This window comes from Microtus oregoni, unplaced genomic scaffold (assembly GCF_018167655.1).
Source record: "Microtus oregoni isolate MIOR12 unplaced genomic scaffold, Mior012 000009F_ref0000495, whole genome shotgun sequence".
In the NCBI taxonomy this organism is placed as follows: domain Eukaryota; kingdom Metazoa; phylum Chordata; class Mammalia; order Rodentia; family Cricetidae; genus Microtus; species Microtus oregoni.
Window position 1 is genome coordinate 53,551,932 of NW_024543068.1, and position 72,089 is coordinate 53,624,020.

At 43.8% G+C, this 72,089-nt stretch overlaps 1 protein-coding gene across 1 annotated transcript; it reads left to right on the forward strand.

The window, feature by feature from the left end:
* Window positions 1-19,439: 19,439 nt before the first annotated feature.
* Ahr (aryl hydrocarbon receptor) lies at window positions 19,440-55,628 on the forward strand. The gene is made up of 11 exons (XM_041658652.1): window positions 19,440-19,952; window positions 30,802-30,989; window positions 39,674-39,777; window positions 41,378-41,467; window positions 43,893-44,016; window positions 44,949-45,082; window positions 46,360-46,562; window positions 47,232-47,341; window positions 48,393-48,534; window positions 49,704-51,015; window positions 53,262-55,628. The coding sequence occupies exons 1-11, from the start codon at window positions 19,891-19,893 to the stop codon at window positions 53,397-53,399; spliced, it is 2,607 nt and encodes an 868-aa protein (XP_041514586.1). The 5' UTR covers window positions 19,440-19,890; the 3' UTR covers window positions 53,400-55,628.
* Window positions 55,629-72,089: the final 16,461 nt, after the last annotated feature.

Consider the following 72,089-nt stretch of genomic DNA (forward strand, 5'->3'; position numbering starts at 1 on the left):
GTCTTCTCTGCGGCATCTTGGGTCACACTTGCCTTTTTTACCTGCACAGGTATTTACCACATAAAGGGAAACCAGAGACCATGGACTGAAGGTTAACTATGTCCTCTTGTCCTTAGAGATCATCGATTATAATATATATACATATATATTATATAATCTATGTTTATATATATAATCTAATAAAATTTATCAAACATAATCTAAAAATATTTGTTTTACAAATGAAACAACTAAACCATCCAGAGAATATAAAATAACCCAGTGATGATCAGCCTGGCAGTTTGTGTGTGAATTTGACAGTTACTTGCAAAGATGTACTTCTCAAGGAAAGCGGGTCCTCACTCTGTCTTTAATGGTGTCCTGATCTCTGAGGGAGTCTCTGGACTATGGCAGGAAATCCTCTGCCTTGTGCTGGGAGTGATAGCTCCTAGGCTTTGTCAGCCACAGGAGCTGCGGTGATTTAAACAATACCCCAGTGCCCTCTCGGGGTTAATGAGCTTCCCAAGGCACTAACCTGCCATGAGGGAGTAGTTCAGAATGTGGGGAGATTAGATTCTTCTTTATCATGGCATTGCTTTTTTATTTGTTAACCTAATGCCCTTGACATTTCCCACAATTATATTTCTTTCCTACTTTTTATGCCCCGCATCTTTTAAAAAGTAATGTGTGCTCACCTCCTCCCTTAACCTCACCTCCTCCCTTAACTTCACCTCCTCCCTTAACCTCACCTCCCACTGCTTAATCAGCTTCTGGCTGCTTTCCATAAGCCAAATGCTGTGCTTGAGGCCCTTTCTTCTAGATTAATTCAAAGCTTTTTCTTAATTATCTCCTCTTGATTCCTTTGTTTTATGAGAGTTTAATTATTGCCTTTGTGAAACTCTCATCTTTTGGTTGGGAATTTAGAATAAGAGAGGCTACTGCCCAAGATGTCTCTACCTCACCTCTCCTCCCTCTCCCCTCCCCCACATCCCCTCCCTGCAGATGTCCCTGACCTTGCTGACTTTGCTTGTCTCTCTTGGTAAATTTATTTCTAGTGATTGCTTCCATGATGATGTTCATGGCAATGAGTCCTTAACTCATGGTCTTTCTTCCTGAGCTCTTGTGAACCTTGTAGGATTTCTGCTGTTTTCTTCACGTTGTTGCCTATTCTTACATATAGAGCTAAAACTGGGGGGGGGGGGGGGGGTGGCTCAGTCAGTAAAGTGTTTGCCACTCAATCCTGGGGACTGGAATCTGGACCTCAAACCCCGTATAAAAACGGGGCATGTGTAATTCATTAGGTGTAGGGGGTAGAGACAAGAGGCTCCCTGGAGTGCACTGTCCAGTTAGTGTGCCATTAGCCATGATTTTAAAGTTCAAAAGGAAACCACATCTCAAAAATTAAGGCGGATCCAGCTGGAGAGATGGCTTGGCAGTTATAAAAGCATATTGCCATTGCAGCCAACCCAAGTTCAGCCCCCAGAACCCACATCAGGCAGGTGACAGCCACCTGTCACTCCAGCTCTAGGGGATCTGGCCTTTGTAGGCACCTGGATTCGTGTATACATACCCACATATAGACATACATACCAGCAATTAAAAATAAAATAATTTTTAAAAGGCAGAGGGTGATTGAAGAAGTTACCCAACATCAAATTTTGGAACTCCACGTGCATGCACACCCATACCTGTGCACCCCAACACACACAGATGAACACATACACAAATATAACACACACACGCACAGAAGCAGAAAAACGCCTATTGTGTTGAGTAAATTGAGCTTATTCCTACCCTACCATGAAAATATCCAATAAGTTTCTACATTTCATGCTTTAAAGATGTAGTAAACATTATTTCTAGCTAAGGATATAAAACTGTGGTATTGCATTAATTATTATGTATGCTCTTCATAAAAGTTCAATTATTTCCTCCTCCCCTTCTCCCTCTTCCCTTTTCTCCTGCTCCCCACTCTGAACACAGAGCCTTGCACACACTCGGGGCTCACCTTCTGAGCTACATCCTCAGCCACAAATCCTCTGTGCTTCTTATCAGCACCTAACTTTACCCATGGCTCCACCCACCTCACACTCCATAGCTTAATCTTCCAGACAGACCTTCACCTGGTGACAGGTCCGTTCCGAAAGGCCGGAGTTGGTTTTCACACGCTAACTGTATGACATGTCCCGAGCTTATTGAGCATCTCCACTGAGCAGACCACGCCTCTTCCCTGACTTTGCTCTAACAAATTAAGCATGGTGAACCCTAGGTGGGATGCTGTTACAGAAGGGTGGAAAGGTAGAGGGGAGGGTGAAGGGTGAGATCAGTAAATCCTAAATCAGCTGCTCTGTTTCCTTTATTTGTTCTTATTTGGGTTGGCAACAAAGCCCTGAGGAATAAAGGAGATGGAGAAAATCAGCCTGCCCCAAGGACAGTCTGTTCAAGAATGCCCTTGCTCATAAGAATTAATCCAGAATCTCGAATCTCGAGCCTTTACTAAAGAGTTACAGTGCTTCCTATAGTATGGAGCATGGCTTCTCTGTGCAGAGACTGGCTTTGTCTGGGTTCATCTTTCCACCTGTGCACATCCTAGCTGTGCCTCTTTCAAAAGCCAGGCTTGGGGGATGGTGTCGGGGAGCAGGGATCCCTGTGGACGCCTGGAAGAAGAACGTTCACAGCCTGTTCTTCTGCACCATCTCTAAGTCTCGCTGCTTCTTTAGAGATTAATCCATTCAACAGAGATTGGTGAGCTGCTCTTCCTATACGTCGTTGGGTTGTTGGATTGCTGCAGAGAAGGCAATGGTATCCACAGCAGATGCAGATGGTGCTCCCTACTGTGGGAAACAGCAATTACCAAGAAGCTGGAGAAGCCTGGTGATGAGGGAAGTGCCCAGTTCTGTGGAAGTGTGTGGTATTCACAGATCAGCAGAGTCCCACTGCTGCTGGCTGGGAGATCGCCAGCAAGTCACATAGGTACAGTTGCGGCTGCAGGGACCGCTGCTTCAAGGATCTCTTAGACCAGTAGAATTTTTATGAAGTATTTCATAGTTGACATGTAGTAAATACCCTGCAAGTGTCACTTACAATAATAGCATAAGTAATTTTGTGTTATGAATAGTTTTATTGTTTCAAGTTTCACTTCTTAAAATTCTCTTTGCCTTAGCTACGTGTTTCACTTCTGACTCAAAACTTCTGAGCCAGGCGGGTCACACAGACAAACATTGAACAGATTCTCCCAAAGGAAGCAGCGGACCAGCAGTGCCTCACAGACTGTCACAGCACGTGTGCAAATGCATTTAAAGAGAGAACGCCAATGATCCTTGACCACAGCCAAAAGCAACACGAAGCAGCTACGAAGCTGGAACCAACTCGTCCCCGTGTCTTGGAAATGTCACATTCCCTCTAGAGTCCCAGATCCTAAAATAAGCAGAGAAAAAAAAATTAACCTTAAAATTTAGAATATATGTTTCTGGTGAAAAAATGTCTTGCCTTGTTTTATTAAAGTAGATGCAGAGTACTCTTGGTGACTTTGCAGTGGGCCGCACTAGGAGTTCAAATGCACTGGAAATACTCTACCGTGCTTCAGCCTAACAGTGTAGGACTGTGTGGAGGCATGTCTTCTATCAAAGAAGGAAAGCAGGCACATGGATAGCTTACCTGATGTACTTGCTTCACGTTAGACAATACTGCAAAGTTCTCTGGACTCTGTCTCAGCTGGAGATCTGGGGCCAGGTATTAATACTCCCAGGTTCTTTGTCTCTGAAATGGGGCAGGTAAAAGTCTCTTAAGGGATGAGAGGAAATGCATCACATGAGAAGAATCTGGTGATGTCAGGGGTAGATGGTAGCAAGGGCTCTAAGTGTGAGTAAAGAAAGATGTGGGCCCGGGAGACGGCTGACGGAGTAGTAGCGCTTGCTGTGAAACCCCAAGGACTGGAGTTCAATCCCGAGCATGCCTGTAAAGAGCTTAGCATGGCCCCACAGGGGTACTAGGGTTCAGAGACAGGAGAGTTGCTGGAGCTTTCCAGCCAGCAGCATAGCTCCAGGTCCAGTGAGAAGCCTTGTTAAAGATGGACGAAGATGGAGAGGAAGTAAGCAGGACACGTGTTGTCCTCATCTGGTCTCTGTACAGAACTGCACACACTCACACACACACACACACACACACACACACACACACATGCACACACATGCACGCGCACACACACAAACAGCAGGACAGGGGAGGAAGTTGAGTTAAGAAATACTGGTAAGTTGTTTGATTCCTTTTGGGGTGTGAGTTATGTGGTGATTTAAATGTGCAAAGTTTCCTATGGGCTCATACGCTTGAAACCTCGGCTTCGGCTGATGGTGCTGCTTCAGAAGTTGTGGAATGTGTGGAGCCTTGCTGAATGAAACGGGTCACTGGAGGCAGGCATTGGAGTCACAACTGGGCCTCACTTCCTGCTCTCTTCGATTGTGGACACAGTGTGACCCCCTGTCTTCTGCTCGTAACGCAAACCTTCCCTTGCTAGGTGGACAGTGTCCTGCTCTAACTCTGAAGTCAAATAAACCCTCCCTGCTTTAGCTGCCTTGTCAGGTGCTTTGTTACGGCATCAAGACAGGGACACGACTGTGCAGCTGGATCTCAGACTGCTTCAAACCAAGGGTTTTCACTGGATGCGGGACTTGTAATAAGTCTCAGCAGGCCAATGAGGAAGGTCTGATGAATCAAGGGTTGTACTCAGGCATTCCTACCCTCCTGCCTGTTTCCATGGCGATCTACATGTAATCTGTGTGTCTCGATTAGCAAATATTAGATCCTTAACCAAAAGATTGACAAAATTGGATATCCAGTAAGACAGAAATGACTGTTTTTAAACCTTGTATTTTTTTCCCTTACAAACACCTATTGCACCAGGTGGGTGGTGGTGGCACACACATTTAATATCAACGCTTGGGAGGAAGAGGCAGGCAGATCTCCGAGTTCGAGGCCAGCCTGGTCTATAAGAGCTACTTCCAGGACAGCTAGGACTGTTACACAGAGTAACCCTGTCCCCCCAAAAACCTAAATAAACAATTAAATAAATAAAAGTAATAAATGAAACAGAATTGGAAATGTATAGTCAGTTGTGTGAGGGAAGAAGTTTCAGGTTGACATTTATTTGCTCCAGCATCGGTATGCATTCTTCAGATACCCAACTTGGGGCTCTGCCAGTCAGTTTCCTACTGGGGACACCATCATTGCCAGCTCCTATAATGCTGATATGAAAATGCTGCCCCTCTATTTAGCAGCTGGCCCAGGAAAACCCTCTCCAGCTGTCTGGGTCTCACCCTCCATCGTCTTAAACAGATGTGTCTGTCTGTTGGGCTACATTAGTTTCTGGCTGGTTTGGGGTGTGTGGGAAATTTCTTTCTTAAAATACATTTTTTAATGTATAATTTCCTATGCTACGTTTGTTCCATGAATTCAGAATCCACAATTTGCATTTTAATACATACTTTACCTGTAAGGGGAGTCAGTACAGGACACACCCAGATGCCAAATTCTCTGCGCAAAAGAGATTTATTGCCCTAGAGAGGCAAGGGTGGGGGCTGCAAAGGCAGACAGCAGCAGGAGCAGCAACAACAGCAAGCAGCACGCAGAAGGCAGCAAGCAGGTGTCTGTTTCTGCAGAAGTGGGTTTTTAAATAGGAAAAGAAGGGAGTCTGTGCCAGGGTGAACTGCTGAACCCTGACTGGACAAAGTAGCCAAGAAAGGAATTTTAATTTTGGATCTTGGTGTTTTGTCTTAGGAATAAGTCAGTGGCCAAATGAGTGAATAGACCTTGGGGACCAGCTTTAGGAATCTAACAGCAAGGGAGACGGCAAGCATTTCCCCATCAGGATATCCCAAAGATCCAAAGCCTGCACCTTCAGAGCAGACTGCCATGGAAATTAAGTCTCTCTGAGCCCACAGCACAGAAGTTAAAATAAAAGGTAGGGCTCTCTATTGACCCGGTGGAGAACACAGACTGACAGATGTCACACGCTGCCATGGAACTTGTTTTCCCTTTTCTTACGGGGGGGGGGGGGAGGCAGGAATGTGACTCCAATGATTGCTCTTCTTCACGGAAATATAAAAGGAGCAGAAAAGAAGTTCCTTTGTCCTTAGACATATAAAAATGTAGGATGTTTGCAGAACCCATATCTTAAAACACGTTCTCTCCTTTCTGATAAAAGAGATATGTAAGACATAATTGTAATCTGTCTGGCGATGGTATGACCCAACGGAAAAACTGAATCAGACAAGACGTGGTGAAATGAGGGACACACAGATCCAAATCTGCTGAGTAGAGAGAGGGGGAAGGAAGAGGAGGAGGAGGACACACAGGGGCAAGGACTGGACAGGATAAGTGTTAGCTGGGTCTGAAGTGGAAGAGCATATTCCAGAATAAACTGTTTCCTCCTTTCCCAGGACTCACTGTTTGCCGTGTGTTATTCTCTCTTCAATCAGAACTTCTTAGGATGGGCTTAGGATGCCCACAGACCGCAAGCATTCCTCGTAAACCAACCTGTATACACGGGTTGTGCTTGAAAAATGAGGTAGTTTCAGGAAATTTTAATAAGGTGGGAACACAAGAAGGGGAGCATCCATTGAAAGTCACCTCCTCTGTGTCATAGACCCTGGAACACGAGGAGATGGGTTTATGTAGGCACCAGCCTGGCCTCTCCATGTCGGAAGAGTTGTGTGGGTGTCGTCCTCTGCAGTGCGGCTGACAGTTGTGTGGGTGTTGTCGTCCTCTGCAGTGCAGCTGACAGCTGTGTGGGTGTTGTCCTCTGCAGTGCGGCTGACAGTTGTGTGGGTGTCGTCCTCTGCAGTGCGGCTGACAGTTGTGTGGGTGTTGTTGTCCTCTGCAGTGCGGCTGACAGTTGTGTGGGTGTCGTCCTCTGCAACGCGGCCTTGCTGGCACTTTGTGGAGAGCATCCTGTTGTCTTGCCAACAACCGAGTCCTAGTACTGGAAGTGTCATTAGGTGAGAAGGGATGGCACGTAGGGGCTCTGGCCCCTGATTTCTCAGAGACCTCCTTAGGAAGGCTCACCTTTGTATACAGGAAGTTTCCACTGCACTAGGCTTCCATACCACCTCTCAAATACTTGTCAAATCTAACAGACTCTCCCCTCATTCCCTCCCTCAAGTCCTAGCTCTCCTCTCCCATCCCAGCAGATTCTCCTGTTCTCATGCCCTTCTCCCAGCTCCAGTCCACCCATAAAATGTAGAGAAAAGTAAACACCAATGCAACCACAAAACCTCTAATCTGTAATCGGTCCCATCTGCAAAATCACTAGGGCAATGGCAACACCAACTTTGTGGGAGTAATCAAGCCTGATTTAACCTAAAGCCAACTCCAAGAGATGGACCCATACCCGACACTGCTTGGTGACCAAGAACCAGAGAATAGATAGCTCAGAGACCTAGGATAAAACCAAATACTACTCTCTAAAACAAAGAAGAGTAACAATAAAATGACTCCTCAGAATATTCTTCTGTACTCATAGGTTGGTTCCTTATCCAGCCATCATCAGAGAGGCTTTCTGCTGCTGCAGATGGGAACAAATACAGAGATCGACAGAAAGACAGGCCGGGAAGTCAGTTCCATCCCTGGACTCCACGCACGGGGTGCAAGGGGAGAACTGAGTCCCACAGGTTTCCCTCCGACATGCCCACAAACGCTGCTCTCTGATCATGCCACCCCACTCGCCAAAAGGTAATAAAATGTAAAACAAAGTACAATAACTAGAACCATGAAACTCTTAGAAGAAAACAGGACAAAATGTATGAATCTCAGATTTGACATAATTTAGATGTGACCCTATTAGCACAAGAAACAAACAAGGCAAATGGGGTTTTATTAAAGCTAAAATGTACATGAAAAGACATTACCAAGAAAGTAAAAAGATAATCAAAGGGTGGCAAAATATTTTAAGTCATTTATATAAATTAAATACATTAACATTTATTTACAAAAATGTTTAATACCAAAATATATACATGTATTATGCTATGATTGTATATAACATACATATTATACACACATATAATTCAGCAATAAAATAACCCAACTTAGCAATGGGCAAAGGATTTGAGTAAACATTTCTCCAGAGAAGATATAAAAACTACAAATATCAAGATGGTTAAATCCTTAGTTATTAGGGAAATGAAAGTCAAGATTGTAGTAAAATATCACTGCACACCTGTTAAATGGCTATAATGGGCAGTGGTGGCCTGCACCTTTACACCCAGCAATTTGGAAGCAGAGGCTGGTAGATCTCTGAGTTCTAGGATAGCCTGGACTATAGACTGAACTCCAGGCTTGCTAGGCCTACACAGAGAAACCCTGTCAAAAAACAAAACAAAACAAAACAAACAAAAAAACCAAAACATGTTTATAACAAGAACAACAATGAGGTTTGGCAAGAATTCAGAAAAATTGTAACCCCCTCTGATGCTGGTAGGCACGGTATCAGTGCTACAGCCTGGGCAGCCTCTCTAAAAGTTAACCGTGGTTACTAGAACCCAGAGTTCTGCTCCTGCAGTAGACTTCCAGGAAATGAGTGCTTCAGTATATGTGTCGTTTTTCTCTGTACTATGGGAAATCCCTGACAAGATGTACCGTGAAGCAGGAGCTATTTTAGCTCCTGGTGGCTTGGTGACTGGAGCACCACCTTTCAGAGGAAGCTTGCACCTGCTCACCTGTGGAGAGGAAGCGCAGAACCCAGTTGGGTGATACCTCATAAGCCTGCTGCCCTATAGATGCCAGGTAGACCTCATTTCTTAAGGTTCCATAACCTCTCAAAGCAGCACCTACCAGCTATTCCAAGATAAAAGCTTGAGGATTATTTCACATCCTGAATAGAAGCTCACGCAAGCAACTTGTACATCAATATTATTCATAATGTCCCAAACAGAAACGACCCACATGTCCACCAATTGATGAATGAATTGACAAGATGTAGGATATGAATGCAACTAGATATTATTATTTGCCTTTCTCACATTCTGTTATTTGTGTTAAAGAATGAAGTACTGCTACATGCTAAGACATGGATGGACTTTGAAACATTAAAGTAAGCAAAAAAAAGCTTCTCTCTCTCTCTCTCTCTCTCTCTCTCTCTCTCTCTCTCTCTCACACACACACACACACATTACTGAATCCCCATAAATGTGTTGGTCATCATATCACCTGAAAATCATATGTAACTGTAGTACCTATGCCAGAATTTCATATCATTATTTAATGTAGCTTTCACCTGCAGCAAAATAAAAAAGCTTTGAATGATGAGTACCGAATCACACCACCCTATAGCATCCTAAAGACATATTATGCCGCAACAATTTAATTCCAAACAGTACTACAGCACATTGCAAAGACACCCTATACTATGACACGTGTGTGCGACTGTTTATGGTTCTGCATTCCTGAAAATTGCACACGCCACACTAAACGTTTAAGTGTCCTTGCCCCAAAGCAAACATGGTACGGAGTTTGTTTTGTGACAAACTGACAAAGTACTCAGAGATGACTCAGTGAGTCATGGCTGCTTCAGGGAATTCTGCTCCTCAAGTTATGGGATTTCTGAGGCATAAATACATAAATAAGCTTCAAGGCTATCACTTCAAAGAACATCCACTACACTCATCACGAGAAAGCCAAAAACATTAAATTGTTTCCAACGTTTTAACTGACAATCTCCTGAGAGACACAATCTGTTTTTTTGTTTTTCTTTTCAGTTTTAATTTTAGTTCACAACAACAAGACAGAAAGACCTCTGGAGATCTGGGGTGAGAGCCCAAAGTCTCTTGATTCCGCAGCACAGCAACAAACAGAGCTACACATAAACTGATGGCGGGAGAAAAGGATGGTTTGGTTGCTTTAGAAGATGCAGAGATGGAGAATACAGAATAAAGTGGTGTTTCTGCTCCTTCTCAGCATCCTCACACACGGAGGCAGATGTCAGCTCCCTCCCACACACAGTGTTAGCCCCAGGTTTTTGATGCCGCTATTAGAGAAAAGTGGTCCAGAAACAGAGCAATGTAACTGAAGTAATCTCTCCATTACAGCCATAAGAAATATGTCGTGCAAACACATGGCAAACTGAAGCTTTGTGGTATCTGGACACGTAGAGATAGGCAATAATTTGTTTTGAATTAAGTGCCCAAGAGAAAGAATATTTCATGAGATATACATATGTTATGTTGCTAAAATTAATAATAAAAACAGAATACAATGAGGTCATTTGACAGCTGCTAGTTGGCAGGTATGGATATTTTTTCAAAAGTGTATTCCTGTTTGGTCCTTTTAAAGACCTTGTAAAAGAATACGATTTACCTCTCTAACAATTAGAACTCAATGGGAGACAGGATAATCTCTGGGCATTTTAAGTAGACAGAGATTATTTACAAGGAATTAAAAGATTACAAAATAATTGGAAAGGCTAGAGATAACCACTCGAAGCTGGGCATCGAGAAATGTTTCCAGAATATCCTACAAGTGATTTGCAGGGTGACTACTGTTTCTGCCTCTACGAGGAACGTGGCAAATGCAGAATTTCCTATAAAACCATCGTCAAATTTGCCACTGCAATTACAACAAAAGGACCAGGGACCACCACAGCTGTCACTCAACACGCTGTCAGACCAGGGCATCTATAACTCAGATGCGAAACCCTATCATAGATGAGCCTTTCTCCCACAAGGTCACTTCGCACAAAGCAAAGCCAGTGGCAGGAAGGCGACTTTGGCTTCTAACTGAATCTAATCTGCTTTCTGAAACTTCCATGGCGCGGGAATCTGGGGAATTCCATTTTCGGCCCTTTGGTCTCTGCGGTGCAAAAATGCACTTTATAAAGAAGCAAGAATGGTTACAACTGGCCATATTCGTCATCGGGATCAAAGTTTTGGGAAATGCTACAGCAACAAGCTTGAAGTCCAAGATTCTGGCCCTTTGCCCGGCGCTCTTTCCAGCCCATCAGCCTGCAGTCCTGATTGCTCTAGAGACTCTTGCCAGGAGAGACATATTTTCAAATCGTGTGCTAATTATATTTTTCACTGAAGCATTAATTCGGGCATCTGCGAAAACTGTTACCTTTTAGTCTCCTGTCAAAGCTAGTTTTCCTTCCAAACTTGGACTTAATCTCATTCTACAGTACTTGCAGTTAAACCAACACTGCCAGGGTTTAATACCTCCGAGCATTTTCTCAGCAGGCTTGCTGTTTAATCCTTTTAATGTCAGCACCACACAACCCTCCTTATTCATGGGGAAAAAAACATTATCGCGAGCTGCACTAGTGCCTTTCTTAGTGCCCTTGCAAGCTACCAAATGGCAATATTGGTCACTTTTTTTCTTTATTTTAATTCGTGCTGTCTGACGACCACACACAGAAAAAGGAAAAGAGTTGAGGTATTAAATTCTCTTAAATTTTAATCATGCATAGTAGAAATAGTATGTAAGATTTCAAAATCAAATTCTCTTAGATGTATAACTTAATGTTGAATGTTATGTAATCTGCAAATAAAACATATGGATAAAATGGAAAAACTGAGTGGACCTTAAATGTCTCATTCATTTTCAATTACATTATAATTTTTTTCAAATATGTCTTATAATGACTTTGGAGATATATGTGTGTGTGCATCTATGTGTGTGTGTGTGTGTGTGTGTGTGTGTATGTGCGTGTTTGTGCTCAATGATGTAAGTACAAAATGTCCTGATTTATACCTGAAAAGAAAATTTAAATTTATAGTATGCTTCTGTTTATATTTATGATCAAACTGTTTTTGTTAGTTTGTTATATCTAAGGTTGTTTCCTTTATTAATATTTCATGGAAGCCATGTTCATAGGTAATTGGGGAAATTCTGTTTAGACCTAAGTGAAATATTAGGTTAAAATTCAAGAGATGATGAAATTTATATAAGAATGCAGTCACTCGCGTTAGTTAAAATGGATCAGTTTCCTCTGTAAAAATAAACGACATAACTTGCCTAAAGTTGTTGCCCGGGGTGTATCTATTTGTTTTGTGCTATAGACACATAGACAAAGGAAATACTCAATGTTTAGAAATATGTGTCATTAAAGATGAAATGATCGTCATCAACGTGCCTTAGTCTTGAGTTGATTACGTGATTTGTAAATTGGAGTTTTCCCAAAACCTTTAAACCAACTGCCACTTGGCGACTTGACACGTTAGGCATAACAGCAGCGTCTAGTGGGAAGGTGTCTCATAGCTCCCTTTCTACAAGAGTGGATTTTCCTTTCTTTAGGAGACTGTGAAGACACAGGGAACAGCTATGGGGCGGCAGCAATTATGCACCTTTCCGTGCTGCTGTGACATTGGATTTCTTAGGAGTGACGGATAAGGAAGGCTTTGACAGGAAAGACGGTTCTGTGCCTGTAAATCACAGCCAACTTCGAAAGAGCTGGTCCATTGAATAAACGTCTCAAAGTGTGAGCTGTTTTATATTTCTTTTATTGATATATGGTGTGGGATATGTTTAAAAGTAATTGGAAGAAATTCTACCAGAATGTCACCTTCTATGCCACCCCCACAGGCAGATTCAGTGAGGGAATACCAAGGGCTAGGCACTGTGCTGCCTGATACTGGCTTCTACTTGTAGCGTGGTTCCGCTAACGCCATTTTCGCTGAAGTGAGCCTTCTGCTCTGAATTCAAGGGATGCCCAAGAGAGCCATTGTTTTCACCTTTACAGCTTCTAAAATCAAAGCCTGCCAGTTGGGCTTCAAAGTGGGGGATTTTATAGAGTGCATATTGACTTTTCCTCCCAATGGCGATGTGCTTTTAAAGAAATCTTTTGAATATTTGGCATAAATAAGACACTAGCAAAATGTTCTTATATCAGTAAACCCTATGGGAAAATGACATGTGAATGTTTTAAAGTAAGTTCTCAAAAACCTTGATTTCTAGGTTTAAAAAGTTCATATTACCAAAAAGTTGATTTAATTTTTTTAGTATGTTTTTTGATCACCAATGCGTTGTCACCTAACTGTTTGATTTGTATGCTGTTCCCTGTGGAAAGCTTGCTCAGTGTGAATCTGTTCATTTGCCCGTTTATTTATTCTCTGTACTAGTAGAGGATGAACCCAGGACTTCGTGCATACGAAATAAGCTGTCTCCACAGACAAGCCCAGCCCTGTGTGACTTCTTCAGCATCATCAAAAGGATTCAACTCAAAGCAGAGGAGGACAGGATGTCAGCGTTGTCTATGAAGTAGAATAAACCGAACCCCTAACTCATTTCTATTGGGCCTCCTCTATGCACCCGGGAATTCCATCTGTGTGTAGGGCGGGAAGTCACTCAGCTCAAAGGTAGACCTTCACAGGGGACATTCTCACAGCCTGATTAAGAGAAGGGTCGTGAACGTGCTGCTTTCCAGAACATTCTGCTCTGGCTGGCTTTCCGTGCCATTAAATATGCAACTAGATTAATCAGGTAACGACAGATTTTTTTTTTCTTATAGTGCCGTCTCTGGATAGCACTTTTCCTAAGATGGGTACCAAAACTCATTCTAATATGTAAGTGTAAGTCCTGACTACATATGTGTTATAAAGTCTTCTTAACAGGGAAACTTCGTAAAGGAGAAAAGGCCAGTAGTTATGGACTAAAGACAAAGTATTTGCATGAAATACCATCAGCGTTCGCTTTAGGGCATCTGGATACATATATGAATAATTTGGGTTTAACCTGTTCTGAATTACATGGCCAACTACACATATGTTCTTTGGCTCTTTCATATTAGAATAATATGCAAAACGGATTAGGGATCACTGTCTACAAGACTGATTGGATGCAAGGTAAATATTTCTCAAGAATACATTACCCTGTCACTTGTTAGGATAAGAAGGCGTTAGTCTTTCCAGGTTGGCAAACTTATTTTAAAAGGTTAAAGACCTTTAGATTCAGTTCCATTATCATTTATCTTTCTGTAACATTTCAAAAGTAATATCATTTTCTCTTTTTAGAATAAATTTATCTTCTTTTCACCTTGTTCTATATTTTTGGCTTAACATGCAGAAAGCACAGATTGTTATTCCACCCTCAAATATATTTATCTCTGAAGTTGAATATCTTTACAAAAATTTATCTTTACACATATATATTACAAAATGTTTACTAAATAGGATATGAACCTTATCGTGTGAAATATAAAGCTTCATCAACTTCCTCATGGTTGAATTTCACATATATTAAAATAAGAGGCCCTGAAAATAAAGTATTAGCATTTAAACATAAAAATGTTGGGCCAGCATGGTTGCTGGTAGGTAAAGTAACTCAAGACCAAGCCTGACTTCCCGAGTTCAATTCTCAGTACTCACGTAGAGGGAAAAAAAAGTATGGCTCCCACAGGTTGTCCTCTGCCCTACACATGTGTGCCATGACACAATGAGCTCATATACATGCAGTGCCCTCTCCCACACAGCTAGACAGACAGACAGACAGACAGACAGACAGACAGACAGACAGATAGATTAGATAGAGAGACAGATACATAAATGTGAATAAACCTCTTGATTACCCCTAGGTAAAAGAAAGTAACTTTGACTGCTAACAAATAATGCTTACGTTTTATTGTCGGTTCTTGGTCAAGGACAGCCCCAATTACCCTTGTCAGTCTCACCTGTTTACAGAATCCTTCCACCTCTGTTAAGTCTTTGTTCCTTCTGACTCTGGCATTGTGGGAGAACACCCACACCAGTAAAGGAGAAATCAAGCATCTAGAAATAACTGTGACACATGACTAGAGTCTTCAGTTCTGCACCCCAAAGATGCAGTGTATAAGCTGACTATGTTTAAGAAATGAATTAAAGCAGACTGGAAAGAGATAAGCTATATTTGAACGGCAGAGTTCACAAGCCCTAGAATCTAAACTTGTCTCCCTGGGCCTGAAGTTTCTGGCTTCTTAAGTGAAGAGCAGAACAATGTCAGGGTTTCCTAACTTTATTTTTTAACAATATTTTAAGTGTATCCATAAGTTTTACAGGGCTTGTAGGCAAAGAAAAAGCAGTTGAATTTATTAAGTGGTTAGTTTCAAATTTATATATGTCTAAGAACTTAGAAGTCTTCCAACATAGAAGCTATATAAAAAATAATAGACACCCATTAGATGCTTTATTTCATTCCTATTAGGCTATTCATCTGTGCAGTATGTTACTTATAATCGGAGAGCAAACAACTTTATTTTGTGTTCCACAATAATTCCTCATCATTTTATTTTATGATAGCAGTGTATAGAAACTTAGCCTCACGCCAATATGACAGAGGAACGGAGTAGTCAAATGTCCAAGTTTGGACTATTCCAAGTTAGTTGTGTGTGTGGTGTGATCTCACTAATGCTGGCCTTCAAAATTTGAATATCTCTCTGACACAGTTCCTCTCTGAATTGTCATTTCGGTCAGCTCAGTACACAGTATGGAAGTCATGGACTACAATCCATAAAGAGCAAAACAAACAAAGGAAAAACCTTTCTCCGGTGTGTCACCGGAGAAACAGACAAGTGTAGCAGGCGGCAAAGAGATACAGAATTGAAGAGGAGGAAAAAAGTGAGTGTTCCAAACACCCCTCTGCCTGAAACAGCCTCCCCTCTACACTTGCGAAGTGCCAGTTCCTATTGTGAGACTTGGTTCGGCTACTTCAGAGGACTGCCCCTAACAAATCAAGCCCACTTGTGACACATCCCATAGTATTCCTGAGAGCATGCATCATGAATGCAGCTACACACTTACATACACGACCACTTGATTAGCTCTTCTTTCTTCTATGACAAGGTAGTGTCTATTAGGGAATCCATTATCACTAGTGAATTACACAGTGTCTGATTTCTTGCAGAAATTAAATATATTAGCAACATGAATGGATACAAGCATTGCGACAGAATTGGTTTAGATTATTTTAGTTATTTTCCTTCCTTATAGAAGAACTATATTTATAATACTCCTAAAATGTGCTATTATCATACTTGATAAAGTAGTTGGGTGTAAATTATCACAAATTATTGCAAGAAAAAAGAAAAAACATGTTTCTAGATGACAGAAAACAAAGTATCTTTGTGAGGGGCCACACATGACAATTTGAGAGCCATGTTCTGCAGTGGTACTTGGAAGCATTGTTGGCTAGAAAGTATCAGCTGTGTTATGTTGTTGTTTTTACTACCTCACAGGAAAGACTGGCTTTATCAGCACACTGATTATTAAGGGAACTTTATACTGTCATTACTGAAATGAAATGAATTCCTGAAATTTGATTGTGAAAATTAGACCGTTAATCTTGGCTATACAAAAATTTATTACCTAAGACTGAATATGAGAACATAGCACGATATGACTCCTGTATAATGTTTTAGTCAAACACAGAAAGTAAGATAGGACTAACCACCATTTAAAAAATGACTTTAAAAACAAACGAAAAACCCACTAAGTGTCTAGTACAACCCCTTCCTGTAGAGGAGCAATGACTGATGCAGTCAGTGGACTGTTTTGTGTGTGTTTTACACTTTAGGTTGCTATGCAAAGTGGAAATTATTCTTTTCCAGTTAAAGCATGTTGGCATAGAATGATTGTGTGATCCATCTACGTGGATGAAGGAATGGAAGAAAAGATTTTGGTTTTTGCTCTTGATTTGTTGATCAATGTGAATAGTCTTCTCCAGAAGTAATCTGTCTGTCTGTCTGTCTGTCTTTCTTTCTTTCTTTCTTTCTTTCATTCTCTTTCTGGATTATTTGGGAGGGATATGTATGAGGGACACAGCGTTGATGCCTACCTTCCTGTTGCCATTTCCCAGATCACTTTTAAAGCATGCTTTTCTAAAATTAAATTAAAATAAAAACTACCAACCACGGGGCATACCCATTTCTCTACAGCTCAGGCTAAACTTCCCTGCCTATTGTATTTTCACTGTGACCTTTATCAGTGGACTCTGTCTCATTGGTATGTCCCCTCTCCCTCCACCTACTATACAGCACTCAATCTCAAAGAGCTGGATCGCCCGCAAGACCTTATTAAGTCAGAGTCTGGCTCAGTATGGATACCGGAGCACTCAGAAATTCTGCATTTCTTTTTTTGCCCCCCTCCCCTTTAAGATAAAAAGCATACTCTGTTGCTGCTTAGACTGGCCTTGAACTTGTAGCCACTGTCCTGCCTCAGCACACCAAGTGCTGGGAGTACAGGTGTGAGCCACAAAGGCCCTGGTCCCCATGGGAAGCTATGGAGACTTTGAAAAACAAAGTCCCTGAAGCATTGCTTTGGCTCTTAGCATGTCCATTGCAGCCCTGACCTTGTTTCTGCTTTGGCACGTTCCGGGCTCTCCTACTAATATCTACCGCTCCTTATTGCTCTTTGTCTTTCTTATAGAGTCAACTTCTGTTCCTCTTTTCTGAAGACGTAGCACCCATTATCCCCCATAAAACCAACCCCATATTATTTTTAATTAATAATTAATAACGGGCCTCCCAATTTAGTTCAGACTAGCCTCTGAATCTTGGTTCTCTTGTCTCAGGCTTCCGAGTAGTTGACATTAGAGGGCTATTTTCACCTTTGCCTCCACCAGTGGACCCAGCTCTCCCATGTGGGGCTCTGGAGTATTCAGTGGTCAGTCCTGAAGTTCTTTTGCAGGACCACATGGCATCGCCCTGTTCTCTTCTTTGTCCACCAGCAAATGGTCTCTAAAATACGGCTCCAGCTTGTCCTTCTCGAGCTGGTACACTCAACATCTTTCCTCAGATGCCTTAGCTAGATTCCAAACCTAGGAAGCATGAAGCCAGGTGATAATTTCTCTCTGGTATTGTCTGCCGTTAGTACTCAGCCAGAAACATAGCTGAGAAAGTTATTATTTTTAACTTTTAAGTTTGTTCCTAATATTAGCATACAAATCAACGGGCTTAACCAAATGTGTGCATCTTCAAACTCTGATTCTGTTGCCTCCCCCAACTCCTTGCCCCGTGCCTGCTGCCCCTCCCGTTCCCCAGGAGCCCCTGCTCTGTTTCAAGTCATTGTATTCTCTTATCCTCTTATTTTCTCTTCTCGCCTCCACAAGAGCTCCTTTTCCTTTCTCATGTTCTCCTTACTAGTCTCATGTATACAAATCGAACTCTAGGACCTACAGGAGAGAGAACATAAGGTATTGGTGCTGTGTCCACCTTGCTTCACATAGCAATTCCAAGTTCCATTCATTTCCCTGCAAATGGCGTGATTTCATGTTCCTTTATGGTCCACTAAAACTCCACGTCTTGATGTGCAAGTAACCTAGGTCCACTTCTTAAGCTGTCATGACCGAGAGTCCTTCGGGTGTGCACACAGAAGTAGTACAGCTGGTCATAAGGTAGCTCTGTCTTTAACTTGTCGAGAAACTCCATACAGAGTTCCACAGTGGCCGGACCAGTTTACACAACCACCCACAGTAATTAAGGGTTCCTCTTTCTCCACGACCTCGCCACCATTTGGGGCTCTTAGTTTTCTGGACATATCCTTTTCCTTTGCTGTCATGTATCCTTTCTTCTAATAGCTCTTCCAAATGTATAAAACAAATCAAAATCATCGCCACCATCACCCCCGACTCCCAAAATGCACTTCTCTGCCTCTGCTCTCTTGAGGCTACCCGCTCTCTCCCCTCAGTCCTATCTTCTTCCCCATCCCCAGTGCTGTCATGGGACTTGCACCTGGATCACCTCATCAGTTTCCCAAGGACTCTTTCTTCATCCATTCCGCTCTCCAGTCAGAGTTCTCACTGTTTCCCACTGTGACTTTCCCAAGGCAGCGGGAACATCAACTTCCGAAGAAACCTTTAAAAGCCTTCCATTGCCTACAGATTGAAAACCAAGTTCTTCATCAAGGCTTTATGATTTGCTCCTAGAATTCCGAAATAGCCATTCCAGTTTTTCTCCCCGGCTCTACCAGACTACCGACAAAAGCTCCACTCTGACCACACCAGACCCAGTACAGAGCCTGCAGTGCCTCAACACTCCTAGGCTACTTTCGAGGAAAAGTATTTTATGGTCGACTGTGGAGCTACAGTAAAAGTGGGAGGGAAGAACTGTAAAGTGCTTAGCCTAGAAGCCTCGGCTTTGTAGGGCATTTCTGAAGCCTTCCCCTCTCCCTAGCTGCAGTATTTATCTCCCAGCTCACTATGATTGTTTGCCAAAAATGAGGTGACTCAACTCTAGGAGGAGCTAAGCTCTTTGCCTAGTCCATCTTGATGTCTGGCTGCAAGGAATTTGCCTGGGCATAATCTGGCCTCACACCCCTCCTAGGCTGGAAAACAGGTACAGGGTGAACACCTCCCTAGCCCCAGAACCTCTGGAAGAGGGCTAAGACAGGGAGTCACTACGTGCTGCGTCATCACGCGCTGGGAAGAGGGGTGGAGCCCCCCCTGGGAGCCGCGAGGGGCGGGGCCGAGCAGGTGGGGCGTGGCCAAGGGGCGTGGCCGGGCTGCGCGGGGTCGAGGCTGCGGAGGAGCCGGTCGGCGGCGGGCGGCAGCGCGTGTGTGCGGTCCCCTCGACGCTCGGTGCCCGGCGCGTGCTCGGGAGAGGCTCGGCCCGGGGCGAGCGCGCGGACGGACGGGTGGACGGACAGACGGACGGACGGACGGACTCGGAGGGGAGGTGGCAGCGGAGCCGGCCCCTGAGCGGCGGCACACGGCGGGAGCCGGGAAGACCCAGGGCACCGCGGCGCCTCCGGGGCCCCGGCACGGGGCGCGGCGGGCGGGCGAGCGGGCGAGCGTGCGGGCTCCTCCTCCGCGGCCACCCCGGCAGCCCCGCGTCCCCTCCGTCGTCGCCCGCACCTGCGCGTCGCGGTCGGTCCCGCCCTCGGCGGTGGCGGCTCACCTGGGCGCAGCGCGGGCCGGGCGCCGCCTCCGGGACGCAGGTGGAGCGGGCAGGGCGCGGGCACCATGAGCAGCGGCGCCAACATCACCTATGCCAGCCGCAAGCGGCGCAAGCCGGTGCAGAAAACGTGAGTGACGGCGGGCCCGGGCGCTCGGCGGGGGCGGGAGGTCTCCACGCGGGCTGCCGACCGGGAACCGGGTCCGGGTCGATGCATTTAAAAATCCATCCCCTCACCGGGCACCGCACCCTCGCAGCTCGGCGACCTTGGCTGGCCCCGATTCGTTGACAGCTCTGACCTACCTAGGGCCGCTCTGGATTATTTAGCTATTTGTTAAGCCTGTCCTGAAATCCTCCTCCACTCCAGATCGCCACCTTGGTGAGCTTTAGAGGACGTGTAGGGTCCTCGCAGGCAGCTCGCGGAGGTGAGGTGCTGGGAAGCGCTAACTAAACACGTGCAGGCTTGAAAGAGGGGGTCCTGGCCTCTGAAGGCATTCCTTTCTGTTCGCAGCAGCTAGCTTTCTGTTCCGCTGTCTCGCTTACTTGCAAGGCAGCAGGTTTGCAGGGCTCAGTACAGGAGCAGAGTCGGTAGCAGGTTGGAGTGTGCAGTGGACAGGTGCCCCTGTGGCTTGGTGGCCTTCTTAGCCACCCTTTGGCGAAGCTGTGCACTTCCTTTTGGAGTAGTTTTAGGGCCTATAAGATCAAAAAGAAAAAAAGGAAGAAGAAAAAGAACTGGACTTATAAATTATTCTCAGTATCTACCTGTAATTAATTCATTTCCTAGTTTAAACAGGGTGATTGCAGTGTTCTGCGTGAGATGGGAAATGCTTTTAAATCCTTTTCCCCAGAGAAAGATATCCATACTTCAGACAGGTTTCCATGTAGGAGTTGACTGTATTGATGCATTCACTCATAATTATCTTGGTGTTTCTACAAGTTACCATTGCCCAGTTGTTGTTGTTTTTTTAAATAAATAGTTTTAGGGGCACATTCAGACAATCAGTAGTGTGCATTTTGCTTAAAATTTGACTTAGCTATCATACTAGCAAACCAGAAAAATAACATTTTAAGATTTATACTACGCTTACAACCGGTTACTCGCTTAAAAGTTTGGTTATTCGTGAATTTTAATCTCCTTTAACAATTTCAGCTTTCCTAGTTCCTCATATCTCTACTTTTAAATTAGCATTGAGAGAAGATGTTTGTGTGTAAGTAGTCCTACCAGAATCTGAAAGTTTTACGGTACAGCGTATCAGCCTCAAATACCGCCGACTCAGCGGTTTCCTGCCGGGCCATTCTGAGGACCCTGGCTCCTGGGCCTCTGCTGTTTGCTGTTTTGTAGAACGGTTTTCTTTATTAAAACGTGTTTGCTCTGTCTGACTTTGTTCCCGATGGTTAAAGTCTGAACGACTTTCGAGTGCCTGTTCTCTGTTTTCATTAGTAGCAATACTATCTCAGCGTGAGGTGAAATGGGTGTACCTCAGATTTTATGTCCATGGGCAAAGAGATCTGAAGCGCCGTGCGAGGATTTAAGTCACCTGTTTCCACGGTGTCACCTAAGGACAAAACATGCTTTCTCTGGGAAGCTCAGGGGCTCAGTTTTCATTCGTTATAATGCTTAATGTTTTTTTGTTTCTAGTTAATAGAGCAAGCTTCCTTTTTAACATTACAACACTTCCCTTTAAGACACAGCTTTTATTATGTTGTCTCAGTATTTTTATTACTCCCTCACTTCTGTAATATACTTGCGTTTGATAATTTCTTATAACTAAACTCTTGTCCCCGCTGACTCGTGTTTGGTTTTATTTGGTTCCTAGCTGCAGCTCATCAGATCTTGACTGAGCACTGTGGGTCGGCTGTAACCTTTCAAGTGTTTTAAAGGTCACCAGCCTGCTCTGCACAAGAGCTCAGTGTTGGCACTTAGATCACCTAGTGAAAGTTCTCACGTTTTTCCCCTGAGTGGAAAATAGCTAACTTTATAAGGCACTGAATCTAAGTTCACTCTTAAAAATTAGGTTATTAAATTTTAATATGAATCCTTGAGTTAAAAGAAGAGGTTGTGTGCAGGGAGGCCCCAAATACTGCAAGTTCAGGAAAGACACATCTTTGGGTTGACCATGCTTTCTCATTTTGTTTAACATAGACCCTTTACAGGATAGCCATTTTATTTTACTCCAAGAGCATATGCACCATTATTTTAACAAAATGCCCACTTAAATATACAGTTCTCTGAGAATTTGGACTTAAATAGGCAACATGATTTGAACCTGAAGCACACTCAAGTCAGGATAGGGAGGCAGAATTAGCGCCCTCTAGTGGCTGGTCCCACCATGACAGTCATCTTTAGTAGGAACTGAGTTTCATCCCAGACCAGTGTCCTGTATACAGTTGACTGTGAATAGCTGTTTCCTTCCTCTTTGGTGCAATGAAAGTTAGGAAATTAAAGACTCTGAAGCAGTCTTTATCCTCATCTTCAAGGACAGAATTTCAAAGACAGTCTCCAGGAGTAGAATCTTCTGCTACATTTCTTAGCTAGTTGCTCCACACTTAGTAAGTTTGCCCCAGAAAGTGAGCAAATGTTTTCACTCAAACTGTTCTTGCTTATTCTCCTTGGGAAAGAATATTTCGTCGCATGAAGAGGGCTGGAAAACCTACCGCCCGATGATTACTCTGCCGCTGATAACTTTAATACATTGTTGAAGCTTTTGAAAGACAGAAATGGTGTTTCTGCTATTTCAGCTGATCATGTTCCTAGAAAGTTAGTAAAGCATGTCAGCAAACAACAGATGTTCAGTAACATCTGCATTTGAAGATGAGGCAGTCCTGGTGGCCAGCGAGCCAGCCCTCGTGACTGTCGGGACAATGGCGTTCAGGAGTCACGTTAGCTGCTGAGGAAACCAGTGCAAGCAGCTTTTCACCTTATTGGTGTTCCCTCATTCTGTTAAAACCCTGCGAGCCTCACCTGTACAACAAACCTCACTAAAAGTTTCGTTAGATTATGTAATGCCAAGTTTTCCACAGAGCTGTGGTATGGTGTCCTCTTCTAGAGAGCACCTAGAATTCTAGGTCCTTCCGGACACTTCATCTTTTCCTTCATTGCTTTCTCTCAGATAGCATTATTGAGAGGGCGTCTGTGTTGAGGCTGCAGATAGATACGCCTCATGTTAACTAACCTGTGGATGGGTCCAAACACGAGGGCTCACATCAACCAGAGCAGAAGAAACCTCAGATCCAGACTATTGGACGAGGCCTAGTTTCTCACTGCTGGTAATCAGGTCACGGGTTTGTTGTTGTTTGTTTGTCTGAGTTAATTTTTTCCCCTCCTGCAACTCATCACTGGCTGTCTTCACTCCCCACCCTGCCCCAGGTTCCTTCTCGCTCCCTTTACCGCTCTAGTGGTTTAAGAATGTTAGGACAGTCTCCTGCTGTCTTACAACTGAGCTAGAAAACAGAAAGTCTGGTAAAGCGGAAGGCTGCCTAAGACCTGAGCGAAGGCCTGCTGTCTACCTGCGTCCTCCTAGCTATGTCTGGCAGGCCTGAGGTGGCCCTTACAGACATGGCCGTCTCTTCCCTTCCCGGCCAGTGTGCTCAGTACAGGTGGTGTCCTCTGTTAGTTAACACCGTGACATAGAAGTGGGCACTGTGCAAATCTCCACGGCCCTCTCCTGCTTTCAAACCCCTGAACTTAATTCATTTGGCTTAGCAGTGTAAAGTAACAGAAAAAATGCTGGTTTTTTTCTTAATATGTGCTGATAGGAGCACTGAGCACAGGATTTCCCTCCAGTTTGGTTTCACTTTCACAGTAGAACTATGGGATGATGTTATTATTTCACATTCAAAGTTGGTTCATGGAGTATGTGAAAAACCAGGCTTTGGGTATTGAATCTCTAGTTTTTGGCTCCAAAACGTGATGTTCTTACCAACAGCCAGGACGGCCTAGGTGAACAGGTTAATCGGTGGGCATGACAGTCTCTGTCCTGGGATTGCTCCTTGCCTACCGCATCTTTTTGTAAACACCGAGGCAGAGAAAGCCCACTTGCCATCTGAGGCCTTGATCTGTTCTTGCTCAGCTCCTGCCTTGTGTTCCTGTCCTTTCTTCCTAGACCCTTCCCCAGCTTCCTGCACAGTGACACACGTCTCCCTGTGAAGCATTCTTAATAGCTGTGTGGTGTTTTATTGAGTAGCTTCTGTATTTTCCTTTCTAGGGGACATCCAGTCATTTCTAACATTTCAGTAATTTAACTGGTATTTTAGAGAGCACCCTGGACATTTGTAAATTCCTGTACAACTGTGTGATTTCCATAGGACAAACCTCTCCAGGTAGAAATTGGGGTCACAAAGGTGGGCATCTACTTCTAAGGTTGAACCAAGTGTTACACTCAGATATAGTGACAAACTTTATTATAGGATTTCTTGTGAATTACGTCCCTATTGGTTGTCTATGAAACATGCCTCTATCTGCGTATTCCACTTAAAAATATTATCAGTTTGACAGGCAAATGGTGGAGGTGGTTGAGCTTGTGTGTTGGAACTGGGCTCGTGTGCAGTGGTGGGATCAGTATAGGGTGTGGGTTTTGGATTGTCTCCTTCCTGTATTAACTGACTTTTCAACTTCTTACTGTGTTCTTTCTCTTGTTGTGAACTAGATCTCTCTAACATGCATACACATTTAAAAAGTCAGTAACACACATGCAGCGGCGCCTGACATTCAGTGCGCTGGGCATTGTCTTTGATGCCTCCCTTAAGGACTTTAGCATCCCATCTCTCTGGCATTTTCTCACTTCTCCCTAGCCTCCGAGTTTGGGGCTATGTATGCTTCATGTTTTTGACTGTGTAAAAATCCTCTGTTGCTGAGATAAGTAATGTCCTGTGATTGCGTTTTCCCGGTATACATCGGTAGTTCCTACCATCTCCCACCATCATATTATTTCCCTTCTGTGGGCAATGTCTTAGGTTTATGAGAGACAGAATTTCTGCCTTTGCCCCCCCCCGCCCCTTTTGTCTTTATGAAAGAGATTGGTAGTTGCAGAAAGTGTTGTATCCTGCCATCATGAGTCCCGAATGTCTTGCTTAGATTTAACACCTGGTTTAGAGGCCTGCCTCTTTATGGACTCTTGAGCATCCCTGCTAACCGACCCACTTCTCCAAGCAATGCAGCATCCTTGCTGGCCTTGCTGTAAAGTCTATCTGCTCCTGTCACAGTTGTCTTTGCGGGGACCGGAGCCTCCCACATAGCAAGTGCTTGAAGTGTACCAAGTTACCGGTTGATCGCCACTTGACATTATCCTGGCCTTACCTTGATGGCTGTGCTGTGTTGGATCTGTTGTGTGTGCTCGAGGGGCAATGCTAAGAAAGACTGTGCACGTGCTTAAGAAAGAGGAAGAGACAGCATCCCTCCTATGCTCAGGGTCACCTGCAGATTCACCATTCCTAGGACGTATTTCATTTTCCTTTTTTTTTCTTTTTCTTGGTATGTGTTTCTTGTGTGAGCTCCTGCTGTTTACATAAATCTCTCCTTAACTAAAGCCATCCGGAAAGTAAAGAATCCATCAGAACTAGAAAGCAGGAACAGGACAGTGACAAGAGAATTCTGACTCAGTGTGACTTCCAGGTAGAAGGTCTGTGGATGCCTTTGGTCTCATATAGGGAAATAAAATATCAAGCTGAACCAGCCTGGCGATGAAATTCATCTTTATGCCATGTAGCGCCCCTTTCATTTTAAATTAAGCACATACTTTATAATAGTTCACATGTGAAATTCTCGTCCAGAGAACGCCGTACATTGGAGCTGGGGAACAGATGGAAGAACGCCTGGGGTTGAGGGTTGAGAGTGTTCTCTTCATTCTGAACACTACCTACCTACCGTGTGTGTGTGTGTGTGTGTGTGTGTGTGTGTGTGTGTGTGAGTGTTCTCTTCATTCTGAACACTACCTACCTACCGTGTGTGTGTGTGTGTGTGTGTGTGTGTGTGTGCGCGCGCGCGCGCACACGTGTGCACATGAGGGCCAGAGTCAGCTATCTTCTTCACTTTCTTTCCACATTTTAAAACTATGTTTTTCTCTGAGAATTTGATACAATGTATTTTGACCATATTCATCCCCTCCCCAACTCCCCCCAGTTCCTCCCACCTCCCTACCCACCCAGCTCCCCTCATCACCATTCTACATAGACCTTAAAATCCATCTACTCTATTTTTTTTGGCCAGTTACTCCTGGGTGTGTGTCCCTCCATGGTAGAAAATTTGCTTTTTCTTTCTAAGCAGCAATCAGGTAACAGTCGCTTCTCAGCTGGATGTGGGAGCTTCAGGCTAACCTGCTCTCCTCCCTGCTGGGTTGTGGCTGGCTGGAACATTTGTAGGCCTTGTGTGTTGTTACAGGCCCTGTGGGGTTGATATGTCCTTTGCCCTGACGTCACCGACCCTCTTTGGCTCTCAGGATATTCGTCCCCCTTCTTCCATGTAGATCCCGGGGCATTGTGAGGAAGGGTGTGGTACAAACCTCTGAATTAGGGTTGAGCACACTTTTTAATCCTCTTTTTCTTTATCTTCTACGCATTTGCCAGTTGTGGGTGACTGCTGATGGCTAGCCAGCGAAACAAGGAGCTTCTGTCAGGAGAGCTGAGCAATGCTCTAATCTATGGGTGTGGCAGTAAATCATTAGGAGTTATTTTATTGCTGTGTCCATTTAACAGAATAATGGTAGTAGGTTTTCCCCTAGGCCCCATAGCTCATCTAGCCACAGGCCCTTGTGTTCACTGACAGTGTCAGCTATGGGCTCCATCTCATGGAGCAGGCCTTAAAATCCAATCAAAAAGAAAGTATCGTGGTTCTGTACTAAGGCCATAGAAGTAACGGCAGTAACAGCATAGCGAATCTTAGTCTGTGTGAGAGGATAAACTAAATAAAACCTTCAAGAAAGGTGAAGGAAGTAGGAATTTGAGCATCAGTCGTGACCAATATGTAAAGGCTTGACTGTGGAAATCAGTAAACATTACAAACCCTAAAGCCAAATGCTTGTTTGATAGTAGTTTCCTAAGTAATATTTTTGCCTAAAGGCTCTCTCAGTATGGAAATACTTCTGCTGTAATTGCACAGCTCAGTGGTTGAAGAGGATTTGTGCCCGGATGTTGTGGATCTCTTGGTGTTTTGGGCAGTGTTTGTTATTGTCTGGCCTTTATCATAATCATGCTAGTGAGAGAAAGAAAGAGCTGCGTGTAGCTGGTTTGGTAGAGGGCTTTGTTAGGAACTCCTTCAGATTTCTTGGGTAGAGAGTAGCATCCCACAAGATAATAAGAAGGGGAGCCCAGGTTCCATGAGGTATGAATGAGGGCATTCAAGCACAGGAGGAGACTTAGAGATATGCAAATACTGAAGGCGTGGGAATAGATTACGTTGCAGGGAAAAAAGCTAAGAGAGTGAGCTTGGGAGATACAATGGTGTCTGTTGTTAGAAGACATGACTGTAATTGTCTGGGATGGCTGAAACCATAGTTTGCATTGCCAAGCACCTACAATAACATGAACTTATGATTGACTCGAATTGTTCCCTTTTCCCCCATGTTGCTTCAAGTACAAATGATGAGCAGAGCAGATGTAGATTAGCCTGGTGGGTCCTTGGAGACTGTAGACAGCCTGCCATTAAAACTCAGCACCCGCTACAGTGAGCTGGACTTCTCAGACAAGCTTGCCTGCCTGTGTCCAGCTGGAGGCTGTGGTCGACAGGTGGGAACAGGAGTCTTGAGGTTAATCTTTAAACAAATCATGAATTGTGTCTTCGCCCCCTCAGCATCCTAAAGTCTTTCTTTCAGGAATCTGAACTCCATTTCTCCTTAATCCAAGCTTATAGGTTCTTTACTGCTTAATTGAAGTCCAACTTTATTTCACAATTTTGTGAATTTGGTCCCATGCTAAACATTGCATAAGGTCCATGGCAATGCATTAAATGGTGGATGCTTTTGGCTTGTGGAAAGTAACAGTCTCAGAATCTAGTGCAGGGTTAAGTCCTACAAGGAGCTGTCCCAAGAAGCACTACATGGCCTGTGGCTCTTGATCATTGTTACTTCTCTGTGTCGTCTTAGGGATCTCGTGTCTGTTTATATGATTCTCCCAATTGTTTCCTGGCTGGTACTGCAAAGCCATCTCGCGTGGATGGCCAGATCAAGTAAAGACTTTCACGTTCAGTTATTTGTATGGTTCATCCCTTAGCAAGGTTGCGTGATGATTCGGTGTAAGATTCAGAAGACACGGGACAGGGTAGCAATCTGTTGCAAGGCAGATCATAAAAGGCTTTTTAAAAGGCTTCATTGTAGACTTGAAGGGAGTGAGTCAGAGCAAGGAGTTGCATGAAGGCACCAAAGTACATGTTGATAGCTGGAAGGGACTTCTTAGCCCTGGAGTACAATGGTGTAGGAGACTTTGGCCAGATAAAGCAAAGCCAAAGTGGTAGATACAAGGCAGAACAGTCACGAAGGGTTCTCTGTTAGCCAGGGAGCCCAGGGCTGACTAAAAGTTATATCAGAGAAGCTCCTTTGGATCTGTGTTTTAGAAAGAAGTTTCTTATGACAGAATTGGGACTCGAGTGAGCCCTGTCCTGCTGTCCGTATTCTCCATGACCAAGGGCAGCGTGGCAAAACGCAGAACTCCTAGGGTAGACCCCAGCTGAGAAGTTACGATAGCTTCAGTTATCTGCCATGGCTCTGAGGAGACTTGCTTCTTCCTCCTCCGTTTTCAGCTGCACCAGGCCCTCCTTTATCTTGTACACGTCAGTACCGAAACCTCAGACAGACTTCCCCGGTCCGTCACCGTCGGCACCTCCACCAATCCTTCCTTAACCTTGCTGTAGGCTGCTTCACAACAGATGTACCCACTGTGCAGGCACTGGTTTAGTTCCCTGTCCCCCCGTGACAACACAAGAATGAAAGGGTTCGTGTGCCAGTTTCACATCTAAGGGCTCTGCATCCGTACAGGGCAAGGATTCGATGTTTCTTGAAGCAATGTGGCCTCTGCCGTTTTCCCCCTCACACATTTTCCTCCTTCTCACCTCCTTGCTTCAGACCCCACTCCGTCCTTACCCAGGGTCCGGGTCAGATGTCATTTATATGTGAATGTCTCTTCTAAAGCAGCTCTTCATTTTATGAAGCTCCCAAATAGTTTTTGATATAGTACAATAACATCTTTATGGACAGTCCAGGATATGACATATCTAAATTAGTAATTGTGACATCTTTAATTAACCACCAGAGAGACTTACAGAATGAGGTAGATACACATTATAAATGAAGATTGAAATTGGATTGGTTAATTGAGAAATATGATTATTAGCTGTGACTTAAATTTTCTTATATGCATATTACTGGGATAAATAAATAGGGAAACAGTTTACCAATTTCTGTTTAATAAGGACGCCTTAAAGAAAGTATTGATTTTTAATCTCTATACCTCTTTACTCTTTTTTTTTTACAGAAATAGTATGAATTCTAATATAGAAAGCCATGTTGTTGAAGAAGTTATTTTCTAGAGAAATATAAAAGCTTGGTAAAATTCTGAATTTTCATCCATTTTCTATTTGAAATATTTTTTTCTCCATTTGTGTTACTGAAGATATAAATAGCCTAGAAATGCTCTTTCAGTCAGATGAGTGCCGCTCTGCCCAGTCAGTTTCTGCTCTGCACGACCCTGTGACCTCATTGTTATGTCGTCAGTGGCTTCGCTGTGCGGAGCTTATGCCAAGGTGTAGAGATGTGATCTGAAATTTTATTTGCTTTTCCAATTTCATTTAATTTCTTTTTAAAATGTGTGTGTTTGTGTGTGAGTATGTGAGTGTATATAAGTGTGTGTGTCTTTGAGTACGTATGAGTCTGTTTGTGTGTGAGTGCGTGTGTGTATGTGAGTTTATATAAGTGTGTGTTTGAGTCTGTGTGTGAATCTGTGTGTGTGTGTGTGTGCATGCGTGTGTGCAGACCGTGGTGTGCTTGTGGATATCAGAACAGCATAGGGGAGTCCATTTTCTTTTTCCTCGATGTGGATCCTGGAACTTGAACTCTGTTCAGCAGCCTTGGTGGTGGGTACATCTTCCCACCGGGTCATCTCACCTGTCATTTAATGTCATCTCTGTTTTCACGTGGTGTCTGCTGATCTATCAACTGACTTTAAGTTGTTGATTTTCACTTTGAAATCTCAGATAAGACCTTTCTGTAAACCTAGGTTCATCTTCTACCCATATCTTTTCTTTCTTTGTTTCTTTGTGTTTTTTTTATTTTTCTCTCAAGGGAACATCACACTACATGGTCAGGGTCTCCTCGGCCTTTTAATTGAGATGCAAACCATAAAACCTAATCATTATGTAGGCTTAGCCCAGGATGAGAGTAGCAATTGCCTCTAGCTTTTGACATGCAGCAAATATGAATACCTGCATTCGGATTTATTCTTGTCTGTGTTTAAGGACCATATGACGTAGATAGTGGAGCATCTTCAGGTTCCAGAAGGATGGGGGAAGCTGTTTGGAGTGGGATGTGTACAGGAAGCCACTGGTCCTTCTGCTTCTGGCTTCTCTGCTATCCTCAGAAGCAACGGAGGGCTGCGTCCCTGGAAGAGAGCAAAAGTGTGATTTCAGTACGCCACAGTAAAGAACTTCCCGTTGCTTTGGCCATGGCTAACGATTGTTTTCAAGGGGAAAATGAAGCCTAGTAGCCGTGCTCACTGGCGACTACTACACTGCATATATGTGAAGTGAGTGAGCGCCTTTGTAAGACATATTTAACATTTCTCCGTGATGAGTCGGTGAGCTTTTAATGACACACCAGAGAAGGGTGTCCCCGTTCCCTGTTACTAAGCTATCAAAGGGAGATGTGGCCAAGACCCGTGCAAGCTTGAATTTGATCTTTAAAGTTCGTTCTGTTAGAGCGCTGTCTGAGGAGACGTTGGAATGTAACTTGACATTTTTGCTGTGTGTTCTAAAGGCTCTTTGACTCTTTCTTTTTCAGAGTAAAGCCTGTCCCCGCTGAAGGAATCAAATCCAATCCTTCTAAGCGACACAGAGACCGACTGAACACAGAGTTGGACCGCCTGGCCAGCCTGCTGCCCTTCCCACAAGACGTTATTAATAAGCTCGACAAACTCTCCGTCCTCCGGCTCAGTGTTAGCTACCTGAGGGCCAAGAGCTTCTTTGCTGGTAAGACACCAGGGTTGACCCTCCCAGCAATGGCTTGTAAAATACTAATGTTGAGTATGCTTCTCTTAATGTTGATGACTATAAAAACTATTGATGGGTGAAAATGGTTTGTGTCATAAACAATAGTTAAGTGACAAAGCTAAATTTGTAACTATGGTTAAATTAGCCCTCCTGTCTCATTCACCTGACAAATATAGCCGTTTGAATGGTAGGCCATATCATCATTTGAAAGTCATGTATTTAGGAGTTATGCTCAGGTTTCATTTTTACAAAGAAATAACAAGATACTTGAAGACCGTGATTGGGGTTGGGCAGTGACTTAGTGGATAAGAGAGGATTTTCTGTGCAGACATGAAGATCTGAGTTCAAATCTCCAGTGCCCACCTAGAAGCTTGGAATTGCCTATACCCCTAGCATGGTGGAGACAGAGACAGAAGGGTTCTGGGGATTTCTGGGAGGCACCTCATCTGCAGGTTTAGTGAGAGAGGGAAGAATGGCTGGGAATGCCTTGGAGACACTGCTGCTTAACCTGAGCTTGAGCCGTGGCTCTGTATCCTGACCCTTGGTGTTTGCTCACACACCGTGCTCTGCCACACCAGACGCCCTTCGCTCCTCCCTGACGTGGGCGGCACCTCTGCCCTTAGACAGTTTTATGTGCAGGCCAGGGACCTCTCTCGACTCTGAGAAAGGAATATTGGCATGAGTCATTCAATTTCTTGTGCCTTTGTAATGAGGAATGTTGATATGTGTATATGTAGAAAAAAATAATGTCTATGTCTGTGTGTATATATGTGTGAGAAAATATACACATTGTCCCCTGTTTGAAAGTAAGGGGAAGACACCAAAGCTACTTGAATAACTATGACGCCATGTAAGTACTACATAGTCCCTATCCTTAAGATATATATATATTCTAAGATGTATGTATCTTTACACACATGTGTGTTTAGACTGCCTTATTAGCAATGCTGTAGTGTCCCAGGCATATTAAAAGTATTTTCTCAGCCCTTCATTCGTAAGTTGGGGTTTCATTCAGGTCCATTACCTGTTTGAATTATTCCTCATCAATTACATCACCCTTAGTGTTTAACCATCTTGCTGGTTTAACACTTCGGTGTACATGAAATGTAGCTGGACATTTTGTTAAAAGATACTTTCTAAAGAATGCCTGTCCTATGCTGGTTCAGTCGCTTTAACTAAGGAATCAATATTTGAGCAAATGTGTTACAAAAGTTGTGACGTGTTTTAGTTTGGCCTCCACTGTGCCCAGAGCTAGTTTTTAAAAGTTGTTTGCTTTGCCTATGAAAGTAAAAATCCAAATAGACAATTTCAGGAAGACTATCAGAGTGTATTGTGTGTGTGTGCGTGTGTGTGACGGGGATTCATGGTGTGTATTCACTTTGAGCAATACCTTGAGCTGTTCCGTATAGGAGCACAGAGTTAGATGGAAATTGAGGGGATAAAAATCAGTTAAAACCAAAATGACTACCCATCTTCCCTGGACCATCAGTGGGTCCGCAGTGTGTCAGAGCAGAGCCTAGGACCCACATGCACAGAGCAAACTGGGTAATGTGGCGCTCCCGACAGTCCCAAGGGTGCCTGTCCACTGTCGGTCTCACCGTCCCTCTATTAGGAAGCAGTGTAAGGAAGTAAAGGGAAGCTCACAATGAATAACAGGATGCAAACAGGGGGTGTGTAGGTTCCTGCGGAAAGAACAATATAAACGAGTAATCATACAATCTGGCTCAAAAGGAAACTCAAGTTTTACTACAACAATAGATATTTTTCCAAGAAAATACATCTATTTATTGCAGGCTCAAATAATACGGCTTGAATTGATCTTAAACTTGGGAGCCGTGACTAAGCTGTTACTACTCTCTGAAAAGCCCAGCCAAATGTTAGGTAAACATTAATGTTTATCCAGTCCTAATTAGTTGAAACATCTGAGAAATTAACTTCTTAAGTATTTAGTGCTGTTTAGTCATAGTCTAGGTAGGGTGAAGTTTGAAATAGTTTATTTGAAACTGCTATCTGTTACATCTGATGAAGAAAGGTATTCACGAAGTTCAATGACTACCATCAGTAGGAGTTTAGTTTTGGAGCCTAGGATTTTGGTGGCTGCATCCAGGTCTTGGAATTGACCAATGTTTACAGAAGGTGTTTCTTCTGAATCATGTCTTTTACATGGTTATCAAACAGAAGATACTATGGTTCTTGATGGCCAACCTCATTAGGGGTAGCAATTGGTATTTATTTAGTTACTTAGTTAGTTAGTTTTCGTAGGGCAGGGTTTCTCTATGTAGCTCTGGCTGTCCTAGAATTCACTCCGTAGACCAGGCTGGCCTCTAAAACTCAGAGATCTGCCTGCCTCTGCCTCCTGAGTGTTGATTAAAGGTGTGTGCACTGCCACTCCCAGCTAACAATTGATTTTTAAGAAGAATAATATTGGCATTTAAATTTTGAATGACATTTTTTACTAAATATTGAAATTTTCAGGATGTAATTTGTTCAAATTGGTCTACATTTATGGCTTTACGTGATGAAACTACATGACCAAGACAACTTATAAAAGAAGACATTTAACTGGGAGATTGCTTACAGTTTCAGGGGTGAGTCCATGATCAACATGGCAGAAGGCAGGCAGCCATGGCTCTCGAGCCATGGCAGAGCGCTAACACCTGGTCCACAAGTTGCAGACAGAGAAAGCAAGTGGACCTGGTGTGGGCTTTTGAAACCTACAAGCCCAGCTTCAATGGCACACCTGTTCCAAAAGGCCATGCCTCCTGATCCATCCCTAACAGTTCCACTAACTGGGAACTAAGCATTCAGATATATGAGCCTATGGGGCCATTCTCATTCAAACCCTCTTGTTCTGCTCCCTAACCCCATAAGCCTGTGGCCATGCCATAATCCAAAATGCATTCAGTCCAACATCAAAAGTCCCCATAGTCTTTCACAATCTCAGCACCATTTAAAAGTCCAAAGTCTCTTCTGAGACTCAAGCTAATATTTGAACTATAACCCCCTGTAAAATTAAAACAAAAAGGCAGATCACATATGGTGGCATAGATTATAATCACCATTCCAAACAACATACGATGGCGTAGATTACACATCACGCTTCCAAAGGGAAGAAGGGGAGCACGATGAGGAAACAGTGTTTAATGAACCTACAGTTGTCCACCGTGAGCTTGTTGCTCTTGCTTCAATTTCCCTACATGTGTGGGCTGCATTTTACTGTCGTATGACAGAATATCCCATTGATTCCCGGTCATGTCTGTGTCATGGAGGAGGCACATGTCACCCAGTGGGCCAGTTTTCGTCTTTGAGAGGCCCTTCAACCTTCCTGCACCACACTGTGCTCACCTTCTCAGTGTGGATACTAACGAGGCTTGCCTGCTCTGAGGTCTGACGTGGCTTGATGCTGAATGTAAGCTAGGCTCTGTGAGTAGGTTCTATAATTAAAATTGTTATCATGGAACCATACTTACTTCTTATAGTTTGGAAATGTAAATACACCCATTCACACAATAATAGATTTTGGAGAACTCCCTTGTATGCCTAGGAACCTTTAGGGACCCGGTGTTAATGTCACCTAAGAGGTCCCATGTTGAAGAGGTGCTGCCCTTTAGCTCAGGTAGGAATTGGTTGGTGAGCTCTTTACAGTCTCTCAGGGGAGTAGGTGGTCATTGCTTGTCCATGTTTTAAATGCCTCCTGGCTCAGGTCTAGATGCGCTCAGGGAAGAGAGCTGTTGCTTGTTTGGGCGGGAGGAGCTTGAGCCATGGACAGTGTGTTCATGGATTCACCTGTGTGTCAGTTTCAACGCTGTGCGGCAGTTTATGTCTCAGTGAAGTTGCTGGAGTTATCTCGGAGTCCATACTAGTAAATGTACGTGCTAAGCCTGTGGTCATCTTAGAAAATATGGGACCTGAGAGGATTTCCAAACCGTCCCCTCATCCGATACGCTGTCATTGGTCTTCAGAGAGAGGCATGCAGTTTGCCGTGTTGCCTGAGAACTGTTAATGCACACAGTGGAGTAGAATTGAGTGTGTAACATGACGTGTGATGAACTGAGTGTGTAACGTGACGTGTGATGAACTGAGTGTGTGTAGTATTTAGAGTGGCGGGGCTGCGTCCCCAGCACCCCGACTGCCCACATGGCTAGCTTATGCTCCGAAATAACAACACACAAACTGTATTCATTTAAACACTGCTTGGCCCTTTAGCTCTAGCCCTTACAGGCTAATTCTCACATCCTGATCAACCCATCTCTAATAATCTGTGAGCACCGGTCTTACCGGGAAAGATTCAGCATGTCTATCCTGGCGGCTTGCTTCATCGTGTGCGTCTGCTCAGGACAGGAGAGGATGGCGTCTCTCTGAGGTGTCTGCTCCCTAGAAGAGAGCTGTGGAGTCTGAGCTCACTTCCTCTTCCTCCCAGCATCCTGTTCTGTCTACTCCTCCCACCTATCCTCTAACCAATAAAATGGGCCAGGGCAGTTCCTTTATTAGCCAATGACCTTCCTCCATCAAGTGTGTAACGTGACGTGTGATGAACTGAGTGTGTAACGTGACGTGTGATGAACTGAATGTGTAACGTGACGTGTGACGAACTGAGTGTGTAACATGACATGTGACGAACTGAGTGTGTAACATGACATGTGACGAACTGAGTGTGTAATGTGATGTGTTACAAACTGAGTGTATAACGTGACGTGTGATGAACTGAGTGTGTAACGTGACGTGTGATGAACTGAGTGTGTAACGTGACGTGTGATGAACTGAGTGTGTAATGTGACGTGTGATGAACTGAGTGTGTAACGTGACGTGTGATGAACTGAGTGTGTAACGTGACGTGTGATGAACTGAGTGTGTAACATGATGTGTGGTAACTAGATCTTTGGAAATGGGTTTTCACTTGGAATTCAGGATGGAACTAACCTTTAAGTCCCTTTGCATTTTGAAAATGACCTGCTGAGAAAACAGTAATTTCCCAAACTGCTGTCACAAACACAGATGCAGTGCCCACCTTGCCACAAAGGACGCACTTCAGGGGCTGCAGGATGGTTCAGTAGCTGACAGCACTGCCTGCCTTTCCAGACGACCCAGGCTTGATTCCCAGTGCCCACATGATGGCTCACAGATGCTTGGAGCTCCAGTCCCAGGGGATCTGATGCCATCTTCTGGCCTCTAAGAGCGCTGGGCATGCTTGGGGTACACAGATGTATGCTGCAAAACATCATACAGACAATAATAAATATATATGTTTTTAAAAAGAATACATTTCATACACAGAAATAAACTTTACAATACATTAAAGTAAAATGTACCTTTTATCTCAAAGTATATAGAAAACTCTATATTTAGGTATATTTGATATATTATTTAGAAATTTATTCATATTTACTATGTTGGGGGTATTTTCTTAAATTAATAAAAATTGTTTTTCTTAAACCATTCTATTATATATACATATATGTATATGTTTATTTTATGTTTACATCAATATTGGGATAGAATTTACTTCCCAATCAAAGTAATAAAGAAAATGGTAAATATTATAAGATACATTAAATTAATAGCAACTATTAGAATAAATAACATATATATAGTTTCCCCCCACAAACTGTATCATGCCAAAGTTCAATTTAAAACTGAGAGGAAAGTTGAAGATGTGGTTTACTGCAACACAGTATTTTGTCCTAGGAATTTTCTTTCTTTAACAATTTAAAATAATGCATGAAAGAGGAAAGCACTGTTTGAAAATGTAAGTTGGGTGGATGTTGGTTGAATTCAGATTGGAGTCATGGGTGCTGGGATACGACCGCTCCATCGTGATGTACTGTGTGTGTATTCACACATGAAATTCCACCACCGAGTAAAACCAGTTCTTTGTGCTATGGAATCGCTTCAGGTCCCTCCAAATGAAGACATGCTTGAAGATGTACTTTAGCATTTTACTGTCCTTATCTTGTGCTGTTGTTATATTCCTATCCCCTCAGAAGGAGATCTGTAGCCTACTACTGGGGAGGTTTACCAGATGTCTGTTAAAGTTCAGCAGGTGCCTCTCAGGTGGCAGAGTCAGTGACAGTTTTGGTTGCTATGCTTCATTTATACAAGCTGTCACAGATCCCAAGACTGTTCATCTTCAAGGATCATATTCATCGAGTTATATACATGATTTGTGTCCCCCTTAACATCCGGAAGGTGTCAGGTGCCATATGGTCGTCATAGTAATTCTACCTACTTGATGTTTATCGGTGTGCTCTGTTTAAGGCTGTGGAAATGGTAGCCCCAGTGCAGCCGACTGTAGGTTTCCTGGAGTGGTCCCTGGGTGTATGAACACAGAGAAGGGTTTACTACCTCTGCCCTTGACTGCCTCTGAGTACCTGGCATGTTATTTTACACTCACCAGCATTCATCTCAAATGATAGCATTGCTCTCATTTTAAAGTCAAGGAAACTAAGGTGAAAAGTGGTTCTCTCTGTGTGTGAACTGTAGGATGAGCAGGACGCCCATCGCCTGCCCACTGGGAGCAGGATGATGGGATTTTCACCCAGACTTCACGGCCTGGAGTCTGGGAACTCTGAGAAAGTCTCTTCATCTCCTTGTGTCTTAGTTCCATATCATATTAAACAAACAATACTACCCTCATAAGGTTGTTAGGGAAATTAAATGGGTCATAATAGTTTGTAAGTGCTGGGCATAGATTTTCCCCAAGATCATGCGTCATTATTCGGTAATTAGAGCCACTCAAATGGTAGGAAGCATTGCTTTCTTCCATTGATTTCTTAAGTTAGGCAACATGAACATGAGAAGAAAGAGTGTTAATATAGAGCCTAGCTGTTTTAGAAAGAGGCAATAGTTAGGAGCCTAAACCTTCATGGGAAAATGTCACGAAAGGTTGAAACAGCTTAGCCTGGATTGAGAAGTGTGGGCATAACCTAAGCTTTCTGGAGCAGCAGAGAGGGGTTTGCGGGGGACCTTGGGAAGGGAGTGCACACACTGTCTCTAGACTCTTGTTTGTGCAGTGTTGGCTTTCATCCTTCACTGGGGGCTAAACAACAGAAATATCTCTGCTCTGTTTGGATTAGAACCCTCCAGTGACCGTTCCCAGGAATTCATTCATCATGCGTATCAAATATTGTGCTTCCAACGTATAAAACTCCAAGACTTAGGCCTTGCCAAGAGCCTGCTCATAGTCTTAGCCCCGCCACACTTTCTGTAAGGCCTTGTAAAGCTGTTCTGATGCCTGACTCCTTTTGACATTCTCTTCTGGTTCTTTATTTCTGTAGCTTGTTCATCGTCCTTAAAGACTGGCTAAGTCTGGTTACCTTCATGGCTAACCTCGACACAAGCCCACCAACAGGTGGTACATTACTGAGACAAACCCTTTGGGTCCTTCCTCACTGCTCTGGTGATTCAGGGTGCACCTAAATGCTGAGCTGTTGTTTTCTCCTACGGGTGACTCTAGCTGGCACCTATATGAATTCTGTTGACTACAAAATTAACGTGAAGAGACTCCAGATGGTATTTGAGGTCTTTCTGCCTGGCACTGTACCTGCCGGTTTTAGGCTGCTTATTTCGTGGGAATGTGGGGTTTGGGTGTGGCTTTGACCCCATCTTTTCAACGGTGGGTCTTTCTCGGTAAAATTCCTAACTTGTTCATTCTGTGGAAACTCTTGGCAAAGTAGCGGAGCCCGGATTCCTCTTCGGCATTGGGGGGCAGCCGGGGCTTTGCAGCGGAGTTTCCCACTGAAGTAAGCAGCCGCAGCAGCTGCTAATGCCCAGGCCAGAAGGGAGGAAAAGGCCGTGGTCTGGTCTATGTTTCAGTGAGAAGCATTTAGGCATTTCCTTTTCATCTTGATTAACAGTCAGCTCTCTTTACCTTACACTATCTTTTGGCCTGAGGAAGTCTGTTCTCTGGCCTTTGGGAATTTTTATACACAGAGGCCAAGCCCTGGCCTCTTCTCACAGAGAGATCTTTCAGCTTCTGCAAAGGCAAATGGCAGTTTGGCCTCCGATCCCAGGCGTGACACACACGCTGATGATTTACCAGGAAGTACAAACGTGAGAACAGTTCACACCATGCTGTGCTTCTAAGAATGCTTTGCCAGAGCGGTGGGACCTAAAAATCTAACAAAGCAATTCCCGAGGCCTGCTGAGTCAGCATTTAAACACCACAGGTTAGAAAGGGATCAGGGGAGATAGGAACACAGGTGTTTAGGAGAGTATTCTTTCTAATAAGGCAATCCTTAAACTCTTACAAACACCCCGACTAGAGCGACTGTTTATTAGAGTGTCCCTCTGCGGTGCCTCCTGTACACCAGTGTTACTCTTCAACACAGCGTCACACCCTTGCAGGATGGACGTTTTCCTTTGTAACCGCCCTTTTACATATTAGTTACCGCAGGCTCGAGAGCTGGCAGGGTTAGTAAGTGGAAGAGCTAAGGATTGCATCTACCTCGGTCAAGGACGTCAGCCATATGTTTCCACAGGAGACTTAACAGCGCACCCCGAAAAGCTGAAGTCTCAGTGGTTCTGTTGGGTTGTGTCACCTCTCAGCGCCCTGCACACTGCGTTTCACATCCTCTCTTTGACGGTTTTTATTATTGTCTTTTAACATGACGTGTTTAATACGTGCCGTTTGTGTCCTTACTTCTTCCTCTTTTATCCCCCTACAGTGGCGTTAAAATCCTCCCCTGCCGACCGGAACGGAGGCCAGGATCAGTGCAGAGTACAAGTCAGAGATGGGCTGCTCCTGCAGGAAGGAGAGTTCTTACTACAGGTAATTCTCGTCATACAGTCCCTCCAGCAGCGCAGTAGGGCGGCCTCGGTGGGCGCTCCTTTGGGGAGTCCCTGTGCCTCTCATGGGAACTGTAGCTGGATATCGGGTTAATCATAATAGTCATACATGTGGTAGTGGCACAGGCTGAGGGAGAGAGGGACATGGAGGAGCTAGAGCCAATAGAAATAAGGAGAACACACGAGGTAATGCGTTTAAATGTGAAAATACAGTTAGAGTAAGCTGCTAATTAATGTATGTGTTTTATAGCTGAGAATTATATTTAATTTTTTGAGTGTTACATTTTACATGCATTGTGCTTTCCAGTAAAAGTTTTCAATTCTTTATAAGTCTTTGAAAGCATCTAAATTTCAGTCAGTGCTGGAGGCATTTTGGCTGGAAGCTGTGCTGTCTTCTGTCTAGGTTTCTTCACTTAGAGATCCAATAAGGAGACCCGTTCCATGATCCCGTCATCCCGTCCCATCCTGTCCCATCCCGTCATCCCATCCCATCCCGTCATCCCGTCCCATACCGTCATCCCATCCCATACCGTCATCTCGTCCCTTCCCGTCATCCCGTCCCATACCGTCATCTCGTCCCTTCCCGTCATCCCGTCCCATCCCGTCATCCCATCCCATACCGTCATCCCGTCCCTTCCCGTCATCCCGTCCCATCCCGTCATCCCATCCCATACCGTCATCTCGTCCCTTCCCGTCATCTCGTCCCTTCCCGTCATCTCGTCCCATACCGTCATCTCGTCCCTTGCCGTCATCTCGTCCCTTCCCGTCATCTCGTCCCTTCCCGTCATCTCGTCCCTTCCCGTCATCCCATCCCATCCCGTCATCTCGTCCCTTCCCGTCATCTCGTCCCATACCGTCATCTCGTCCCTTGCCGTCATCTCGTCCCTTCCCGTCATCCCGTCCCTTCCCGTCATCCCGTCCCATACCGTCATCTCGTCCCTTCCCGTCATCTCGTCCCTTCCCGTCATCCCGTCCCATACCGTCATCTCGTCCCTTCCCGTCATCTCGTCCCTTCCCGTCATCCCGTCCCATACCGTCATCTCGTCCCTTCCCGTCATCTCGTCCCTTCCCGTCATCCCGTCCCATACCGTCATCTCGTCCCTTCCCGTCATCCCGTCCCACCCCGCCACCCCTCACCCCCGACAGCTGTCCTCCCTAGAGAGGAAAGGAATGTAATTATAGTGAATGTTTGCTGTGCTATCCATTTCATCAAACGTTAGATGCAATGTATTTAAAAGAAGAAATCTGGAGCATAAGAGAAACAGAAAACCTGGTATCTTATTCACATACCTGGTTGGACTTTAAATTTAGTTGTAAGTTTCCCTCAGCCAAGTCCGAGGTGTGGGTAGGTTTGCCTAGTCCACATGCTGTATGCCTATGTTTGGGGGTCATTTTGAGACAGTGTTCATGATGAAGAGAAACAGCATTTATCTAGCAGTTGGTACTTCCCAGTGACGGTCTCACACCTTCCTGTGTGCCTGTGTTTGGGAGTCATTTTGAGACAGTGTTCATGATGAAGAGAAGCAGCTTTTACCTAATAGTTGGTACTTCCCAGTGACGGTCTTACACCTTCCCTTCTACAGGCGCTGAATGGCTTTGTTCTGGTTGTCACAGCAGACGCCTTGGTCTTCTATGCTTCCTCTACTATCCAAGACTACCTGGGCTTCCAGCAAGTAATTACACTTCTCTTTCATTATTTATGATGGTTGTTGTTAGAAAATGAGCCTTATACTGTCTTGTCTATTTTAAAATATAAGCTCAAAGTTGGCCATTTATACATGCAAAGTCTTGACTAAAATGTGTGCTCTTACCAGAATTTAAAATATGTTTTAGGCTGTTGTGTTTTTTCAGTATTGATAATGTGTAGCACTGATGCTTTGCTTTGTTTCATGGTTATTATGTTTCTTTTGCATCCATTAATGATACTATATATACACATACAGGAAACTTTCAGGACCCTGCTGATGTAGGTCTGTGCTATATAGTATCTGCTATGCTGGGTTCAATAGTTAGCCTGGCAGAAGGGGGCCAGAGAAAGAAACTTTAAGGCAGGTCAGGTTTTGAAACAGACAGAAGAAAATTTGCCATTAGATGACATGGGCTACAGCATAAAACAGTTAGAGAATTAATGAGACACCTAAGAAGGCCTGTGTGAAAGATTGCGGCCTATACTGTTAGTTCTGGTGCATCTGGAGTATGAGTATTAACCTGAAAAATGTCTTGAGGCTGAGCTGAAATATGAAGAGCGCACAGATGGTTGATGAGGGGACACAGGAGAACGTAGAAGGGCCGTCAGCAGCAGACAAGACATCCGGGGCGGGGGAGTGTCTGCTGTGTGTAGGCAGCCTTGAAGGGATGGTGTGCGGTGGTCAGCAGTAGAAAGCCAGTGGACCGTGCGCTGGTAGAATTGAGAGACGCTGGTGTGTGAGGGACTGGAACACCTGATCTGATCTGGGAACAGACCCAAGTGAGCACACGTGGATGCTTGTTCCTCTCACGAATCTGGCTCTCACACTGTAACGCCAGAGGCGTCACCTGAAACACTTGATACCATCTCTGGGCTCCATTCCCAGATATTCCATTTCAGTAGGTCATAGTGTGGCCCATGACTTTGCATTTCTGCCAGTCCCACAAGGTTGCTTGTCTACGTACCACAGACTGTTTTAACACGTATATGGACTGTAGTTCTTGTTATATATGTAATATATAACATTTTAAAAAATATATATGCATATTATCAAAGGGATGGAACCTGGCCGCTGTTAAACAGGGTTTAAACAGTGTGTTGTCTGTAGAAAGCCTGTTGGAAACATAATGGATCACTTAGGGTTTTGATAATGATACCATGGTTTATATCAGTTAAAAAAAGGTCAAGTAAAGGAAGCCCAGATGTGGTGATGACTTTAAATCCGAGCACTTGGGAGGTGGAGGCAGGCGGATCTCTGTGAGTTCAAGTCCAGCCGGCTCTACCTAGTAAGTTCCAGAACATCCATGCTGTATAGTGAGACTCTGTCTCAAAGTCAAACCAAACCAAAGTGAAAAAGTAACTGAGACACGCGCTATGTTCCCACTTACTTTTCTCATTCGTATGCATACTTTGTACATTCTTTATGTGTGGGATTAAGATTTCAGGTTTGAAAACTACAAGTTGCGACATATTCGTGGGAAATGATTCAGGTGATATAGTGGATAAAGGATCAAACTTTCTACTTCAGTGCTTAACCTGCAGTAGTAAAATGGTAATTTTGGATATCATCCCAAATAAAGAGGCTACACGGGACTTTCCTGCACGTATATGTTTGCGTAGGACGGAGAGAAAATGTGCTATGTGCTGTGAGTTTCAGTGGAAAAGAAAAAAAGAAAAACAAATTCTACCGAAGACTAAGAATTCAGCATTGCATTCAAGGCTGAGAGGCATGGGGAGGAGGGATGGGGCGGGTACCATAAAGGCTTTATCTCTTGCTGTGGAGTCTGAAGTCTCTTTGGGAAGAAAGTTCCTATAAAGAAAACACACATGAAACTGAAGGAGATCCCAGTGAGATGCTGTTGAGGTTAGAGATGACAGAATAAGATGCCGGTAGGGGATTCACGGGTCAGAGGGTTAGAGCAGTAGTCCTCAGGCTTCCCAGTGCTGTGGCCCTTTAATACAGTTCCTCTACTGTGGTGACCCCAACCACAAAATTGTCTTGTTGCTACTTCATAACTTTAGTTTGGTGCTGTTATGAGTTGTAATGTCGATATCTAATATGTGACCTCAAAGGGGGTCTTGAGAACCACTGGTCTATCATGGCATCAGCTGGTGTGAAGTGGACAAGGACTATGACCAGGCCTTAATATGGTACATCAGAGGAGCAGAAAGATGCCTTGTGAACCAGAGTGTTCGTGTCGGGAAGTGATGGCAGCTAACTCGTTGAGTCAGTGACAGTGCTGGTCTACAGGTTTCCCTACCACGAATGACTGGGATTCCGTAGGCCATCATCTGCGTTCAGTTCACCGTCGCTATCTCGTGCCCACTGATATTGATGTGTTTTGAAACTGCTTTGCTAAAGCTGATCATTTCTAATCACTGCTTTATTTCCTCTTGCTCCTTTTCCTTAGTCTGACGTCATCCATCAGAGTGTCTATGAGCTCATCCATACAGAAGACCGAGCCGAGTTCCAGCGCCAGCTGCACTGGGGTCTAAACCCCACACAGTGCACAGACTCTGCACAGGCAGCAGATGGTAAGGAGGTTTACCAGAGGCCGCAGTGATGCCTTCGGAATATTCTGTGGAAGGAGGCTGGGAAGTCGGGGAGCATGGAGCTCCATGCTGAAGACAGGGCACGAGTCAGGTGGTGTTAGTCTCTGGCCTCAGATAGAGCCGGACTGTGAGAGCTGAGGTTAGTTTAGCAGATGAGGGCTGTGAAGAACACCATACATCAGAGGAGTGGCATTGTCAGCAATGTGAATATATACGTGTCTGTGCCCACTGGTGGGTATCTGTGTGGGGGCCAAAGATCACCAACCTCCATCTTACTTTTTTAAATAAGTTCTTTCATTGGCCTGGAGATCCCCAAGAAGTCTAGGCTGATGGGAGACGCAGGGATCCTGCTATCTGCACCTCCCAACCCTGGGATTGCAAGCATGAGCCTGCATCCTTGGGTTTTCTTGACATGGGTTCTAGGGATCAAACTCAATGTCGTGTCTGCATGGTAAGCACTTCACCAACTGAGCTAGGGCCCACACCCAAAGCCGCGCTGTGTTTTACAAAACTGCCCATGGCGCCACTGTGAAAGACGGGAGGAGTGTACAGGGTAGCAACTGCACAGTGCAGTCGTTGTTAGCAAAACGTACCCACAGATACGTACAGTAGCATGTGCAAGAATCAAAAGGCTTTTCCTGGCGTAAGCATTGTTTCCAGTGAAGCTGCTAAGACAAGAAAACTACAGCTAGAAATACAGACATAGTTGGCAGCAGTGGCTCAGAGGTACAAGCAAAGATGATGTCAAGTTCTACAGCACAGATTTGCTAATAAGCTTGGGCTTTTGGATTAATTTTGAAATGATATTTTAAATTCTGAATGCAGGCTCCAGTTTAAAATGTGTCGCAGTTTTAACTATGCAAAGCCTCAGTTTCTACAGAAAATGTGAGTAGCCTGCTGTTTTGTTTCCACAGACGCTCATGGCCTCCCACAGCCGCCAGCAGTCTACTTCAGCCCAGACCAGCTTCCTCCAGAGAATGCCTCTTTCCTGGAGAGGTGTTTCATATGCCGGCTGCGGTGTCTGCTGGACAATTCGTCTGGCTTTCTGGTACGGTGGAAAATCTTAAAATCCCGGTTCTTGAAGTGACTTAATATGATAAAAGAAAGCAGCCTTGAGAAATTAACATTTCAGGGCCAATAAGACAGCTCAGTTGGTAAAATGTTTGCCTTGCAAGAATGGGGACCTGATTTGGACCCCAAGGACCCATGTAAAAGCCTGGCGTGGTGATCTGCACCTATAATTCAGTAGATGAAGGGAGAAAACTGGAGAATCATGAAAGGTTATACCCAGCACCACAGACACACACTCACACACACATACACACACACAAATTAGTATCTCAGGGTTTGGGAGTCTTCCACAGCACATAAAAGCCTATCATTTAAGCTGAAGATGTAGAAATTCAGTGGCGGAGCATGGCTCCTGTACTTTGAGTATTCTGAAAGAAAGAAGTTGAAGTCTAAGAATTAGCGAACGTTCTTCAGTAGAATGCCTGGCTCTTGGGATGCCATGCATACAGGAAAAGCATGAATCTATCTATGTCTGGGATAAGTGCAAATACAGCGCCACTCTTTGTGGCTCCCGAGTTACCGTCTGACAGGAGTGCTGTGGCAAGAGGTGACCCTGGAGAGCCACCCGGCAGGCACAGACCCTGAGGTGACCCTGGGGAGTCACAGGCCTAGAGGGGCAGCATCTTAAGCCACACAAGGCAGTGCATTTTGTTAGTGTTATGTTTTACAGTTGTTTTGCTGGCCTGGTATTCAAACTGTATTGAGGTGTCTTTCCTAGAACCGCTGTCTAAGATCAGCTAGCAGAGTTAGGTGGGATTTCTGTGCGCAAAGAGTTTCTTCCACTTTGTGCTGTATCAGGTATGTGTCAGAGTCCCACAGGCTCCGAGATCAGCCAAGTTTATTACAGCCATTTTTAAATTCTCTTTTGTCTCCTAAAATCACCCTTTATCTTGGATCCCTGCATTCCTTATATAGTTTTATAAGGTTCATTTTACTGTTTCAATGAAGTTGTATATTTTTCTCAGGAAAGATTATGGCATGCTGTGTCGTATAGGTCACACATGTTTGAAAGTTAATACAGTGATTTAACCGCCACTCTTTTCATTGAAGATGTGTATTGAGTGTCTGGTGTGCAAAGAGCCAGCCGTGGAGGGTGAAATGGCCAGGTGGTTTGGGGCACAAAAAGGATAGGGCTCTCCTGCCATGATGCTGGGGGCAAGGAACTGTCCCCCAGTCCCGAGAACCCCAGAAGAGCCAGGATGGTAACTCTGGAAACGAAACGGACATGCTGTTTCTTTTCATGACTTTCCCTAGGCCATGAATTTCCAAGGGAGGCTTAAGTACCTGCACGGGCAGAACAAGAAAGGAAAGGATGGGGCGCTGCTCCCTCCTCAGCTGGCCTTGTTCGCAATCGCCACCCCACTTCAGCCACCGTCCATCCTGGAAATTCGAACCAAAAACTTCATCTTCAGGACCAAACACAAACTAGACTTCACACCTATTGGTTGTGATGCCAAGTAAGGGAGCCCATCACTCTCCTTTCACTACACGTGTGCTTGATTTACTGCGTGGGACGTTTGCCTTAGGCTGTGATATTATTCACTGCTAGATTAGCAATTCATCATTTTGTTTCAGTATTGCCTACTAAAATAAGGTAATTTTATCAGTCTGACAAATAATCTTATTTTATATTACTTAACCATACTTGTAAGAATTATTCTTAAGATTTTGGTTAATTTTACGTTTTATAAAAATATTATTTAATTTTTAGCTTTAGAAATTAAATAAGTATCCAAAGTTAATTAGTTTACAAGAATTTATACCAAAGCATTTTAGTTTTTTTCTCCTTTCATATGGGAGCATGCAGTGATGTGACTTAGGCCTTGTCTCTGAACTCAGTCTCAGTACTCCATGTTTTAGAATTTGTTTTATTTTATCGTCAACTCTGTCCGTTCATGTTTGGCCATCCTAATTTTAATGGCCTTACTCAAAAGAAGAAAACAGGCTAACACTGAGACTTCATAGCCAGAAGTAAGAAAATAAAAAGATTAAAATTCAAAGGGATGTTTCCTATGTTTTAATATGAAAACTTTGGAAGTCAGCTGCAGTGTTTGTAGAAATAACGAACCCCCCACCCCCGTGAACGTGTGGCGATTCTCTTACAACGTAATGCTTTTCTGAAACAGAGGGCAGCTCATCCTGGGCTACACGGAGGTAGAGCTGTGCACCAGAGGCTCCGGCTATCAGTTCGTCCACGCTGCTGACATGCTCTACTGTGCAGATTCCCACGTCCGCAGTGAGTACTAGACCGTGTTAGCTTGTTAAAATGTTTCCTGTTTCGTGTGTGTATGTGTGCACGTATGCACACGTGCATGAGGTGAGCAGGGACAACTTGTAGGAGTCATTCTTTGCGTGTGTGTGTGTGTGTGTGTGTGTGTGTGTGTGTGTGCGCGCGCTCGTGAGGTGGGCAGGGACAACTTGTAGGAGTCATTCTCTGCCACTTTGTAGATCACTAGGCCCAAGCTCAAATAGTCAGGCTTGGTGGCAAGCGCTCTACCCGCTGAGGCATCCCCCCCAGCCCTCATAGAGGCGGGTTTCAGTTATTATGAATGACAACTTCCTCACAGAACTGTTAGGATTCCTCCTGTGTGGCATCCTGTCATGTTGGTTAACCAGCTCTACCTTTTACTTCCTAAATCCTTGACGGCTGTCATGCAGTAACATAATGTTATGATGATTATGAAAATAACTATTTGGCGAATGAAGCTTTGCTCAGAAAATCTTTAATGGCACCATTGACTCATACATGTATGTTAATATAAAGTCAGAAAACACTAAACATATTGCTCCCTGGACCTGAAAAGTTGTAATCTTTACTTTTCTCCCAAGTGAAGCTCTTCTTGTGTGTTTACTAAAACCATTTGGCCTACTCTTGGCATCACCCTTTTTCCCTTGTCCTTGCTAAGCTTCATCTGAAATGGGAAAGCACAGCTCTGGAGAAGTGTTTCTGTGCCTCTCAATATGTTTACTGTGTTAAAATGTTTTCAAGATATTATCATCATTGCTAGTTAAAGAAATAGGTCAGCATGACTTTTTAAATTTTTTGCTTTATGTTTAAATTGTGTGTTTGCTGTGTGGGAGTATGTGCACATGGGTGTAGATGAACTCAGATGCCAGAAGAGGGCGCCAGTGAGGCCGCTGGAGACCAAACTCAAGTTCTCTGCAACAGCAGCAAGTGCCCTTAACCAATGAGCCATTTCCTCAGCCCTGAAGAGGGGCTTTGTGGCGAGGGTTTTCTGTACTATACTGATATAGGGCTTAACTTTGTTTTAAATGCCTACTTTTAGTGATTAAGACTGGAGAAAGCGGCATGACAGTGTTCAGGCTTCTGGCAAAACACAGTCGATGGCGGTGGGTCCAGTCTAATGCACGCTTGATTTATAGAAATGGAAGGCCGGATTATATCATCGCAACTCAGAGACCGCTCACGTAAGCTAATGGTTTTGTGTTTTCATGAATCTTACCAGAAAATTTATAAACAATCTAAGGCAATTGAACCTATAACTAAAAATTAAAAGAATATATCTAGAAAGAACAGGGCAAAGGTGAGAAATGTTGAAAAAACAGAAGTGACAAACTTCATTGAGAGTTAGTAGATAAAGCTAAAAGAATCTTCCTCATCTTCCAATTTAGGGGGAGATGAAAAGTCCATGACATATTTAAAAGAAAAACCTGAAAACGCTATGGTGTGCTCCCAGTGACCTGGGAACGCTGTGGTGTGCACCCAGTACACTGTGGTGTGCACCCAGTGTGCTATGGTGTGCACCCAGTAATCTGGGAGTTTCTTACATATTCCAGAGAGGAATGTGTGGTGGAGTACTTGCACTGCAAGGACTTCTCTCACATGAGAATTGCTTTTCTAGGTATAGCCAGAGGTAGGAATCCTTTGACCAATTTATTAAAGAGACAACGTCTTGGAGCTAGAGGGCTCTACAGTCCTGTTAGAGTTGCTGGTCCAGCTTCTTTGTCTGTCTCTGTCACCACAGCACCTTAGTTGTCCTGCCGTTGTTAGCAGTTTTGAGTTGTGAATGCACGTCTTTGCTTGTGTGTCTATTTTGTTCTCATCCATGATTGTCTAGGCTCTTCTTTGTTCTTTATGTTTCCACATGCACTTCAAAATTCACTGTAAATTCCCAACAACAGCAACAACAGCGAAACTGTTGGGATTTTGAAAGCATAGCTCTTTGGGGGAAGAATTAACATCTGTACATAGGTAGTCATCAACCCATGCCATAGTTAATGTTTATATTACCCATAAGAGTACATGGATGTGTTCTTCACACACCCATGTAACAAGTGGACCTCTGTCTTCATTAGTCTCTTCCAGGCTCAAGCCTTTCATTTTTTGATTTGTCTGTTGTTTTGTTTTCTATTCTATTTATGTCTCCTGATTATTATTTTATTTGTAGTTTTTCAGTATTTATGTATTTTTCCTGTGTAGCTTTACCTATATGTACATAACACTAGTCATGAGATAAAGTCTGTGCCCTGTGCTATCGAGAACATTTTACTTATTTTTCTTCTCCTTTTAAAAATATTTTCCTTAAAACATGTATGATAAAACTAATGCCTGCAGACCTTCCTGCCCACCCTTCTAGGGATGAGGAAGGAAGAGAGCATTTGCAGAAGAGGAGCATGACGCTGCCCTTCATGTTTGCTACCGGCGAGGCCGTATTGTACGAGATCTCCAGCCCTTTCCCTTCCATGATGGACCCCTTACCAATACGTACCAAAAGTAGCACTGATGCGAAAGACTGGGCTCTGCAGTCAACCCCGAGTAAGGATTCCCTCCACCCCAGCTCCCTTATGAATGCCATGATCCAACAGGATGAGTCCATCTATCTCTGTCCTGCTTCGAGTACCATCCCCCTAGACAGCCACTTTCTCAGCGACTCTACGAGCGAGTGCGGTGGCTGGCAAGACGGCATTGCAGCAATAGGAAGTGAGTCTGTGTTTAAACACGAGCAGATCGGACATGCTCAGGACATGAACCCCGCACTTTCTGGAGAGCCCCCGGATATCTTTCCAGATCATAAAAATAACGACGACTTGTACAGCATCATGAGAAACTTAGGGATCGACTTTGACGACATCCGGCGCATGCAGAGTGAGGAGTTCTTCAGGGCCGACCTCTCCGGTGAGGCTGACGTCAGAGACTTCGACATAACAGACGAAATCCTGACCTATGTGCAAGATTCTCTAAACAAGTCGACCTTGCTGAATTCAGCTAGCCAGCAGCAGCTTGCGACTCAGCACCTAAGCTGTATGCTGCAGGAGCGCCTGCATCTAGAGCAGCAGCAGCAGCTGCAGCAGCAGCACCAAGCTCAGGCCATGGAGCCCCAGCATCAGCTGGAACAGATAGAGCCCCAGCAACAGCTATGTCACCAGCTGGGTCCCATGGCACTCCCCCAGCAAGAGCTGGGTCAGAAAGCCAAGCACATGCAAGTCAATGGCATGTTTGCAAGTTGGAACTCTGCCCCCGCTGTGCCTCTCAGCCGTCCTCAGCAGGAATTAAAGCATTATAATGTCTTTCCAGACTTGCCAGCAACTGTGGATGAGTTCCCCTACAAACCTGAGGTGGACGGCATGCCTTACGCACAGAACTTTGCTCCCTGTAACCAGTCTCTGTTACCACCGCATTCCGACTGTGCATCCTTGGACTTTCCGGGGAAGGGTTTTGAACCGTCCCTGCACCCCACTACGACTAGTTTAGAGGATTTTCTCACTTGTTTACAAGTTCCCGAAAACCAAAGGCCTGGGATCAATCCACAGTCAGCCATGGTCACCCCTCAGGCATACTATGCCGGGGCCATGTCCATGTACCAATGCCAGCCTGGGACTCAGCACACCCCTGGGGACCAGATGCAGTACAGCTCCACAGTTCCAGGCTCCCAGGCATTTATAAACAAGGTAAGGGCGCTTAGAGCTGCGTAGACCTGTCAGGCCTAAGTGTCTCCATGTTGCCTGTTACATTTACACATATTGTCAGAAGGCTTCTACGCAGCAAGTCGTTTCAGAACCGCTTTTACTATAGTTACGTTTGCATAACCAACTTCATTATAATTTGCTTAACATCTTTTTTTAAAAATAGGTTGATGTTAGCATAATTTAGTAGCTGCTCTCCGTTGCCACGCAAGGGTATATCATGCTCACACTAATAAGTTTCTGTTAGAGAATGTTAGTTTGTTTGAAAATGTACTGGTTCAGCTTCTAAGAATCTCTTGACTAACATTAAGTCCCTTACCTGGTTTGCTGTTGAGTGCAGCTTTATTCTCAGCCCTGACTGCTTCTTCTAGAGTGTTAGTACATCTGTAGACTGCCCACTCTCATATTTGCCCGTCCCTTTTTTAGCAGTTCTGAAAAGGAGACTAGCTTGGTGTAAGAGTACGGGCGTCTTAGTTAGGGTTGCTCTTGCTGGGACGAAAAGCCACGAGCAATAGCACGGTGATCTCACACACAGGTGCATAGCACAGCTCATCATCAAAACCAGGAGGGGCACGTGCTCATGCGGGGCAGAAAGCTGGAGGCCGGAGCTCATGCAGAGATCATGGAGGGGTACTTCTTACCGGCTTGCTTCCCAAGGCTTGCTCAGCCTACTTTCTTAGAGCACCCCCACACTGGACTGGGCCCTCCCACGTCAATCACTAAGAAAATCCCCTGTAGGCTTCTGCCAACAGCCCGATCTCATGGAGGCATCTTCTCGGTCGAGGCTCTCTCCTCTCCAGTAACTCTAACTGAGTCAGGTTGACATCACACTCATCAGCACAACCCACTGTCCGTCAGCCTGATATACAAAACATCACTTTTTGATTAGAACCTTTCTCATCTACTCCCAAAATGCCATGTTAATATCAACATCACAATATAAAACATAAATGACTTTAAAAGTCCCATGATCTTTACAAATTTGAACACATTAAAAGTTCAGTTTCTTTAAAATATCCAGTATCTTTTAAAAGTCTAAAATCTCTTTTAAAAGTTCAAAGTCATTAAGCTGTGGGGTCCTATAAAAATCAAAATAACATTAAATACCTTCTGATCTCAAGAGAGAAATGCCAGGGCTCTGCCACAGCAGCATCAAAGCAAAACCAAACTCCAGCTCTATAAATAGCACAGTGCCCAATGTCTGGGGCCCGATCACTTCTCCGGCTCCATCCTTGGCAGCATAACAGTTTTTCCCCTAAGATCCAGCAAGTTCCTCATCATAGCTGCTGCTGTCCTTGGAAGCCATCCCATGCTACTGGCATCTCCACAATGCTGAGGTCCTCTGATGCGGCTGGACTGCACTGTCAGCAGTAGCCTTTCGTGGACTCTCTTCATGGTGTCAAGCCTCCGCTGCTTCCCATGACCCCTTCATGCCTTCAAACCCAGAACCTAGCCTAGGTGACTCTTACACTACGAGGTTTGGCTGTCAGCACAAGGTGCACTCTTGGCTGCCTCTGGAACACACTTCTCTGTGCTCTCAGGAAGCACTTCCCAGAAGAGTCAACTCAACCATACTGATCTCTTCTTAATCACATCTAATTCTCAGCTCTAGCTGGCCTACTGTCCCATCTTTTGGGGTCATTTTCTCAACTGAGGTTTCCTCCTTTCTGATGTGTCTAACTTGTATCAAGTTGATGCAAAACCAGCCAACACAGCAAGCAAGCATTTTCCATTTCGTAACTTGCAGAAAAACTAATTAAACATGTATTACAAATGAATTCATTAAGATCATACCCATAGTGTAACAGTATAGGAACAGCAAGAGACATTTAGAAACCCAGAACTGAGCAAGAGTCCTGGTCTCTGAAATGCAGTGGAGAAGTTCTGGGTATCATCAGCTCGCTGACTCCAGGTCCCTGATTGGAGTGATGGCAGGACAGAATAACCCTCTGGTACCCTGTCACAGGATTCCATTCAGGTCCCAAGACAGACGAAGTGAACCATTGTTACAGTCTCTGTGCTGTCTTTAACTTATCTCATAGGATTAAGGGGAAACCTGATTTTCTCAGTGTTTGTGAGCATTTCTCTGTATGACTTGAACGGTGAAGGATTGGGCCCCCAACATCAGTAGAGGGCTGTAAGTGTAACGACACGCAAATGGAAGGGTCTAGAATATGTTTTTAAGGTGTTTAGAGGCTTGTAACAAACGGGTCTGCTGTTTTTGTTCTCAGTTTCAGAATCAGGGAGTGTTAAATGAAACCTACCTGTCCGAATTAAACAGCATTGGTCACACTCAGCCTGCTCCTCATCTTCATCACCCAGCGGACTCCAGGTCTTTCCCTGATGTCACCCCCAGTGGATTCCTATAGCTCAAGCCCAGGAACGAGATACTGGAACAGTCCACATTGGGCTCAGCACTCTTTTTCCAAAGCAGATTTTAATCTCTGTGTTTAGAAAAGGAGTTTAAAAAACGTTATCAGTCACCTATAAAATGGGAAGCTTCGTGGGAGTCTAGGAAGAGACCCCATGCATTTACAAAGCTTTAACACCTCAGGGTGCACAGTGCTCACTGCAGAGAACTTTAGGGTTCTGGAAAGTTGAACTTCTCTGCTCAATGACTTCAGCCAGAAAAACAGCGGGTACTTTGAGCTTTGGACTTCAGGATTCTTGTTAGTATACCAAATACTGAGTTACAAGACCGATTGATTTTCTATATTTTTAACCTCTGTTTTTGTCTTGGATGTTAAAATAAATGGTTTGGTGCTTTTATCAAAAGAAAAATCTCAATGTTTTCCTTCTACACTGTTAATATAAGTGCCTCACATGTTTTTCTGTCTACCTGTAACACAATAGGGTGTGTATTTTATACAAAATATTCTTTATCTTTTTTTGAATTACTATTCTTTCTGCACACAAATATTACCGGCATTTCTTAAAGCCCATCCTTTTTTATTAATTCAGGCATGTGTTTGCTGCACTACTTGTGCCCTTTCTTCAGATGAAGGGCAATGATAACTAAATGAGAGGTGACTATTTATTATGTAATATACTTGCTTCTGGACTTTTGATGTTTCTCTGTGCCTTATGTTGCAAGATTTGAAAATAACATGTTACCAAACTTATTTAATTATTACGTAAATGTTGAGACAGTAGCACTTACATGTTAACAGTGTTTTCCGAGGCGTGGCATTCTGAGAATACCACCGCTGGCTTTCACGGAAACCTCCGTAACGATAAGAGAATGCCACCGTGTAAAATGCTCATGACAGCCGTACTCCCTAGGCTGCCCCGAAGGGAAGCGGAGTTTGTCTAGCTCCTTCATTAAATTAAGTAAAGCACTCATTTCATGACATATAAGTTGTCTTTAAAAGCTATGTTGGGTCTGCAGTCCTTTTTGTTATATTGACTTTATAAATTTCACTTCTTATTACTAGTGAAAGGTATTAGTTTTTCTCATATTTGAGGAGTGTTAAGGTTGAAGATGCCATGTTTGGTGCAAGGTATTTTAATGAATGAAATGAAATGGTGCATTGTATAAATGTAACGAACAAATATTCTGTAAAATATTTTCAGTTTTCATTGAGGACTAGTCCTTACCTCATACGCATATTTTTCAGTGTATCGTGTTAAGACATCAAATAATGAATTGAGGCTTCTGAGCTGATGTTAAGATAAAGATAAAGATAATTTGCTCGCCTCCATACATTGTTTATATGGTATAACGTTTGCTCCCAATATGACAAATTCATCCCGCTGCCAAATATCCTGTTGTCAGTTGGGTTAAAGAAAAGAAAAATGCTAATGTCTGTCCTTGTTTTTGTCCTTTACTTAGATATAATATATAAGGACATGGACCTGTTTTTCACGTATTATATAAAAGTATGATGAGATCCCAAACTTAAGTGTGCTATTAAAATCCAGCAGTGGTTCCCAGTCTCCGGGTCTCGACCTCTCTGGGGTCAGACAACTCTTTCACAGGCATTGCCAAAGACCATCAGAAAACACAGATACTTACATTATGATTCATAACAGGAACAAGATTACAGTTATGAAGCAGCAAGGAAAATAAATTTATGGATTAAAATAAATAAATTTATGGTTGGGGATGTCACCACAACATGAGGAACTGAATTAGGTCACAGAATTAGGAAGGTTGAGAACCGCTAAAATACAGGAGCTCTTATTTTTCTTTTAGAAAATTAATGCATGTAAACATGGCTTTAGGCAAAAGGTAATCTCTCAATTCTATGCATTTTCAGTCAAATTTCTGAATCATAGGATTAAGCATTGACAAACAACCATCTAAAACGTTTCACAATTTGCTTCGAGCATGGGATGTCACTAAGGATGTAGACCAGTGATCTAGATTAATATTCCATTTTCATGTTTAAACTTCTTATTAAAAGTTTGTCATAGAAACCATTTTGTCAGTCTCTTCAACATGTTAACAAACGGTCAGTTAAACAATACTTTGGGCATTGTAAGCATGGTGGCATTTAATTACACACTTATAAAACTGAAAGTTGTCAAAGCAATATTGTATATGTTTACCCATTTAAAATAACTCAAACATCTGAGAATAATAAAATCCCATTAAACTGAATGTGCGTTTGTCTGTATTGCTAAATGCCAAACAGAAGGAGTGTTTAAAGCAGAGCTGGACTGAGGGACTAATGTCTCAGTGAAATTCACACCTAAGGCTGTGTGGACGTGTGACCGGAGTTCCCACACGCCAGTATGCCGTTGTATTAGCCTTTCAATTGTTACTATGCACAAGCTATCTGGTTTCAGTGTGGATAGATTTTAGGTTTACGTGGCTTCCTGCTGTTCTTCAGACCATTATTGCTGACATACGCTATGCATAGATTGTTGTGTAAAGTATGATTTATAATGTCCTTAAATGCCAAAGAAAGTGTAAACAGTGATATGTGATAATAAAATAACCACCACATATGAATGATGTTTTCATGCACGTTCTTCTTTCTGTCTGCATGAAGAAAGCAGGTTCCTGTAGCCTCACACAATTGCTTGGCGGATGTAGCCTTTGCAGGAGGTAAAGTCATTTGAATTTGATCTGAGCAACTACAAGCTGAAAAGTGACATCCCTGACCACTGGTGTGTTATGTTGTCGGCCACACTTGACAGTGAAGTTGCGTGGTCGACCGCACCACCGAGGTTTGGCTCGCACACTCTGTGATGTGATGTGTGCTATCATCACATTTCTTACTGTTTATCACAGCATAATCTACATGGCGATAATCTTTCTGGTCTCAGTTCACACACTCACTTCATTGGCTTCCTTAACCGTGAATGATCCAGCTTCCCACGTCTCACCAAGCCTGCTGACCCAAAGGTGTTGGCCACACCAGGGACCAGGGTGGTAGTTATAATTCTTGTTTTGCAGATGACCTTGCTTTCAGTTTCACCAATAAAACCTGTAGCCTCACCTTCATCTCTTCCACACGACCAGTATATAGGAGGAGAGGTTCCTAGACCTGACCTTGTTTTTCTATTCTTTGGAGTTAAAAATAAGCTTCTATGCTTTCTGGCTTTAACCTCCTGACTTCTGTAGATCTCCCTGTGGACAGGTTGCCGTCCAGCTTGGGAAAGCATGGTCCTTCTTGCCCTAAATTTGTTCTCTCTGCCTTCTGCAAAAGTTCCCGCCCTCTCTCTCCTCAGCCCTGCCAGCTCCTGAGTCTCCACTCACTGCCCCTTCTCATCAGCCACTCTTCTGTCTGGATAAGACTTGGCTCCAGTTTCGGCTCTCTGCATGTTCATGCATGCTGCAGCTCTTTCCTGTATGACCTGTATCCCCTCCCGTTTCTGTCTGACTCACGGCTGACCTTCATCATCTCGATGCTCTTGATTGTAAGTGACTTCCAAATAACGGTACAAAACAGCAGAAACATAGTTCATGAAAAACTTACACACGTAGCGATGAGGAGACCGAGGCCAAAGAGTTAACGTGGCATTATATTCAGGGACAGGGGTGTCTGAGTCGACATGCTCATGCTGACGAAGAGTAGAGTGGCTAGCTATCCTGCACAAGGCTTTCCCCTTTCTTCCATTCCACCTGATGCTTATTTTTTTTAATCTCATGTACATCCCCCTGAGGTAACTTTAATTATTCCCTTTTTATAAACTATACTTTTATACAAACAACTGAAGTCTCCAGATGGTTGTCATACTCAGAATAATGGTCAACAAAATATATTTCTTCGCAACCCCTGCTTATGTTAATTTGGTGGCAAGGGACATTTGTAGACTTAGGGATGGGAAGGTGCTATGGACTGGACCTTCAACATCCTCCAGGGCTTTTGTTGAAGGCTCGCCCACTCATTTGTGCTTCACTGAGAGGGGAAGGAGCCTTTAGAGAGGAGGACCTTGTGGGAGAATCATAGGCATTGAAGACATGTTCTAGAGGCCTGAAGACCACAACCCCACCTTCCTTCCTCTTTATTCCCCGAGTTCATTGAAATGAACAGATGTTTCTACATTTCGCTCTTTCGAGGTGCACTGGGCAGTGATATGGCCAAGAAGCCATTGATGAAAATCCTGGAAGTTACAACTTATTCTTTTCCTCTTCAACAAGAGCTGATAGCTGGGTGGTGGTGGCTCAGGCCTTTAATCCCAGCACTCGGGAGGCAGAGGTAGGCAGATCTCTGTGAGTTTGAGGCTAGCATGGTCTACAGACTGAGTTCTAGGCTAGCCAGGGCTACATTAAAAAACAAAACAACAAAAAAACCTGTCTCAAAAAAACAGAACAAAGATGTCAATAGGAATAGGTAGCTGTCTAGATAGATGGAGATAGATAGATAGATAGATAGATAGATAGATAATAGATAGAAGATAGATGATAGATAGATAGATAGATAATAGATAGACATAGATAGATAGATAGATAGATAGATAATAGATAGACATAGATAGATAGATGATAGATAGATAGATAGATAGATAGATAGATAGATAGATAGATAGATGATAGATAGTAGAGATAGATAGGTATGTATACACACACATATATTCTTTCAAGAAGAAGGTTGGACAGTTAGAGGGGAGAGAGAAGAGAGGAGAGCAAGAAGTTAGAAGACACTTTGCTGATACTGTTAAAGATGTAATGCCAAAGAATTCAAAAGGGTCAAAGAAGCTAAAAAAGACAAGAAAGTAACTCACCTGGTGTTTCTGGAAGTATCCCAGCCTTGTGGATGCCTTCATTTCAGAGCTAGCCACCTGTGGACCATGACCCCTTAGTTCATGTATCAGATATTCACAGTTTATAACAGCAAAGTTATAGTTATGAAATAGCAGTGAAATAATATTATGGTTGTGGGTCACCATGTGAGGTGTATTAAAACGGCTTACACTGGGAAGGCTGTGAGCCGCTGCTCTTGTTTCTGTTAAGATAGCATTTGTATTGTCCTAAACCAGTGAATGCAGTCATTCACGGTAATAGCCACTAGAAACCAACGCAAGTGGTTCAGATTTTAAGGAATGGTGCAGTTGGGATGGAAAGTCTCCATTTCCATCATTTCTGTAGAAAGGGTCGTTCTGTGCATTCTCCCAGGCTGCACTAATGCTGCTGTTTAAGAGAACAGCCAAGGAGGATTGGCAATGCTTCCTCCCCTTCTTCTGCTCCCTACGGACCAAGAAAAGAGATTATACCTTAGGAATGAGACCATGGTGGCTGGGAGGCTCCAGCAAGGACCTGTGGGAGAGCATGCTGTGGCCTTGCCTTCTCCAGATGTTTGCCTCCTGTCGGGAGTCAGAAAATGCATTGCTCACAGTGGCACATATGGTTCTAAGGCAAGGTCTTAACAGTGTCTGCTTGATGCAAATCACCATACAAATTGGCCCGACTCCCAGAAGGAAAATGGCCGTCCTGAAGTTGGTTAGACGTTTATGCCCAAATTGCCATTTATACGTCTTCAAGGAGTTTTCTGCATTTAAAATTAACACAGCTATTTGCAGGGTAATTTTGTCACCCAGCAACTAAAGTGCTTGCATATGAAAAAAAAAGTGTTTGCTTGTTTCAGACATCCATCAGGATATTATCACCTTGTGGAGTCCAAGGGAAGCCCATTAAACGGGGACATGTCACAAAGCCGTTAAAATACTGTCCTTTTATACACACCGCACCAGGTAGTAATCCGGTGCTTGATTTGCACACAAATTTCAACTCCAGTATTGGAACTGATTCGATTATTAGACTATAAAAAGGTCAGTTTATAATCCTGTCATTTTCTCTGTAGTGTCTCGAAACCGCATTTGACTGTGGGTAGCAGAACCAGAAAAAGCAAAACCTTGAATGGGGGGGGGGTCTGCTTTATTTCAGCACGCTTTTCTGTGGTGGGACTCAGTGATATCTGAGCCACCGATTTAAATACATGCCTAACTCAGGCCAATACAGTTTTCCTCAAGGATTTTACACTGGATCCAACTCAGCTTATTCTTGAATCTATTGAATAATTATCCCTCTGTCTAATGGCATTAAGGCTAAAATATAAGCTGACGTTTAACTGAAACACTATATTTAAAACATATAAGCGTATTATAAACATTTTAGAATGATTCGGCCATTGTGCCAAGTTTCAGGTTTCTCTCCCTGATTTAAAAAAGGTGTGAAGTTAAGGATAACCCACAGGGCACTGAAAGGCAGCTTGCTCGTTCCTACATTCATCTAGAAACTGATACATGTTTTGGCACAAAGAGACTCGCAAAAGTCCTCTGTGTGGACCAATAAAAAGACCTTAACTGCAAAAAGGACATTTAGAGAGACCTAGGAAATTCTCAGTTAAAACAAAAGTGTTTGAATGTTTGCATAATAGACTTCTGATTTCCCTTGAATCAGCAAGCTGCACATAAAACATCCCCAAGACTCAGGGAACATCCCCAAAATAAAAGACACAAAGAATGTGGGAGCTGAGAGATGGGGAAGTATAGGGAAGTGCAGTCTTCTGGGGACAGCAGGGCTGTGGATCTCATGAATTTCTCCACAATGAAGAGGCCATCTCTGCAATTCACTCTCCAGACATGGAATTGCAGGCCCCTCCTCAGAGCTCAGAGCTCCGGCTGTTTTGAGCTCCCTTAATGCCCAGCCCTTTGTGGCCAGCCCTTTCGTTTCCAGCTGATCTTACTTCCAGGCTCTCTGCAGACTAGATTTCTGCTTGGTGGCTAATATATAAACAATGTTCATGCATAGGTTGAGAATGAATGCTCACATGAAGAGTAAATTCAGGTACCAAGGGACAGGCACCCATCATTGGAAGCAGATTCCTTCTCATTTGGAGGTGGAATTGCAAAAGAATTAAGTGATTGTTAATTAACATAGATTAGCTGGCATATGTGGTTAGTGTGTGTTAATTAATATATCATTGGCCAGAGACACTCTGCCTCTCACGTTATTAGTCACCAGGGCAGTCCCAATAATTATAGGTTAACCCAGGAAGAAACCACAAGTCCCATGGAGCTAGGAAAGGTCTTAGTACTTCTCTCATCCTCTCTCTCTCTCTCTCTCTCTCTCTCTCTCTCTCTCTCTCTCCCTCCCTCCCTCTCTGTCTCTCCTTTGCCTTTGTAAATGAAAATTCTAATACCCAAAAGATAAACCAGCTTTCCTAATACAACATGGTGGCTCTCACAAAAGCTCACAAAAACAAGAGGTCCACATGGCTAGGAATGAGGAGGGCTGGCAATGCTTCTTGATCTATCTCATGCAGGAACTCTTGAATTCAGGCATTATCCTGGCCTACTCTGTCATCTGGCAGACTGCACCCAGGCTGTACCCTGGCCAACCCAGGGTCCTAGTCTGTATACAGGTGCAAAGGTGTCTTCTGACAGTTCTGAAGAGGCAGATGGGTCTCTACCTCCCTCTCTCCTTCCCTTTTTCTATCTCCCTTCCTCTCCCTCCTTCTCTCTTCTTTCCTCCCCCTCTCTCTTTCTCCCACTCTCTCTTCCCTTTCCATTCCCTTTAATGGAAATAAACTCCACGCTCAAACTCTGTCTACGTGGCATATTCTCTCACCTGCTGCTAAGGGCCTATTCTCGCCGTATCACAACAGGAAGCTGTTGCAATCCAGGCTGATTCAGAAGCTGGGACATGTCCTTAAGAATCTGTATATCTACCAAGTTCTCTCTTGCTGTGCACCCAACAGGGGCTTGCACATTGAATCCTGAGGATTCCTAGGCAAGCCTCACCTGTGTGCCCCAAGTCTTCAGCAGAAAGAGACATGGTACTTTCTACTGTAAATTAATTACTTCCTGAAACATACCGAATCCCAATCAAAGAATTCTGTGCAGAGTAAATAGAATTCCTAGTGGGTGCTCCTTTCAGAAGCAGACCAAGATGAGGCATCTACATCTCTGTCTCATGTACAGAGGGGCTGTGCTCTTGAGCCTTCCTCAAGTGAGGGAGCCCCCAAGGGTTTACATCTGCGTCTTCCATCCAGCAGGAGCATACTTTTCTTCCTCTTTGGTAACAACATTGCAAAAAACGTTTTGTAGGAACAAGAGCCCTTGCTTTCTCGCATACCAAGTCTCGTATCCTGATTCTCATGCCCTCATCCAGTGTTGTCTAGCAACCTGAGTACTATCACCATTCCGGGCTGTCCTGAGCACAGCAGGGTACTTCACAGCATCGTTGCTCTGATACTGGCAACATTCTGTGATGGTTCCCAACATTGTGAAAAGACCCCAGGATGCAAGAGCATCCTCAGTGAGAATACTGCTTTACAACATAACTCCTACTGGGTTGAGGACAGCTAGCTGCAAGCAGAGCAAGAGACATTTAAATGCCACCACACTGGGGGGAGGGGACACCCACCGAGTTGGTTAGGTTAGAAAGCCTTATTGATGGCAAAACTTTCAACTTAGTCAGTTTTAGGTACTACCAATGCTTCACTTCTGAGTGGTATGGATTTCAGTTAAACAAAAAGTCCCAAATTATATGTCTAGATGTTGTCTCTGCAGATGTGATTGGCAGTGGTAGCAAACGGGTCCTTCTCTCTGCTGTCCTCAGTGCAGGCCTGGAAGTGTGAGACAGCACGGACTCTGCTCCCTCATCAGCGTCCACATGCCCTGCCATGCGCTTGTGGGCACTAGCTAGCTAAACTCTGGAACAGCTTGTCTTGACAACCATTTATATTAGGGAGTAACTGGCTATACATTCTGTGTGGTTTTGAGAAAGGCTTTCTCCTTTCAATATTAATAGAAAATATTTTCCTGATATCCAATTGGCAAAAATGAAGAGCTAGGAAAACCATGAAGCATTTTGCTTAAATGTACATTAAAATGACCTACCAGAATAATCGCTTGTTTTTATGGTATCTCATTTTAAAGAGAACTCTGAAGTAAAAGACTTATGAATGAAATTCATATTTCTTGCTCATAGATTCTCTAAAATCAGTAAGAAGGGATGACCTTGGAGGCTGTCTTAAAGATACACGCTATTTATGGAGACCCAGGCTGTGGCCGGAGGGAAGGGGCCATTTCCTTGCTGTCCCACTGAGAGAGGAAAGGTGCACCCTTCACTGTCCAGCGAACCCCGCTGCCCTGCAGCAGCTGCTGGTGTCTTCCTTCGCTCTTGGCTGAGATGTCTTACGTCACTGTCAGGTGTGCCCCTCCAGCCAGCGTCGTGTATGTTCTGTTATCGTCCCAGTTTACAAGCCTGAGAACCAATACAGAGTCCACAGTGAGGCAGATGATCCACAATAAACCCATTTCAGAGAGTTTAGGCTCAAAACCATGACCAGCTGAACACACTTGAGGTTTTCAGGTTGAACCCATGATGTGGAAGATCCTTCTGTATATATGTTGCTCTTATTGGTCAATGAATAAAGCTGCTTTGGCTTATGGCAGGGCAGAATATAGCCAGGCTGGAAGACATACACAGAGAGAGAGTAGGCAGAGTCAAAGAGGTGCCATGTAGCTGCCCAAGGAGACAGACGCCCGATGGAACCTTACCAGTAGGCCACAGCCTCTGGCAATACATAGATTAAAAGAAATGGGTTAATTCAAGGTGTAAGAGCTAGCAAGGAATACAACTAATCTATTGGCTAAACAGTGTTGTAATTAATTTAGTTCTGGGTGATTCTTTGGGTCTGGGTAGCCGAGAAATGACTAACAGCCTCCTCCTGTAAACCTGTAAGTCTGAAGAGAGGGTACTTGCGTGAACCGTCAGATTCATTTCTTACTTTTCTGCTTGTTCCAGCCTGAGTTAGAAGCACTCTGGGAATTGGGAAGTAATTTGAAATTTCAATAGTTGTCTTGGTTTTGAAATGTTTTGTGTGGTTTCAGAATTTTTAAAACTCATACAATCATGTTGTTCTTAAACAAAGCTTCCTTTGATAAACGATCAGCCAGCCACCCGCTATCTGATTCTTTTTAATTCTAAATTTTAATTTCATCGTGTTCTCTAAAGTGTCCGCAAGTAATCTCTTCTCAGGTCACCTTAGGCAGTCTGACAATGGCAGGTTGTAATTTAACAGCAGTGTGCTCCATTTGCAGTGGGTGTATGGAAATCAAATATTAACACCAGTACCCAGACAGATGAAGTGGCTCATCCAGTTGTGAGTTTTGAATATGTCTGTTTATGTTAGCTTTCTATTGCCTTTGTAACAAAATTCCATACACAGAGTAGCTTAAAATAACACGAATTCCCTATTTTCAGTTCTGGAAGTTAGAGACACAAAACAACTCTGTGTGGTTAGAGCCTCTTCCTCCTGGGGAAATGCAATTCTGTTTCCTTAGCTTTGCCAGCTTCTCAATGCTGCCTTTATTTCTCGGCTTGTGGCTCCTTCGCATTATCATTCCCACCAGTACGTCTGTCTCCTATAACTCTCCCATTTCCCTTTTCTAAAAGCGGCCATACTTCTATCGGGCCATTTCGATATTTTCCCATTTCAAGATCCTGGGCTGCGTGTATGAAGTCTGCTTTGCCTGCACAGCTATGAACACAGGACTCACATATCTTGAAGTCCCTTTTAGCATGCACAGACCCATGACAATAAGACTCAGATATCTTGCGGGCGAAGGGGGGGGGGAGTTATTTATTTTATTATAGTGTTTAAAGAAATCACACAATAAACTTAGTGCAAGAATACTTCCTTTGTTTGTAGGGAACAAGCAGGCATATCTGCCTTATACACGGCCACTGCTTTAAACCATAAACTTAAAATAGCATCAGAAGCATCCAATGTTTTCAAACAATCAGTTCATCTAAAAGAACAATAGACTAAAACGTTTAAGGAATCGTTGCGCAAGCTTTCAGTTTTAACTGATATCTTCACGCAGAAAATTCCTTTTGATGCAGAACCTATTCTACTTTTCATTGAAAGGTAGTGTCTGATACAGTTTCAGGGATAGACACATGCTAAAAGTACCCTAGGCAGAGCCAAACTAAAGTCAGATTATGAGGAAAAGTACTTCTCCCTCCCTGGTCTTCCTTCAAAGCAATGATCCTTCTTTTTTTATATCCCCAAAGGTATAATTTATCAAAACCTCACACATATTTAATTTCGATTTTATTGAGCTCTGGCTCATAAATTTAGCACAGCTGAGGTTAAAGCCTCTCCCTTATCTCCTCACAGTATCTGCAGAGAAACGGGCCTCCTGTGTCTCCCATGAGCTATGTGAGAGAAACGGGCCTCCTGTGTCTCCCGTGAGCTACGCAAGAGAAACCATCCTCCTGTGTCTCCTGCGAGCTATGCGCCGTTCTAGTCACACTGCCTTCTGATGGATGCCGTGAGGAACAACCGGTGCTGGAGATGGAGTCAAAGTGATCTAAGTGGAAAAAATCAAGAAGCTTTAGTGTATGGTTTCATACAAGAACTTCCCCGTGATCATTTCTTAATCTTGTGTCAGAAAATAGATCGAATCCCACGGATTTGTTTCATGGGGACGATATTTGGTGACTCAGTGTGTTGCTCTCTCAGAACCAATAGAAAGCAGGTGTCCTGTTAGCTCCCCGACCCCTAACCACTGCCTAGAATATTGTGCTGGTGCTGGAATGTTCCATTTGTAACATCAAGTCTAGCAGGTCCTAGTCAATGTGTGGATTTGTGTTACTGGAACCCATGTGCAAGGGAAGTATTTAAATTGAACCATAAAAGCCACATTGTATAGACTGTTGTGATGTCCACATCCTCATTGTATGAGGAGTGCTCCAGACAGGGTAAGCATCAGAAAGCCCGTTGTAAAGGGATGAGGAGCCCAGCTGAGCTGCAGACAGGCTTGGGAAAGCAGGACAGAGAGCAGTGGGCAGGAGGTGCTAAGTTGCCAGCAGTACTGGTGTGCTACAGCCCAGCAGGGAGGCTATTGACATCGCTTACCCAACAGTTCAAAAGGCTAAAAAAATATTCTGTTTTCGCCATAAAGAAACAAAACAAGGACTGGAGCTACGGTTGAGTGTGTACTGCTTTCCTGAGGACTTGAATTCTGTCTCTGGTAACCTTGTTGGGAGCCCCTGGGCAGCCTGTAATTCTAGCTCTGAGAGATCTAACACTCTCTGACCTCAACAAGCCACCTGCAGTCTCACGTAGCCACACACACACACATACACATACAAACACACACACATGTGCGTGCACACAAACACACACGCATGCACACACACATGCATGCACATACACATACAAACACATACACATGCGCGTGTGCACAAACACACACACGCACATACACATACAAACACACACGCATGCACGTGCGCACAAACACACACACGCACATACACATACAAACACACACGCATGCACACACACATGCATGCACATACACGTACAAACACACATGCGCGTGCGCACAAACACACACACGCACATACACATACAAACACACACGCATGCGCGTGCGCACAAACACACACACGCACATACACATACAAACACACACGCATGCGCACAAACACACACACATGCACATACACACGCATACACACACTTAAAGAATATAATGAGAAGAATCTGAAATTGAAGATGACAGGTGCACTGGTTTAACGGGGGCAGTCGGAGTCGACACGGTACTGTCCCCTAACTTTGTTTTCCCCCCTCTCTGTCCCGGCCATCATGCTATTGTGAGACAGTTTCGTTAGTGACGGTGCAGCTCTAGACTGACCTCACTCTTCAGCTGCATTTCTTGCGTAGGCCAAATCCATTACTTCCAGGTAAAGCATCGGACCAACATAAGAACCATGGGTGACATAGACTGTTGGGACAGTGGAGGGCACCAGGAGTCCCGCTGTCTGTCCTTATTTAGATCTTGCCTTTGCTACTGTAAGCAAGCACTTTGGGAAACTCTCCCCCTGGTGTCTATCAATGAAGGTGGAATTTCATACTTACATCACTTATTTTTGTTGAAACAAATCCATGTCAGTTAAAGAAAATGTAATCATATATTATAAATACGGGAAATCGTGTCTGAGTCCCTACAGTAGGGATAGCATGACCCGTATTCCCACTAGCATAGACACACACAGGCTAACCCCTCCCTGCTCCAAGCCCTTTGCATCCTTCCCTTTGCTTGAAATACTATCTTCTGGGTGTGGTGCTACACACTTTTAATCCTAGCAGTTGGGAGGTAGAGGTGAGCCAAATAACTGAGACAAGCCTGGTCTATATAGTAAGTCCTAGGTCAGCCAGAGCTCCATAGTAAGGCCGTATTGAAAAACAAATTCTTCTTCCTCTGACCTACAGACGGCTATTATTTTAAAGTGTCACCTCTAAGGACCAGTCTAAAAGAGGGAGCAGGGCCATGGCATTCTTCCAGTCTCTCTATCAGAGTTCCCTATTTTATCCTTACAGTCTTAGCAAAAGTTGAAACGAATCCCTGTGTGTTTGCAGCATAGTCCTTGGCACTTCCAGGTCACCTGTCATCTCAGAGGTCACCACAGAGCAAGGACCTATGTATTCGTGTGTCTCTGGAGCTGTATGATGACCTGTTGACTGGCACTTATACCATGAACCTTTCCCCGTGTCAGTAATTATCTCCCAAGAGCACCCGTCACGGTTCCCGCCAGTGGCTGTGTGGAGAGGTAGGCACGCGTGTTGCAGACTATTTTAATCAACTCACCTGTGGCCACAGCACATTCTGGTGCATTTCAAGGGCAACCGTGACTGTGTAGTGATAAGCATGCTAATTGCCACGTGGGGTGCACAATAAGGGAAATCACGCAGAGAAAAATTCCTAAAAGTGAGGTGGCTGCCTAAGGAATATGCACTTTTAAGGGACTTTGGCGATATGTATTAAATTCTGCTACAAAAAATATGGGACCAGTCAACATTCCCACTAGCAACAAAGGGGAGTGTTCCTAAGCCACATCCTTGCCAATCCCGGAGGACTGTTGTTTACAAACGCTTGCTAGTGTAACTTCTTCCTGTGAAAACTGAGTTGAAAGGACAAATGCTTCATGGAGTTGCTGCATCAAGCTGGAGCTGAGGGAGCATGATTGACATCGCTCACCAGTGTTGGCCATGGCATGCTCTTAACTCAGGCCAGAGGCTGCGCCTCATTTTCAGGCACCTTTCCTTATTAGTTGCAAATCCGAAAATGGATGTAACTGTCTCCAAATGGGCCGCTCAAAGCCGTAAATAATCCCCAGGACATTTAAGTCCTGTGCGCTCTAAATTTAGATCTTGTCGTTTCTGGTTACATCTAGAAATCTTCAAAGAGAAACAAGTCTTGGTCCAGAAGCCAATTTGGTTTGGCTCCAGCACTAGGAAATTATTGCTAAATACCTAAAACTCTCCATAACAAGTTTTGAAATGCTAACAGCATCTTAAAGTTAGAGAAATTTAGTCTACATCTGACGACTCTGGCAGAAACAGCCTGAGTGATGGAGAGACTTTCTGTGCTTCCAGGTTATCCTCATGCTCAGTGGATGATTGACATCCTTGTAAATGATTGACGCTGTAAAACAGGTGGCCCGAGTCTTGGCTGTTGTAAAATGCACTGTGGTACAGAGGACCCAAGCTCATATCCAGCCCCTTTCGGGACACAAGATCTCTTCAAGTCCAACAGGAAAAACAAAAACAAAGCAAAGACAAATCCATTTCAAGACAAGAGTCCTGAGCAACCTCAAACAAGCTGCAGAAGGCAGGGCTTAGTTTCCTTAGTGGAAAGCAAACACAACGGGGCAGAGAGAGTTGGAAATTAAAACTGAGCTGTGTATGGAACTCAGGGCGGTGTCAGAGGCAGGTAGGAGGGTGAAGGAAGGTCTACCCAAAGCTGTGAAAATCAGAGGAAATTAAGAGGTGGACTGGAGATGTCTGGGTGTGGGTTATTTCTGAAGGAGAGTTTGGGCCATGGGATGCAGATAGGGCCCTGGTGGCCTCACCTACCAGTGTGAGCAAGCTCATTGACTTTTCATTCAGAAAAATCAAATGGTTGCAGCAATTTTGCTTGTGTTGCAGTTGAGGGTAGAAGACTTCCTCAATAATAGTGGAAAACCTCATTCATTCTCAACAAATTGATAGACTCGGTTGCCATCAGACACAGCCCAAATCCTTAGTTTGATTTCAGACCTTCCATTAAGGATCATGTAAGCCTAAAGTGTCAAATGTTTCAACTAATGCCAATAACGTACTGGTTTAGCAAACATCCCTTCCCAACTATATCTTTTCCTTCACTGTCTTCTCGGTCTGAAAGTGTAGACTTTCTCATGGCTGAACATCGCCTGTCAAGATATTCCAATCTTGGGCAAATGCTACCCGTGGCTATCTCTGCAACTTCCTGCACTGTTTGGTATCCCTTGCCCGTGGCACTGGCCTTCCTGTCTGTGCTAATGATCCCCATCCTCTGCCTGCATGCCTTGTTTCTCCTACTCTTGATGCCCCAGTGGAATTCCAGACTGGGGATTGTTAGTCTGCCCTTCGTCAGAAATCACAGAAGACCAGTTCATTAGAAAATGGTAGAAGTCTAAAGTTAAAGACTACCATGCAAATGCATCTCTTGGGAAATATTCCTGTGTGTCAGTGACCTGGCCAAATAGGAGCATAATAATAATAGCTAATATTTGTTAAGTTCTGAGTAAGCTGGGCAGTTCTTTAAGTTTTTCCCTACCACAGTTGAGTGTCTTCCTGGGAGTGTTTTCTCTTCTATTACAAATGAAGAAGATGGCCTAGAGAAACCCTGTCACTTGCCCGAGGACACAGCTGATACATAAGGATCTGAGAAGAGATGAGTGGCCCAATGACACCAATGCCTTACAAAATACTCAGTTATCATCAAACAGGAACAAAATACTCCATCAGGATGATATACCTTTATTTTCTTAATCATTTCCCTGATGCCAATATTTAAAATGTGTTTTCTTTTGTAATTTAAAAATGACACCATAATTACAATTTTGATAGTGAAAATGTTTTAATTTTAAATTTATTTTTAAGGCACATAAAAATAAGAATAATCCCACACATGCGCAAGATGCCATGAGATATTTTGAGGTTTGTGTACAGGGTACAAGTCATGTATACAGTGTGTAGAGCACTCTCTATGGCTGAACAGTATTTGTTTCTTTTCTGTATGTACCGTTTTACTCCGTCCATCCAGCAGCTGATGGGTGCTTAGGTGTTTCCTTTTCTTGGCTTTTATGAATATTGCTACAGTAGACAGGCATGCAGATGTCTCTTTTATATGACAAGTTCATTTCTTTCTGATACATATCTGGTGAGAATATTGCTGACAGTGTATTTTCAATTCTTTGAGGAACCTCCATTGTATTTTCCCAAATGACTGTGCTTACTGTCATTCCTACCAACAGTGTGAAAGCTGTCACTTTTCTCCACGTTTTGGTAGGCATACATCTCTTGTGTTTTCTTATAATGAGCATCCTTACTGGAGGAGGACACTCTCTCATTGCGGTTTGCCGGGTTTTGCAGTGCATGTTGAAGCAAGTGTTTCCAGATTTATTCTGCTTGCTAATAGTTCATCTATTTTTTGGTAGCTCCACACAAATTTTAAGATTCATGTTTAATATCATTGTTCTTTTTGATAAGGATTATACTGAATCTTTTATGTAGTAGAGACATTTTAATCAAACTCACTTTTCCAGTCTACAAACATGGGTGTCTTTATTCTTTGTGTCACTTCAATTTTTATTAATAGAAGTTTCACTACATAGATTTTTTGCCTCTTTCATTAGCTGTGTTTCTGGGCACTTATGTGGCTATTGCAAATGGAATAGCTCCCCTGATTGCTAGTTAGATAATTCGCTCTTTATATATAACAGTCCTTGCCAGTTTTTGTGGTGCTTTCTGAATTCTGCAGCTCTGTAGAACACATTGACTCCACTAGGGCTTTAGGTGGGGAGTTGACACTGTATATAAAGGGTTATGTCATCTACAAACATTGTTAATTTGCACACTTTATTCAGCACGGAGCGGCAGACTGTAGCTAAAGCAACCAAGAGAAGAGAAACAGACCAGGGGAACATAAGCTGGAAAAGAGGAAGGCAAATTATCAATGTGGTTTCTCCCACTGGGAGGTGGAGGACTGCATTTTTTTCTTGCATCCTCTTCCAACTCCCATGGTGGTTTGAGTGACTGTATCCAGTGTTCTGAAACAGCATCCTCTTGGGGCCTTTTGGAGGTAGGGGGCCCTTCCTACAAGGAAATGTCCGTGACATGAGGGTAATTGTGTTTCTTTCCCTTTTGCCCATTCCATTTTGAATTAACTGCAAGTCCGTGATGTTTTATTTTCAAAACCTTTCTAAAGGTTTTCAAAAGCCTAGTTTCTGAGCTCTTTGATAAAGAACAGAGAGATTTAACTTTTTGTGTGTCTTTAGTCCACTCCATTTTATCTTGAGGGTAACTGATATTTCATTCAAAATGGTAGGTGATGGGGACTCTCCTGCTGTTGACATGTGTGAGTGTGTGTGTGTGTGTGTGTGTATGTGTGTGTGTGTGTGCGTACATGCAAGAGTGTGCATGCACGTGCATGTGGGGGTGGGGTGGGGTTTCTCATGGATCCCTTGGCTTTGAAGAAAGAAAGAAAGAAATGAATGAATCTTACAACACAAAGAAAGACTTCCGCATTATATTTATCTATATTTAATATATAATTATATATTATATTGAAGGGTTGTGAAATAGCCTTGAGTAAAAAGTAAGTATTTGCCACCCTTTTTGGACACATCTCTTTGGGTGGAAGTTTCCAAAGGACAGCAATATAATTCCCAGTGAAAGACTAATCCATTAAATTCAGATGTATTATTTTGGGATATATTATCAATGAATGTGCTTTAAATATCTAGATTTGTGTTTTACCACCCAGAAGCCAAAGTTGCCATTGTAGTTCTATTTGTAGAGTACTATACTGTAGGGATAAGTCCCGCCCCTTAAGGGGCGTGTTCGCCTCGGGCTAATGTCTGCCTATAAATTTGGCGAGCAAGCTCCGAGCGCTCGCTTCTGCTTTCCTGGTCTCCGCGGGAACGGTGGTTCTGTAAGTCTATTTCTACATTAAAGCTATATATATATATATATATATATATATATATATTTACACTCTGTCTGCATTCGTTTACGCCGCTACATTTTGGCGTCCAACGTCGGGCTATTTTGCCCCCGACTCAAGCGGGTAGCCCGCTAGCTAACACAGCACCCTCCCGGGTGCTGTTTTTCAGTTCGTGACTCCGGCCCCAGTGCCGAGTCCGAGACACACTCGGCGACACAGGCCCATTCTGCCTGCCTTGGCTAAGTTTTGCAGCGGAACCCCACTGCCTGAATTAGCAGAAGCTCAAGTACTTGCGGTTTTGCAACAAAAGCTGCCACAGTGTCAGATTTGGTCTGTTACAAAGTGACTTGGCCGGTTGTGGTGGCGCATGCTGGTAGGATTTGCTGAAGGAGGCAGAGGCAGGAGGATCACAAGTTTGAGGCCGGCCAGGCAGTGGTAGAGCACGCCTTTAATCCCAGCACTTGGGAAGCAGAGGCAGGCAGATCTCTGTGAGTTTGAGGCCTGCCAGGCCTTGGTAGTGCACGCCTTCAATCCCAGCACTTGGGAGGCAGAGACAGGCGGATCTCTGTGAGTTCAAGGCCAGCCTGGTCTACAAGAGCTAGTTCTAGGACAGGCTC

Excerpts from the sequence above, each read along its gene's own strand:
- Ahr (XM_041658652.1), top strand. The coding sequence starts at position 19,891 with ATGAGCAGCGGCGCCAACATCACCTATGCCAGCCGCAAGCGGCGCAAG. Across the intron at positions 41,468-43,892 it reads ACTACCTGGGCTTCCAGCAA|TCTGACGTCATCCATCAGAG; the intron begins GTAATTACACTT and ends CCTTTTCCTTAG. Across the intron at positions 46,563-47,231 it reads CCTATTGGTTGTGATGCCAA|AGGGCAGCTCATCCTGGGCT; the intron begins GTAAGGGAGCCC and ends TTTCTGAAACAG.